The sequence below is a fragment of the Tachyglossus aculeatus genome, chromosome 21 (genome assembly GCF_015852505.1).
Source record: "Tachyglossus aculeatus isolate mTacAcu1 chromosome 21, mTacAcu1.pri, whole genome shotgun sequence".
In the NCBI taxonomy this organism is placed as follows: domain Eukaryota; kingdom Metazoa; phylum Chordata; class Mammalia; order Monotremata; family Tachyglossidae; genus Tachyglossus; species Tachyglossus aculeatus.
This window is the reverse complement of record NC_052086.1, coordinates 26,695,618-26,767,706: the sequence shown is the minus strand read 5'-3', so window position 1 is coordinate 26,767,706 and position 72,089 is coordinate 26,695,618.

Here is a 72,089-nt window from a genome sequence, read left to right as displayed (position 1 = left end):
ATTGATTGGGGGAGGGAGGGACAGGGTTCCAGGACAGGGGAAATTCAAACTGGATTTGAATAAGAGGCATAGAACTTGCCCATTGGGGGTTCGTTATGGAGAACACTACCCACCCATCCAACAATTAATCAATAACGTTTATTGAGTGCTTACTATGTGCAAAGCAGTGTACTAAGCACTTGGGAAAGTCCAATACAACAGATTTGGCAGGCCTGTTCCCTGCCCATGACGACTTACAGTTTAAAGGGGGAAACAGGCCTTAATATAAATCCATCATGTGAGCCCCTTCCACTTTCTCCATAATACCTGCTTTGTTTTGTTGTCTGTCTCCCCCTTCTAGACTGTGAGCCCATTGTTGGGTAGGGACCATCTCTAAATGTTGCCAATTTGTACTTCCCAAGCACTTAGCACTGAGCCCCATGTGGGACCGGGACTGTGTCCAACCTGATTAGCTTGTATCTACCCCAGGGCTTAAGAACAGTGCTTGACACGTAGTAAGCACTGAAGAAATGCCATCATTAATCTGCTGAACTTCTCTGAGCATCCAGTTCTCCACCTATCAAATGGGGACTGAGGAGCCCTGGGTCTGAATCCTTAATGGAGACGAGGTAGGAGCGTTCCCCAACCTGCCCCCATCATTCTCATTTGCTCAGAAAAGAACAAGGTAGAGAGGAAACAAAAGCCCCAAATGATAAACCCATTCCATAGATGCTGGGTAACTAAGAGAAGCAGCGTGACTTAGTAAAAAGCAGCATGGCTTAGTGAGAAGCAGCATGGCTTACACAGACCATGGGTCTGGGAGTGGGAAGGACCTAGGTTCTAACCTTGGCTCTACCACATGTCTTCTATGTGACTTTGTGCAAGTCACTTAACTTCTCTGGGCCTCAGTTGCATCATCTGTAAAATGGGGATTAAGAGTGTGAGCCCCCTGTAAGGCAGGGACTGTGTCCAACCTGATTAAGTTGCATCTACCTCAGCACTTAGAAGAGTGCTTGGCATATAGTAAGTGCTTAACAAGTACTATTATTTTTATTATTAATAATACTAAGCCTTTTTAAAACATAGGAACACCAGGCACACAACAAACATTGGTCCAAACCCAGCGATCTGCTCTTAACTGTAATGTGGGCTTGGTCCAGACTGTTCAATAATTTCCAGGTAACTTACAGGTGTGAATATAAGGCTCTGGGGAATCCCACCATCAAGAGCATCATCTTGGATCAGCCAGATATCCGAGAAGGCGGGGTAATTGACCTGACCAGGGTTGTTCAAGGGGAGTCAGGCTATGTGAGTTCTCCCAAACCCCACAACAACCTCAGTAGACGTAGTAATAGCATTTATTCATCACGCACTAGTGCAATGCCTTGTTCAAAGAGCTTGGGAAGTAGAACACTAGGTGACAAGCTCCCTGTTTACAAGGGCCTGCATTCTAATCCCAACTCTGCCACTCGTCTGCTCTGTGATCTAGGGCAAGTCACTTCTCTTCTCTGTGCCTCAGCTACCTCATTTGTATAACGTGGGACTGGGACTGTGTCCAACCTCACAACCTTGTATCTACCCCATGACATAGTATGTGCTGACAAATGCCATAAAAAGGGTCCTTCATTCTAATGGGAGAGACAGTCATCAACATATTTGCAAACAGAATAATAAAACTAAGCAATTAAATAGCAAATAGACACAAGTGCTCAGGAAGGATATAAATAAGTGCCAGAGATTGCTGGGATATCAATTAGGGAACCTTACTGGAGAAGGTGGGATTTTAGATATGGTATTGAAGGAGGTGGGATTTTAAGAGTCACATCGAGTGTCAATTAGTCACTCGATGTGACTAAGTCACGCTGCTTCTCTTAGTTACCCAGCATCTATGGAATGGGCTTATCATTTGGGGCTTCTGTTTCCTCTCTACTTTGTTCTGTTCCGAGTTATTTATTGAGTCCTTACTGTATGCAGAGCACTGTACTAAGCACTTGGGAGAGTACAATATAACAATATAACAGACACATTCCCTGCCCACAACGGGCCTACAGTCTAGAGGGGGAGAGCTGTAGCCTATCCAATTAGTCAATCATTCAGTCAATCACATTTAAGGAGCACATACTATGTGCAAGGCACCATACTAAGTGCCTGAAAGAGTAGGGAGGGAATTCAAGGACAGGGGAATAGTGTGGGTGAGGAGATGGAGGTGGAAGAGGCGAGAGGGAGATACAGTTAGAAGATGAGCTGAACAGAATGAAGAGATGAAGCTGGGGAGTAGCAGGGGAAGGGAGCAGAGAGGTATGTTGGGATGAATTTGAATGAGTGTCCTTAATTTGATTATGAGGAGTTGTTGCTTGAAGCAGAAACAAAGAGACATGTGGGCCCATGGTACTTTGCAGCCTGCCTCAGTGCCATCCCTCACCAACTTTTTTTTTTTTTGATGACATTTATTAAGCTCTTACTATGTGCAAAGCACTGTTCTAAGCACTGGGGAGGTTACAAGGTAATCTGGTTGTCCCTCGGGGGGCTCACAGTCTTCATCCCCATTTTACAGATGAGGGAACTGAGGCCCAGAGAAGTGAAGTGACTTTCTTTTTTTTTTTGATGACATTTATTAAGCGCTTACTATGTGCCAAGCACTGTTCTAAGCGCTGGGGAGGTTACAAGGTAATCAGGTTGTCCCTCGTGGGGCTCACAGTCTTAATCCCCATTTTCCAGATGAGGGAACTGAGGCCCAGAGAAGTGAAGTGACTTTCTTTTTTTTGATGACATTTATTAAGCGCTTACTATGTGCCAAGCACTGTTCTAGTGCTGGGGAGGTTACAAGGTATTCATCCCCACTTTACAGATGAAGGAACTGAGCTTCAGAGAATAACAACAATACAATGGCATTTATTAAGCGCTTACTATGTGCCAAGCACTGTTCTAAGCGCTGGGGAGGTCACAAGGTGATGAGGTTGTCCCACATGGGGCTCCCAGTCTTCATCTCCATTTTCCAGATGAGGGAACTGAGGCCCAGAGAAGGGAAGTGACTTGTCCAAGGTCACCCAGCTGGAAAGGGGTGGAGGCGGGATTGGAACCCATGAGGTCTGTGTTGAGTAGCAGTTAGTACGCTCCGAGCCCCCTGCCACCCTGGTTCCTGGGCTTGGCGGGCGACGTGGAGGCGGCGTCCATGGCTGCGCCCGCGCCGCCTCAGCTCGGGCCTCTCGTCGAAGCACGCGCACGCAGCAGGGTGACTTCTCAGTGGATCAGGCTCACAGTATCAGGGGGAGCTCCCCTACCTACAGCCCATCCGTTTGGGCGTGGTTCTGGTCCAAACAGGGCCTCCGGTTTGCCTCTGGCTCCTCTACACCCTGTTGATCCATTCAACCTCTTTCAGCCCCTTTCATCTGCCCTATTTCCCTCACCCTTCACCCCAGCCTCTTTCAACACCTTTCTTAACAGAAAACCCTGAAAAAATCTCCAGGTTGAGGTCAAAAAGCCAAAGAGAAGAGATAAGCAGAGAGAGCGACCCGACAGAGGAGGAAACTTCTCCTTTTCCTCTTCTACATTGCTTTTCCTGCCAAATACCATGATGGGCCAAGATCTTGAGACAAAACCACTGAATGAGCCAAGATCCTAAAATGATAAACACTGGAGAGATAAATGAGCTCGAGGAGCGTGCAGGGTCAGAGAAAGAGAAGAGGGCAGAGCAAGGATGGCCGTTCTTTTCTTTGTCGAGTCTTTGCTCCTCAATACTATGTTAGCAGATGGGGTATCTGTTTCTGGGCTGCCTCTACCCCTTCATTCCAATTCCTAGACTCCTCCTGTTCTCCCTTTTTCACCCTAGCTGGCTGCTTTCCAGCGTTCAGGTCTCAGAGCTCAACCATCATTCCCCTTCTTCTTAGTCCAGCTTGTAATTCTCTGATAATTTTTAATTATTTCCTCCAAGAGACCTTCCCTGATTAAGCCCTCCTTTCCTCTTCTCCCACTCCCTTTTGCATCACCATGACTTGCTCCCTTTACTCATCCCCCTTCCCAGCCCCACAGCACTTATGTACATATCTATAATTTATTTATTTATATTAATGCTTCTCTCCTCTTCTAGACTGTAAACTCATTGTGGGTAGGAACCGTGCCTGTTTATTGTTATACTGTACTCTCCTAAGCGCTTAGCTTGATGCAGAGATGGATGGGCAACCACTGGAGATTTTTGAGAAGTGGGATGACACATCCTAAAAGATTTTTGCAGAAAAATTATCCAGGCAGCACAGTGAAGTGTGGACTGGAACAGGGAGAGACAGAAGACAGGGAGGTCAGCAAGGAGGCTGTGATAAAGTAATTAAGGCATAATAATGATAATAATAATAATAATGGCATTTGTTAAGTGCTTACTATGTGCCAAGCACTGTTCTAAGTGCTAGTGGGGGGATACAGAGTAATCAGGCTATCCCACGTGGGGATCACAGTCTTAACCTCCATTTTACAGATGAGGTAACTGAGGCGCAGAGAAGTTAAGTGACTTGCCCAGAGTCACACAGCTGACAAGTGGCAGAGCCGGGATTAGAACCCATGATCTCTGATTCCCAAGCTTGTGCTTTTCCCACTGAGCCATGCTGATAAGTGCTTGGATTAACATGGCAGCAGTTTACTTGGAGAGCAAAGAACAGATTTTAGCAATGTTGCGAAGGTTGAACCCACAGGATATAGTGATAGATTGAACATATGGGCTAAATGAGAGAGAGGAGTAAAGGATAATGCCAAGGTTATGGGTTTGTGAGACAGGAAGGATGGTGGTGCTGTCTACAGTGATGGGAAAGTCAAGCAGAGAACAGGGTTTTGGGTGAGAAGATCAAAAGCTCTATTTCGGACAATTTGGGGGCACTATTGTCTCCCAAGTGCTTAGTACAGTGCCCTACACACAGTAAGAGCTCAATAAATATCACTGATTAATCCCAGGGTTGGGATGTTGCATCCCTCTGCTCCCTCAGAGCCATCTCTCCCCACTGCAGACCCTGGGTCATCATGGAAGAGGTGGCAGTCAATAGAAAAAAAAATGGCATTTATTAAGCGCTTACTATGTGCAAAGCACTGTTCTAAAAGTTCTGGGGAGGTTACAAGGTGATCAGGTTGTCCCACGGGGGGCTCACAGTCTTAATCCCCATTTTACAGATGAGGTAACTGAGGCCCAGAGAAGTGAAGTGACTTGCCCAAAGTCACACAGCTGACAATTGGCAGAGCTGGGATTAGAGAACTGGCTCACCGCTCCTGCTTGCTCTAGCAGAACAGAGCCTTTTTACTGGCCACCACCACCTTCGGCCCAGTTTCCAGGCCGCCCATCGCCAACACACACCCTTTGCACCATTGAGGAACACAAGCCATTCCTTGTAAACCCAGGGCCTCTAGTTACTCTTCCAAAAACCACACCCAGAGTATTAGGCCCAGAGAACAGTTTCCCCAAACAGAGACCAGATCACCAAAGTGCTCAGGGTGGGCTGTTGGCCTGGGAAGAGCAGCAGACCCTACTCAATGCCACCTCCCCCACTAGGCAGTCCATGTTTCCCCACTCTTCAAGAACCTCCAGTGTTTGCCCATTCACCTCTGCATCAAACGGAAATTCCTTACCATCAGTTTTAAAGCACTTAATCACCTTGACCTTAGGTCTCTGACTTCCTATTGCAACCCAACCTGCACAAGTCACTCCTCTAATGCTAACCTACTCTTGTCTATCTCACCGCTGACCTCTCGCCCACATCCTGCCTCTGACCTGGAACTCCTTCCCCTTCATATTCATTCATTCATTAGATCAAATTTATTGAGCACTTACTGTGTGCAAAACACTAAACTGGGAGCTTGGGAGAGCACAATATAACAATAAACACACATACTCCTTGCCCATAACGAGCTTACAGGCAATCGACCCTTTGACAGACAATCACTTTCCCCACTGTCAAAACCTTATTAAAAGCACACCTTCTCCAAGAGGCCTTCCCCAACTAAACCCTCATTTCCTCTTCTTCCACTCCCTTCTGCGTGATCCTTGTACCTTTATTCAACCCACCCTCAGCTTCACAGCGCTTATGTACCTAGCTGGAATTTATAATAATAACAATGATGGCATTTATTAAGCGCTTACTACGTGCAAGGCACTGTTCTAAGTGCTGGGGAGGTTACAAGGTGATCAGGTTGTCCCACGGGGGGCTCATAGTTTTCATCCTCATTTTACAGATGAGGTAACTGAGGCACAGAGAAGTTAAGTGACTTGCCCAAAGTCACACAGCTGACAATTGGCAGAGCTGGGATGTGAACCCATGACCTTTGACTCCAAAGCCCATGCTCTTAAGCTTATATGAATGTCTGTCTCCCTATCTATTCCACAAGCTCCTTGTGGACATGGAATAAGTCCAACTCTCTTATATTATAATCTCCCAAATGCTTACTACAATGTTTTGCACCTAGTAAATTCTCAATAAATACAATTGATTGGACTGCAGACCCCAAGATGAGTCTGGAGTGATTGAGCCCCTTAATAGCCAGGGGTACTTCAGACAGACTTCTGATTAGCTAGAGGAAGCGGTGTGGCGAAGCAGCAGATCGGGGTTCGAGTCTGAGCCCCGGTCGTTCTTTCTCAGTCTCTTTTGCAGGCTCCTCCTCCCCCTCCCATCCTCTTACTGTGGGGGTTCCCCAAGGTTCAGTGCTTGGTCCCCTTCTGTTCTCAATATACACTCACTCCCTTGGTGACCTCATTCGCTCCCACGGCTTCAACTATCATCTCTACGCTGATGACACCCAGATCTACATCTCTGCCCCTGCTCTCTCCCCCTCCCTCCAGGCTCGCATCTCCTCCTGCCTTCAGGACATCTCCATCTGGATGTCCGCCCACCACCTAAAGCTCAACATGTCGAAGACTGAGCTCCTTGTCTTCCCTCCCAAACCTTGTCCTCTCCCTGACTTTCCCATCTCTGTTGACGGCACTACCATCCTTCCCGTCTCACAAGCCCGCAACCTTGGTGTCATCCTCGACTCCGCTCTCTCATTCACCCCTCACATCCAAGCCGTCACCAAAACCTGCCGGTCTCAGCTCCGCAACATTGCCAAGATCCGCCCTTTCCTCTCCAACCAAACCGCTACCCTGCTAATTCAAGCTCTCATCCTATCCCGTCTGGACTACTGCACTAGCCTTCTCTCTGATCTCCCATCCTCGTGTCTCTCTCCACTTCAATCCATACTTCATGCTGCTGCCCGGATTATCTTTGTCCAGAAACGCTCTGGACATATTACTCCCCTCCTCAAAAACCTCCAATGGCTACCGATCAATCTGCGCATCAAGCAGAAACTCCTCACCCTGGGCTTCAAGGCTGTCCATCACCTCGCCCCCTCCTACCTCACCTCCCTTCTCTCCTTCTACTGCCCAGCCCGCACCCTCCGCTCCTCCACCACTAATCTCCTCACTGTACCTCGCTCTCGCCTGTCCCGCCATCGACCCCCGGCCCACGTCATCCCCCGGGCCTGGAATGCCCTCCCTCTGCCCATCCGCCAAGCTAGCTCTCTTCCTCCCTTCAAGGCCCTGCTGAGAGCTCACCTCCTCCAGGAGGCCTTCCCAGACTGAGCCCCTTCTTTCCTCTCCCCCTCGTCCCCCTCTCCATCCTCCCGTCTTACCTCCTTCCCTTCCCCACAGCACCTGTATATATGTATATATGGTTGTACATATTTATTACTCTATCTATTTATTTATTTATTTTACTTGTACATTTCTATCCTACTTATTTTATTTTGTTGGTATGTTTGGTTCTGTTCTCTGTCTCCCCCTTTTAGACTGTGAGCCCACTGTTGGGTAGGGACTGTCTCTATGTGATGCCAATTTGTACTTCCCAAGCGCTTAGTACAGTGCTCTGCACATAGTAAGCGCTCAATAAATACGATTGATTGATTGATTGATTGAGCTTTGGTAATAGCCTGCCGTGTGACCGTGGATAAGTCACTTTATTTCTCTGTACCTCGGTTTCTGTAAAATGGGGATAAAATGCCTGCCTGTCTCCCTACCTCACAGGGTTGTTATGAGGGTTGAAATGAACTAATTAATGTGAGAGTGCTTTGGTAATAAAAGTGTTTTAGCAAACCAAGGGATTATTATTGAGAAGTAGCATGTCATAGTGGATAGAGCACAGGCCTGGGAATCAGAAAGTCATGGGTTCTAGTCCTCGCTCCACCACTTTCATTCATTCATTCATTCAATCATATTTATTGAGCGCTTACTGTGAGAGCACTGTAGTAAGTGCTTGGGAAGTACAAGTTGGCAAAATATAGAGACGGTCCCTACCCAACAACGGGCTCACAGTCTAGAAAGGGGAGAGACAACAAAACAAAACATGTGGACAGGTGTCAAGTCATCGCCAAGATCCGCCCTTTCCTCTCCATCCAAACTGCTACCCTGCTGGTTCAATCTCTCATCCTATTCCGACTAGATTACTGCATCAGCCTCCTCTCTGATCTCTCCCATCCTCCAGTCTCTCCCCACTTCAGTCTATACTTCATGCTGATGCCCAGATCATCTTTGTGCAGAAATGCTCTGAGCATGTTACTCCCCTCCTCAAAAATCTCCAGTGGCTACCAGTCAACCTATGCATCAGGCAAAAACTCCTCACTCTCGGCTTCAAGGCTGTCCATCACCTCGCCCCCTCCTACCTCACCTCCCTTCTTTCCTTCTACAGCCGAGCCCATACCCTCCGCTCCTCTGCCACTAACCTCCTCACTGTACCTCGTTTGCGCCTGTCCCGCCGTCGACCCCCGGCCCATGTCCTCCCCCTGGCCTGGAATGCCCTCCCTCCGCACATCCACCAAGCTAGCTCTCTTCTTCTCTTCAAAGCCCTACTGAGAGCTCACCTCCTCCAGGAGACCTTCCCAGACTGAGCCCCCTCCTTCCTCTCCCCACAGCACCTGTATATATGTTTGTACAGATTTATTACTCTATTTATTTTGCTTGTACATATTTACTATTCTATTTATTTTATTTTGTTAATATATTTTGTTTTGTTGTCTGTCTCCCCCTTCTAGACTGTGAGCCCGCTGTTGGTTAGGGACCGTCTCTATATGTTGCCAACTTGTACTTCCCAAGTGCTTAGTACAGTGCTCTGCACACAGTAAGTGCTCAATAAATACGATTGAATGAATGAATGAGTCAGAATAAATAGAATTATAGCTATATACACATCATTAAGAAAATAAATAGAATGGTAAATAAGTACAAGTAAAATAGAGTAATAAATCTGTACAAAAATAAATACAGGTGCTGTGGGGAGGGGAAGGAGGTAGGGCAGGGGGGATGGGGAGGAGGAGAGGAAAAAAAGGGGCTCAGTCTGGGAAGGCCTCCTGGAGGAGGTGAGCTCTCAGTAGGGCTTTGAAGGGAGGAAGAGAGCTAGCTTGGTGGATTGCTTGCTGTGTGACCTTGGGCAAGTCACTTCACTTCTCTGGGCCTCAGTTACCTAATCTGAAAAATGGGGATTGAGGCTGTGAACCCTATGTGGGACAGGGACTGTGTCCAACCTGATTACCTTGTATCCAAGGTATGCCAAGATCCGCCCTTTCCTCTCCATCCCAAATGCTACCCTGCTCATTCAAGCTCTCATCCTATCCCATCTGGACTACTGCACCAGCCTTCTCTCTGATCTCCCATCCTCGTGTCTCTCTCCACTTCAATCCATACTTCATGTTGCTGCCCGGATTATCTTTGTCCAGAAACGCTCTGGGCATATTACTCCCCTCCTCAAAAATCTCCAGTGGCTACCAATCAATCTGCGCATCAGGCAGAAACTCCTCACCCTGGGCTTCAAGGCTGTCCATCACCTCGCCCCCTCCTACCTCACCTCCCTTCTCTCCTTCTACTGCCCAGCCCGCACCCTCCGCTCCTCCACCGCTAATCTCCTCACCGTACCTCGTTCTCGCCTGTCCCGCCGTCGACCCCCGGCCCACGTCATCCCCCGGGCCTGGAATGCCCTCCCTCTGCCCCTCCGCCAAGCTAGCTCTCTTCCTCCCTTCAAGGCCCTGCTGAGAGCTCACCTCCTCCAGGAGGACTTCCCAGACTGAGCCCCTTCCTTCCTCTCCCCCTCGTCCCCCTCTCCATCCCCCCATCTTACCTCCTTCCCTTCCCCACAGCACCTGTATATATGTATATATGGTTGTACATATTTATTACTCTATTTATTTATTTATTTATTTATTTTACTTGTACATTTCTATCCTATTTGTTTTATTTTGTTGGTATGTTTGGTTCTGTTCTCTGTCTCCCCCTTTTAGACTGTGAGCCCACTGTTGGGTAGGGACTGTCTCTATGTGTTGCCAATTTGTACTTCCCAAGCGCTTAGTACAGTGCTCTGCACATAGTAAGCGCTCAATAAATACGATTGATTGATTGATTGATCCACCCCAGCAGTTAGCACAGGGCCTGGCACATAGTAAACATTTAATAAATGCCATTATTATTATTATTATTATTATTATTATCCGTAGCCTTGGCCCACTTCCAATGTCTCTCTGCACACCTGCATCACACCCCAGTTTTTTCCCCGGCATTCCCTGCTTTCAGCAAAAATGGCATCCTCTCACCAACCTGCCCACTGCTTCTTGTCACTTGGTTCACACTAGCTACCACCTCCTAATTTCTTTAGCTGCATTTCATCATGGCCCCCATCCTGGCCGCCTCCCAGACGGCGTTGAGTAATGGGTAACTCTGCCTTCCGGGGCAGGGCTCCCTCATTCCAGAAACCATCGGGAAGAAAGAAATCTCCTTTCAAGGTGAAAAGCCACCTGCAAGTGTTATTCCAGTCAGAGACCAGTTACTCCAAAGGGGGACCGCCTGCCGCAAGTCAGGGTTCACCTGATGCAGGAGGGGGCTTAGGGAACATCGCTCTGCAGGTTTCCAGATCAGCAGGCTGGCCTACAGCTCTCACAGAAAGGTCACTCTGTAAGGGCTGGCTAATTAGCTTACCTCTCCTTCTCCCAGCCCCAAGCCCCATTTATAGGGATTTCCCTGCTTGTGCCATAAAAATGCTTTATTGCTGATCCCAATCAGACCCAATATTTATTCAGCCTCTTTCATGTGAGTCAGTGCAGCACCGGTTCCTCCAGCAGCAACTATGTTTATCCTTAATGGACAGATGGGGCAGCCACTGGGCCTGATCACAGATGGGGCCTGGACATGGACCGGTGTGACCTAGTAGAAAGAGCACGGGACTGGGTGTCAGAGGACCTGAGTTCTAATTCCGGCTCTGCCACTTGCTAACTGTGTGACCTTGGGCAAGTCATTTCACTTCTCTGGGCCTCAGTTACCTTATCTGGAAAATGGGGATTGATACTATGAGCCCCACTTGGGACTGGGACTCTGTCCAACCTAATTTGCTTGTATCCACCCCAGTGCTTAGTACAGTGCCTGGTAATAATAATAGTGATAATAATAATAATGATGGCAGTCGTTAAGTGCTTACTATGTGCCAAGAACTGTTCTAAGCACTGAGGTAGATACAAGGTAATCACGTTGTCCCACGTAGGGCTCACAGTCTTAATCCCCATTTTACAGATGCGGTAACTGAGGCACAGAGAAGTGAAGTGGCTTGCCCAAGGTCACACAGCAGCCATGTGGCCGGGCCGGGATTAGAACCCACAACCTCTGACTCCCAAGCCCAGGCTCTTTCAACTGAGCCACGCTGAGCCATGCTACAAATACAACAATTATTATTATTTTTTGGAAAGACAACCCTCTCCTCAGCCAGGGAAGCCCCAAATCCAGTTAATTCAGCAGCCTTCCAGAGCACCTCCAGGCTAAAAGTTGAGAGGGAGAGGAGCCCCGTGGGCTGGCTGGTCACAGCCAGGATCTCTAATGGTCTCACTGGAAGTTTTAGTGGTGGCTACTTTGTCTGCCCTGGGCTAAGAATAGTTTCTCCTCAAGAGGGAGAAACTTTGCCCAGTCCCCCATCTGTCCTCAATCCATGTTCAAGTCCCCTGTGCAGCTCAGCCTGAGCCTGGACGGGGAGGAACTGAGCACAAGTGGGGGATATGGGCTCAAGACTGTGGACCTTACCATGGACCAGGGTCTGGCAGAGGTCCACTGCCAGGCAGGAGGAGGAGAAGATGAGCAAAGTACCTAGATGTCCCTAGGGTGGCCTGGACAAGCCACTGCTTGACACCCAATTTTCAGGGTCTCTTCTAGTCTGTTTCTTTGAGGGAAGGAGCCTCACAGTGGGTCAAACAGATGTAAGTATATGTATGTGTGTTTGTTGGGCGGGGGTACTTTTCAAGACTGCTGGCCTCAAGGAAGCTCCACACCTCAAAGTTTTTATTCCATTTTCCAGGGAGGCAACTGGTACTGGTCATTCTTTGGCCCAGCCTCTCTCCCCTGAGGTTATTCATCATGACCTGGGGTTTCTTGGCCCTGGGCCCCGCCTGCTATGGGGACCCTGGGGGGTTGCTGAATGGGGGGGGCCTGTCCAAAATGCTCCTCTGGCCCTGAGGAGGAGGCTGAAGGAGGAAATGGAAACAACTTTCTTTGGAATTCCAAATGAATAATTTTGAAAATGTGAAATGATTTTTACATCAGGTACATTCCCATCCCAAAGCCCCCTTCCGCAAATGGATCCTCTTGGGGAGAAACCATTCTTAGCCCAGGGTGGACAAAGTAGCCACCACTAAAACTTCCAGTGAGACCATTAGAGAGCCTGGCTGTGACCGGCCAGCCCACGGGGCTACTGGCCCTCTCAAATTTTAGCCTGGAGGTGCTCTGGAAAGCTGCTGGATTAACTGGATTTGGGGCTCCCCTGGCTGAGGAGAGGGTTGTCTTTCCAAGAAACCCTTATCTGGGCAGTTGATACCAGGCCCACTTTGAATCTGTCACTATATCCCACCTGCAGAGATACTTGGGAGAATTCAAATTTGTGGGGCTGGAAAGAATCCCAAGAGGTCAGGCCTTTGTCTTCAGGCAAGACAGCATTCCTCCAACCTGAGCATCTATTTAGTTGCTTCCTAGCTGCTTGCCTGGCCAATATCCTCCCACAAGGAGAGTTTGGTTGTGTTGTAAGCTCCTTGAGGGCAGGAATTGTGTCTGTCACCTCTATTGTATTGGGCTCTCTTCAATGCTTAGTACAGTGCTGAGGCCACTGTTGGGTAGGGACCGTCTCTATATGTTGCCAGCTTGTACTTCCCAAGCACTTAGTACAGTGTTCTGCACACAGTAAGCGCTCAATAAATATGATTGATTGATTGATTGTATTCAGTAAGTGCTCAATATGTACCATGGTTTGACCAAGGACCTAGGATTGCACTTGGATTTGCTCCCTTTTTTCACCCCTCCCTTAGCCCCACAGTATTATGTACATATCTGTATTTTGTGGTTTGATTATTTGATCTTTACTGTATTTATTAAGTGCTTATTATAATAATGATAGCATTTATTAAGTGCTTCCCATGTGCAAAGCACTGTTCTAAGTGCTGGAGAGGTTACAAGGTGATGAGGTTGTCCCACGGGGGGCTCACAGTCTTAATCCCCATTTTACAGATGAGGGGAACTGAGGCCCAGAGAAGTGAAGTGACTTCCCCAAAGTCACATGGCTGACAAGTGGCGGAGCCGGGATTTGAACCCATGACCTCTGACTCCAAAGCCCGTGGTCTTTCCACTGAGCCACGTTGCTTCTCTAGTTATTATGTGCCAGGCACTGTACTAAGCACTGGGCACTGTACTAATTCATTTATTCATATTAATGTTAGTCTCCCCCTCTAGGCTGTAAGCTCACTGTGGACAGGGAACGGGCCTACCAATCTGTTGTATAGTACTTTCCAAGCACTTAGTACACTGCTCTGCACACGGTAAGTGCTCAGTAAATAAAACTGAATGAATACTCTCCCAAATGCTTAGTACAGGGCTTTGCGCATAGTAAATGCTCAATAAATACAATTAATTGATTGACTGATCTTCTTAGGAGGTCCTTCCCTCCATCTGCTCAATCTACTGGTGGTATTCGTTGAGCACTTACCATGCTCAGAGCACTGTGCTAAGCTTTTGGGAGAGTATAATAGAGTACAATTCTGGTGGGGGTAGATGGTAAGCTCTTTGTGGGCAGGTATTCTGCTTATTAACTCTATCACTTTCCCAAGGGTTTAGTACAGTGCTTTACTGATTTGAGAAGAGGCGGTGGTTCTGCCTTTCTGAAAACATTCCCCTAAATTCCTCCATTCCTCCCAAGGAACCCTCCCTAGCTTCTTCCCATTGGGTTTCCTGCTCCAGAGGAAACCTTTTCCTGGCATTCCATCCTCCTGCCTCCTGCCATAGCGGAATGCAGGTACCCGGAGAAGAGATGCTCAGAAACAGCAACCGATCATCTTCAGAGCCTCTGCTTTGTTTCTTTGCTCTTCGCTCACTCATTCATTCATATTTACTGAGTGCTTACTGTGTGTAGAGCACTGTACTAAGCGCTTGGGAAGTAGAAATCGGCAACATATACAGTCCCTACCCAACAACGGGCTCACAGTCTAGAAGAGGGAGACAGATAACAAAACAAAACAAGTAGACAGGTGTCAATACCATCAGAATAAATAGAATTATAGCTATATACACATCATTAATAAAATAGAGTAATAAATATGTACAAATATACACAAGTGCTGTGGGGAGGGGAAGGAGGTAGGGTAAAGGGAGGGGGTGATGATGAGGAGGAGGAGAGGAATAAAGGGGGGGCTTAGTCTGGGAAGGCCTCCTGGAGGAGGTGAGCTCTCAGTAAGTCTTTGAAGGGAGGAAGAGAGCTAGTTTGGTGGATGTGTGGAGGGAGGGCATTCCAGGCCAGAGGTAGGATGTCGGGGGGACAGGTGAGAATGAGGCATGGTGACGAGGTTAGCGGCAGAGGAGCGGAGTGGCTGGGATCCTCTCTCCCCTCCTCTGTGCTGGTTTCATTGTGCAGCTGCTCGTCTAATTGCTTCTGCCTTTAATTGCTAGAAAGTGGATGGGCTCTTTTTTCTTAGTGCCATAATTGCTTGCATTCTCTCTTGGAATCCTCTACCCTGAGGAAAACCAGGCTGACTCTGGGAAGGAAGGCAAGCAGCCCCAGCTCCCTGCAACCAGGGAGATGAGGGCCAGCGTGGGGCTGGGGGCTGGATCTCCCCAGGCTTGGTGGGTCAGTTCAAACAGACTGGTTCGACCATGTGGGGTGGGAACCTCCAATGGAAGCCACCCATGAGGCTTGTTTGGAGAGTAGAAGTCAGGCTTTCCTAACAAACATTGTCCCCATGGACCTCCAGTCAATCAGTCAGTGGTACATCTTGAGTGCTTACTTTGTGCAGTGCATTTTATGAAAGTGTGTGAGAGAATATAATGAGGGGATGGTCGACAGTGTCAAAGGCAGCTGAGAGATCGAGAAGGATTCGGATGGAGTAGGAGCTGTAGGATTTGGCAAGAAGGAGGTCATTGGTGACCTTTGAGAGGGTGGTTTCAATGGAGTGGAGGGGACGGAAGCCAGATTGGAGTGGGTCCAGGAGAGAGTTGGAGGAGAGGAATTGGAGGCAGCGAGTATAGACGACTCGCTCCAGGAGTTTGGAAAGGAAGGGTAGGAGGGTGATGGAGCGATAACCGGAGGGGGCTGTTCGGTCAAGGGAGGGTTTTTTTAGGACGAGGCGATGTTGGCATGTTTAAAAGCAGAGAGGAAGCAGTTGAAGATGGAAGTTTAGGAGGGGAGGAGGGAAGGGGCAAGAGTTTTTGTAAGGTGGGAGGAAGTGGGGTCTGATGCACATGTGGAGGGGTTGGCACTTGAGAGGAGAGAGGAGATCTCTGAAGATAATGCTGGGAAGGATGGGAAAGTAGAAGAGGGGCTCTAGAGGAGGGGGGTTGGAGGAGGGGAGGAGTGATTTTGGGGAGCTCAGACCTGATGGTGTTAATTTTCCTAATGAAGTAGGTGGCCAGATGATTGGAGGTGAGGGATGATGGAAGGGGAGGGACAGGGGGCCTGAGGAGGGAGCTAAATGTCCGGAACAACTGACGAGGGTGATGGGCATGGGTGTCAATAAGGGAAGAGAAATAGTTTTGCCAGGCAGAGGAGAGGGCAGAGTTAAGGCAAGAAAGGACAAACTTAAAGTGGACAAGATTGGCCTGGTGTTTGGATTTCCGCCAGCAGCCTTCAGCAGCTCGAGCCTAAGTGTGAAGGAGGTGGAAAGTGGAGGTGATCCAGGGCTGTAGGTTAGTGGTACAAGAGCGATGAAGGGATATGGGAGTGAGTAGGTTGAGTTGAGTAGAGAGGGTAGAGTTGAGAACATCAATTCGGTATCGAGAGTGGATAGGGAGGCTAAGTGGGGTGTGATGCACTGAGAGAGATGTATGGGGTCGAGAGAGCGGAGGTCTCTATGGGGGAATAGTACAGATTTACAGAGAGGAGGAGAGAGGAGGCAACTGAGAAGGTTGTGGTCAGAGAGAGTGATTTCAGAGTGTGTGAAGGTGGAGATTGTGCAGCGGTTAGGGATGATGGCTTCCTAAGGCCCAAGTCTCGGTGCTGGAATAGCCTTGAGCAGGAGGCCCAGGGTAAGAGAGACTTGTTTTTCAGCAGGGAAAATGAACTGAGCCAGAGAAAACCGATAGCACTGCCACTCTGGCTTTAAAAGCTCCTCTCTCGCTTGTGGTTCAGAGGCTGCAGCTCATTTTTCTGGGGCTGGAATGGCAGATGCTTGGCAGGGGCAGGGTTGTCCCCTGGCACTTTTCTCTTGGCCTCTCACTCCCTCCCCGCACTCTTCCACAGCCTTCCATAGAGACAAGACATCTATATTTTGATACTAAAAGAGAGGGAGAGAAACTCTCTGAATCTCTTTTAGGATATGCAGGCAAGCAGAAGTGACAGAATGAGGGAAACACACATGCAAAAAACAACATGAAAAAAAAATACCTCAAAGAATGAGTCAGCAAGGCCAGAGAATAATAATATGATTGAGCTATTAAGGAAGTTTTGAGGTTGTAAATTTCTTGAAGGCAGGAATCCTGACTTCTCTCCAGTGTACTCTCCTAAGTACTCAGCACAAGGACAAGGGGGCAGAAGAGAAAACGGCACTGAACCCTGCAAACGTGAAACAAGACAACACAACAAGGGGCAGCCTTTTTATGTGCACAATGTTGCCAGGACAGCGGGTCCTTCATAAATCATTTCAGCCACACATGCACTCATCTTGAGAAACAGCTTGGCCTTGTGGAAAGAGCACAGGACTGGGTGTCAGGAGACCAGGGTTCCAATTCCTGCTCTGCCACTTGCCTGCTGTGTGACAGTGGGCAAGTAACTTAACTTCTCTGTGCCTCAGTTTCCTCATTTGTACAATGGAGGTTAAATACTTGGCTGTGTACCCCTTAAGCACTTTGATAATCACTCCAGCCCTACGATACTTACTCTTTTACCCTACTGTTTCCCCATCCCTAATCTATTTTAATGTCTGCCTCCTCTTTCATTCATTCATTATCATATTTACTGAGCGCTTAATGTGTGCAGAGCACTGTACTAAGTGCTTGGGAGAGTACAATATAACAATAAACAGATGCATTTCCTGCTCACAACGAACTTACTATAAGCTCTACAGTCCTCTATAGTCTATAGACTGTGAATTCCTTGTAAGGAGTGAGGATGTTGTTTACCAACTCTGCATTGGTTTTTCCCAAGCTCTTAGTGTAGTGTTCTGCACACACATGGCACTCAATAAATGTCATTGCTTTATTTATTGATTGAAATACATGTTCTCCCTCTCCCTTTTACTGTGAGCCCCACAAGGGTCAGGGCCTGTCTAATCTAATTAACTTGCATCTATCCTAGTGTTTAATAGAGGACTCTGCAACACACCCCAATTATTATTATTATTATCACTATTATTATTATTACACCATCAGCAGCATCTTCTTTGAATACAAAGAACAACTATATATGCCCTGCTGCTCTGCCCACAGTGAGAGCTCAATCAATTACTGACCAATTGATTGAAGGTGGAGTGCTTTAGGAAGGGAGATTCAAATCCCGAAAGCAGATAACTCTGGAATCTTTCTCCAGGTCTCAGGTTAGGGTCTTGCCTCATTTTCCACTGAGAATAGACTAGAGATCGGCCCAATCTCTTTGAAAGTTCTAGTGTTCCTTTTGGATAAGACCCTCAGAGTTTGGGCTTATTGAAATGACTATACCCCTTAGCAACTCTCATTCATTCAATCAGTCAATCAATCAATCAGCCCTATTTACTGGACACATTGTGTACTAAGCACTTGGGAAAATCCAATACAGTAGTAAGACATGATCCCTGCCCTCATTCATTCATTCTTTCATTCAATCGTATTTATTGAGTGCTTACTGTGTGCAGAGCACTGTACTAAGTGCTTGGGAAGTACAAGTTGGCAACATGTAGAGACGGTCCCTACCCAACAACGGTCTCACTGTCTAGAAGGGGGAGACGGACAACAAAACAAAATACGTGGACAGGTGTCAAATCATCAGAATAAATAGAAGTAAAGCTAGATGCACATCATTAACAAAATAAATGGAATAGTAAATATGTACAAGTAAAATAAATAGAGTAATAAATCTGTACAAACATATATACAGGTGCTGTGGGGAGGGGAACGAGGTATGGCGGGGAGGATGGGGAGGGGGAGAGAAAAGAGGGGGCTCAATCTGGGAAGGCCATGGGAATGACCCTCAGTGAGTTTACATTCTCTCTCTTATTTTCCTTTTCCCACTGTTCTCATTCATTTCAGTATTTTGCTAAAATCTTCCCTTTCCTTTCTGGCCAGATTTCTACCATGTTAACCCAAGGACTTATCCTATCCCACCTTGATTACTACTGCATCAGGCTCCACACTGACCTCCCTGACTCCTGTCTGTCCCCACTTCAGTCCATACTTCACTCTGCTCACTGGGTCATTTTTCTATAAAACCGTTCATTCCCTGTTTCCCCACTCCTCAAGAACCTCCAGTGGTTGCCCATCCACCTCTGCATCAGATAAAAACTCCTTACCATTGGCTTTAAAGCACTTAATCCCTCTGTCCGTTCTACCTAATCTCTCTGTTGTCCTATTCCAACCCAGCCCTCGCACTTTGCTCCTCTAGTGCCAACAAACTCCCTGTACCTTGGTCTCATAATAATAATAATAATAATAATAATAATAATAATGGCTTTTATTAAGTGCTTACTATGTGCAAAGCACTGTTCTAAGCGCTGGGGAGGTTACAAGGTGATCAGGTTGTCCCACGGGGGGCTCACAGCCTTAATCCCCATTTTACAGATGAGGTAACTGAGGCACAGAGAAGTTAAGTGATTTGCCCAGAGTCACACAGCTGACAATGGGCAGAGCCTAGATTTGAACCCATGACCTCTGACTCCAAAGCCCATGCTCTTTCCACTGTCCCACGCTGCTTCTCTATCTCGTTGTTGACCCCTCACCCATGTACTGCCTCTGCTCTGGAACTCTTTGCCCCTTCACATCCAACAGACAATGCCTCCCCTCCTTAAAAGTCTTATTAAAATCACATTTCCTCCAAGAGGCCATTCTCAACTAAGCCCTCATTTCCTCTTCTCCCGCTCCCTCTGTGTCACTCCTGCACTTGGATTTGTACCCTTTATTCAACTCACCCGCCACCCCACATCATTTATGCATATATCCATAATTCATTTATTTATATTAATGACTATCTCCCCCTCTAGACGGTGAGCTCCTTGTGGGCAGGGAACATGTCTGCTGGCTCTGTTGCACTGAGCTCTCCCAAGCACTTGGTACAGTGCTGTCCACACTGAAAGCACTCAATAAAAATGATTGAGATTGCTCTCCTCTCCTTCCTCACTCAGTTTTCCCTCCTGCAATCATGTGACTCAGCTTCCTTATGGCTCCTCAGTCTCTGGGCTAGATTTAGCAACTCTGACTCAGCTCAGCATAACTGTGACCTTTAGCAAATCATTTCACGCCCTTGCCTGCTTCCCAGTCCTCTAGGAGCTCTCACTCCACACTGTCTCCGTCGTGCTGTCTACATGAGGGATTCCTATTTTAGAAGGGTGACAGAGGCACACAGAGTCCAAACAAGTTATCCGAGGTTAAACAGCGAGGCCACGAAGGAATGCTGGGTCTAGAACTCAGAACTCCTGGGCCTAGGCTACAGGATCGCTCCTTTTTTCCCCTCTCCTCACCTCTGGAACTCAAATGGGAGGGGCCCCAACTACAAGTCCAGCCAACAGGAGCACAATGACCCGAGCCTCCTGACTCCCAACCCAGCGATCAGTGATATTTATTGAGCGCTTTCTGTGTGCAGAACAAGATACTACGTGCTTCGGAGAGTACAATAGAGTTGGTAGACCCTATCCTGGGCCACAAGGAGCTCACAGTCGAGTGGGGAAGCCAGGAAATAAAATAAGTTACAGATGGGGAAAGTGGCAGAGAAGCAGCTATTCAGAATAATAATAATAATGGCATTTATTAAGCACTTACTATGAGCAAAGCACTGTTCTAAGTGCTGGGGAGGTTACAAGGTGATCAGGTTGTCCCACGGGGGGCTCACAGTCTTAATCCCCATTTTACAGATGAGGTAACTGAGGCCCAGAGAACTGAAGTGACTTGCCCAAAGTCACACAGCAGACAATTGGCGGAGACGGGATCTGAACCCACGACCTCTGACTCCAAAGCCCGTGCTCTGTCCACTGAGCCACGCTGCTTCTCTAACAGATCCAGCAGGTGAGTTGGAAAGTCATTTGTTCTAATCCTGGCTCCACCACTTGTCTGCTGGGAGGCCTTGGGCAAGTCATTTCACTTCTCTGTGCCTCAGTTCTCTCATCTGTAAAATGGGGATAAAGATTGTGAGCCCCATGTGGGACAGGGACTGTGTCCAACCTGATTAACTAGTGTCTACTTCTGGGCTTAGAACTGTGTTTGGCACAAAGTAAGCACTTAAAAAATACCGTTATTATTATTATTATTGCAGAAGTGCTGTGGGGGAGAGTATCAGAGTGCTTAGGGGGTACAGGCCCAAGTGCCAAGGGTACACAGAAGGGAAGGTGAACTGGAGGGGAGAATGAGGCTGGTGCTTTCCCACCAGAGGGCCGTGAAACCCCAGGGTGCAGTGAAGGATTCCCTGCTGCGCCACAAGTATACTGGGCTGCGGTAATGAGAAGCAAATTCTCCAGCCACTTCGAGCTAATGAATAAACTTAATGAGCTCTTCGCAGACGGTGGGAGGGAAGCAGAACAGGCAAAGCAAAAGAAAGTCCGGCTCCCCCTGTGAGGATTGGCTGTGTGGGGGCCTGGTCGCTCTCCTCTAAGCTCTGGTTCAGACCGTAAAATGAGAACAGATTTACCCGTTCACCTTGGAACGAGAGTTTGAAAGACCCCGTCCTGGACCCCGCCGCCTACCCGATGAGGCCAGCGAATGGGCCTGTTGGGGCCTCCCCCTGCTACCTGGGGTTTAACGATAGAAACAGCCCAGAAATTTTCCTTTTCCACATGTCCCAAATGGTGGGAGCGGCTGAATTACCTGCATACGGACCATGAAGAGAACATTAGCTCTAGAAGACGGGTGCTGATTGGAGTTTCCCTGCCCAGTCAGCCCTGCGTGCGAGCCTGGTTTCTCCTGAAACAAAAATAGGGGACTCTCCCTGCTTCTCCCTCCACCCTGCCCTTCTCCAGATAGAACAATAGGAGGGTCATCCTGAGCCTTGTGCCCTGTGAGGGAACAACTCTAGGCTGGCGAGAACGAAAGGATCGATGCACATGCTGACTTAATTTGCTCTCCAATAAGACCCAATTATATATATTTTCCTGAGATGCCTGGCTGTTAAGTCAGCAATTTATTTCACAGTAGCCCGGTTTTGTTTTCCTTTAGTGGAACTCTGCTATGAGTCTTTATTCGTTGCTCCATTATGAGACCCTATAAAACAGACCTGCAAAAATTTGTTGGGAGAAAAAGCAAGCAGGGTCGTAATAAATTGTTAGGGGTTTTTCCCTTCCTCCCACCCCCCGCATCAACCCCACTTAGGCTTTAAAAGCTTTAAGGGATCTAACCGGTGCCGGTTGTGGGGAACAAACTTGGCTAGTTGTAGATTCCACCCCCACGAATATACCATGCACTTTCCTCATAAATGAATACAGTATAATGGCTCACACTCAATTAACACAGGGTGATTAGTGCTTTTTCTCTCTCCATTCTACTGTGCCTTATTTTCATTAGAAATTTTACGGCCGATTAAGATAACTTTCTGGTTGATAATCTTAATACATGGTAGGAAATTCCAAATTCACAGCCATTAAGGCCTACTAGTGCACACTACACCCATGAGTTAGGTCTTCCCATCAGCAGTGTCATCTTTTCATTCAGTTGTGTTTATGGAGTGCTTACTGTGTGCTCAGCACAGTACTAAGTACTTGGGAGAGTACAATATAACAAAAAACAGATATATTCCCTGCTCACAATGAGCTTACAGTCTAGAGGTGAGTTCTCTCTTTCTCTCTCATACTCCCTCTCTTTCTGTGCCATATACACAGACACATACATGTGTGTATTTTGAAAGATGGGATAATTGGGAAATTTTGGAATCTTATATTAACAACTTCCTTCTGGTTGACTTGACACCTTTCTGCTGCCCTTGGGTGCACTAGCAGAATCTGTGCCTCAGTTACCTCATTTGTAAAATGAGGTTTAAGACTGTGAGCATAGATTATGGCCAAACTAGGACATAGAAACCATCCAAATGCTTATCAAATACCATCATTATTATCCAAACAGGGAAGCAGCATGGCTCAGTGGAAAGAGCCCAGGTTTGGGAGTCAGAGGTCATGGATTCAAATTCCGGCTCCGCCACTTGTCAGCTCTGTGACTTTGGACAAGTTACTTAACTTCTCTGGGCCTCAGTTCCCTCATCTGTAAAATGGGGATTAAGACTGTGAGCCCCACGTGGGACAACCTGATGACCTTGTATCTACCCCAGGGCTTAGAACAGTGTTTGGCATATAGTAAGCGCTTAATACCAACATCATTATTATTATTATTTTGTATCTATCCAGTGCTTAGTACATTGTCTGGAACATCAATCAATCAATCAATCAATCGTATTTATTGAGCGCTTACTGTGTGCAGAGCACTGTACTAAGTGCTTGGGAAGTACATAATAAGCATTTAACTAATACCATTAAAAAAAATCTTTCTGATAAATATATCTGGGCCAAGAGCTGGGACATGCAATCATGGATACCTCCCACAGGGCTCTGCTCAAATAATAATAATAATGATGGCAATTATTAAGCATTTACTATGTGCAAAGCACTGTTGTAAGCTCAAATCAATTGAATGCTCTAAGTGTCCACGACTGACAGTTTTCTTTAAAGATCTCCAAGTGTGCAGGATTTGTCCTCTGTTTCAGAGTTCAGTCCCCTTGGATGCTCACTGTTTCTGCATGACACTCACCACACTGTGACAAGATCCCCCTTTTAGACTGTGAGCCCACTGTTGGGTAGGGACCGTCTCTATGTGTTGCCAATTTGTACTTCCCAAGCGCTTAGTACAGTGCTCTGCACATAGTAAGCGCTCAATAAATGCGATTGATTGATTGATTGATTGATCCAAGAAAACCAAACTGTCAAGACTTGTACAGATGAACTGTACTAGTTAAGACCATTGTTCCTGGCTTCAGTGTAAAACCACCAAAAGCAAGGAGGTGTCATGGTGTTGGGCCAACATATATTCGTTGTCTGGCATTTCCAAAGATGATGCTACCCACAGGAAAAGCCTAGCCAGCCATGCCAGTGTAACTAAAAAGACTGATACATGATACACTCCCTTCGGTGTTGTTTGCATGTGAGTTTAGCTTGAGTTTCTCTCATTCAGAACTCATCTCTGTTTTCAAACCTGTCTCGTGGTATCTGATCATCCTGAAGTCTTTCCACAAGGAGAGCAGTCAGTCAATCAATCAATTCATCATATTTACTGAGTACTTACTTTGTGCTGAGCCATGGTTCTGAGTGCTTGGGAGAACAATACAAGAGAAGTGGTAGATGAGTTCCTTGTCCAAAAGGAGCTAGAGGGGGAGACAGATACTAAAATGAATTATAGATATGTACGTAAATGCTTCAGGGCTGGGAGGGTACAGATCCAAGTGCATAGGTGACTCAGAAGGAAAAGGGAGTAGAAGAAATGAGTCTTTAGTTGGGGAAGGCCTCTTGGAGGAGGTGTGATTTTAATAAGACCTTGGTGCAGGACAAAAGCAAAAACGTCAGCGGATCAAAAATTCAGCAATATTTAATGAGAGCTTACTTTGTACAGAGCACTGTACTATCATCATCAATTGTATTTATTGAGCACTTACTGTGTGCAAAGCACTGTACTAAGTGCTTGGGAAGTACAAGTTGGCAACATATAGAGACAGTCCCTACCCAACAGTGGGCTCACAGTCTAAAAGGGGGAGACAGAGAACAAAACCAAACATACTAACAAAATAAAATAACTAGAATAGATATGTACAAGTAAAATAAATAAATAGAGTACTAAACTAAACCAAACTAAACTAAACAGGTACTAAACACTTGGGAGTTTGCCGTGGGCAGGGAATATATCCATTTATTGTTATATTGTACTCACGCAAGTGCTCAGTATAGTGCTTTGCACACAGTGAGCACTTAATAAATATGATTGAATTAGAATTAGTAATCAGGCCTTCCAGGAGCTTCCAGTCTATTGGAGCAACACTTCTTCCGATGCTAAAACTGCTAACAGAAGTGTTCTCAAGGTGAGCGGGTATGGCTGAAAGGATCATTGGTTTAGCTAGCAATCCTTCCTGGTGCATGCCGAGGACGACAATCCATTGTCAGCGCTCTAGGTGCTGTCTGAAAAGTCTTCCCTTCCTAAAAGCACCAAGCAATTTGTTCAAAATACAATTTTTATCACTGAATGGGTATTTCCTAAATAATATCAAATATTGCTCTAAGGTACCACTCAACAGAAGTGGTTGGGTGGCCTAGTGGAAAGACAGCATGGGCCTGGGAGTTGGAGGATCTGGGTTCTAATTCCAGCTTGGCCACGTCTGCTGTGTGACCTTGGGTGAGTCACTTAACTTCTCTGTGCCTCAGATACCTCATCTGTAAAATGGGGGTTAAGACTGTGAGTCCAGGTGGAACATGGATTGTGTCCAATCTGATTATCCACCCCAGTTCAGTGCCTGGCATATAGTAAATGCTTCCAAATACTGTTTTTTAAAAATGAACCCAATAATCAATCATTCAAGCAATCATCAGTGGTATTTATTGAGCACTTGCTGTATGCAGAGCACTCTACTAAGTGCTTGGGAAAGTACAATACAACAGAGTTGGTAGACATGGTCCCTGCCCAGGTGATTTTCATGGTTGTTATTTTTTGTTACGATCTATTATTGCTCCAAAGGACAGACAACCGTTCACCTCTTACAGGGTAGGAGAATTTGATCAAGTTTGATATTCACATAGCCCTCTCTACCCCACAAGAGGTTTAAATTTCCCCTGAGGTCCAGATGGAGTTAACTTATGGGAAAAACACAGCTTGGAAAAACGTATTTTGGGTTTTGCCCAAACCCCAAATGTTTGAAAAATAGTCTGAGGAGTTCAGTGAACCTGGCCATGCTGAATGGTGTCCAGAGATCTGTGGATGCTGCCATTTCTGCTCTGCTTGGGATCTGGAAAACACAACCAGCCCAGTGTGGATTGAACGAAGAACAGTTCCACTAAATACATAGGAGTCATTATTTTTGGATTTCATTTAGTTCCGGTTGACACAGGTCCCACCCGGCTCTTAAAAGTCAGTCTGGAGAATTAAACACCGGGCGTTACAGTGTGAAAAGGGGGCCCTGCTGCTCTCAAAATGACCACACTGTCCCTAATACACAATAATAATAATAATAATAATATAATAATTTTATTAAAAATAATAATAGAGAAGAGGCACAGCTTAGTGGAAAGAGCACGGGCTTGGGAGTCAGAGGTTGTGGGTTCTAATTCCGGCTCTGCCTCTTATCAGCTGTGTGACTTTGGGCAACTCACTTCACTTCTCTGTGCCTCAGTTACCTCATCTGTAAAATAGGGATTAAGATTGTGAGCCCCATGTGGGGCAACCTGATTACCTTGTTTCTACCTCAGCGCTTAGAACAGTGCTTGGCACATAGTAAGTGCCTAACAAATACCAACTTCTAGACTGTGAGCTCGTCTTCTAGACTGTGAGCCCATTGTTGGGTAGGGACCCTCTCTATATGTTGCTGACTTGTACTTCCCAAGCGCTTAGTACAGTGCTCTGCACACAGTCAGCACTCAATAAATATGATTGAGTTAATAATACATGCTATTCATTCAATCGTATTTATTGAGCCCTTACAGTGTGCAGAGCACTGTACTATGCATTTGAGAGAGTACGATATAACAATAAACAGACACATTCCCTGCCCACAATTCAGTCTGCTGGCACATCCTGGGTCACAGCCTCTCCATAATACATGAAACCTGAGGATACAGCCAGCATCATTGAGCACCTTTCCCAGTGTTACAACCCCACCCCCTTGTTACAATCACCCCATGATGCAACCTTACATTGTTTGATCCCTCATTCTGCCAAAATCCAACCACCCGACCTTCCCGTTGAGTGCTACAGGTGGGTAAATCCTTCTGTATCTCCTCTCCGTGTGTAGATTAAGCAATCTACAGTAAATTGCTCTTGGAAAACGTTCTTACACTATTTGTGTCCAAACATTGCAGGAAAATCTTGAGTGGTAAAACCAAAGAAGATCTTGGGATCAGGGAAGCAACTTAATCCAGAAAGGGTTGTTTCAGATGTGAACGAGGTAATTCTGTTTCATTCAAAGGAATTATTATCCAACGAGTACCTCACTGAACCGTGACAATCCAGTTCATCGTTACAAGTTGCCGAAACAAATGAAGAAGCCATTTGGTCTTTAAGAAGCCTGGCATCAACTTTCAAGCAAATAGATGACTTCATAAAAGATGGAAGAATATGACTCTAATGGAGACAGGAGTAAAGAGATACCTGGATCTGTTCTGAATGAATTAACCTATCACACAGTATTTTATGAGGGCAAAAAGAAAATTGTTTAACCAATTGTGGACAATTTGGCAACCCCTGCCACAGTCAGCCTCACAACCTCCTACTGCTGCAGCCTCCTGAAAAGTCTGAGAAGCAGCTTAGCCTAGTGGAAAGTGGAGTCAGGGGGACCTGGGTTGTAATCCTAGCTCTGACATTTGACTGCTGGATGACTGTGGGAAATCACCTCAGTTTCCTCATCCTTAAAATGGGAATTCAACAACCATTCTACCTCCTACTTAGACTGTGAGCCCAGGTGGGAAAGGGAGTGTGTCCAACCTGATTACCTAGTGTCTACCCCAATGCACAGTACGTCATATGTGCTTAACAAGTACCACTGCTACTAAAGGCTCAAATTATTCTTATAATTCCTCATTTAGTCAATGCTGTATTACTATTATTATGATTTGAATTACTTTATCAAAGATTAAACAATAGTATGTCATTTAATATACTATATAACACAAAAAATTTCATATTATTTTTCCAGAGGTTCTGGAACAGATCTTAACTTATTACATATATACTTAAGGGAAAGCACATCCCATGATACAGCCACATTCTCTAAGAATATAATCTGCTCTCTCATGGGATATTCTTTTCCCTAACCTCATACTCTAACTTACTCCCAATAATAATAATAATAATGGCATTTTTAAATCAATCAATCAATCAATCAATCGTATTTATTGAGCACTTACTATGTGCAGAGCACTGTACTAAGCACTTGGGAAGTACAAATTGGCATCACATAGAGACAGTCCCTACCCAACAGTGGGCTCACAGTCTAAAAGGGGGAGACAGAGAACAGAACCAAACATACCAACAAAATAAAATAAGTAGGATAGAAATGTACAAGTAAAATAAATAAATAAATAAATAAATAGAGTAATAAATATGTACAACCATATATACATATATACAGGTGCTGTGGGGAAGGGAAGGAGGTAAGACGGGGGGATGGAGAGGGGGACGAGGGGGAGAGGAAAGAAGGGGCTCAGTCTGGGAAGGCCTCCTGGAGGAGGTGAGCTCTCAGCAGGGCCTTGAAGGGAGGAAGAGAGCTAGCTTGGCGGATGGGCAGAGGGAGGGCATTCCAGGCCCGGGGGATGACGTGGGCCGGGGGTCGATGGCGGGACAGGCGAGAGCGAGGTACAGTGAGGAGATTAGTGGTGGAGGAGCGGAGGGTGCGGGCTGGGCAGTAGAAGGAGAGAAGGGAGGTGAGGTAGGAGGGGGCGAGGTGATGGACAGCCTTGAAGCCCAGGGTGAGGAGTTTCTGCCTGATGCGCAGATTGATCGGTAGCCATTGGAGGTTTTTGAGGAGGGGAGTAATATGTCCAGAGCGTTTCTGGACAAAGATAATCCGGGCAGCAGCATGAAGTATGGATTGAAGTGGAGAGAGACACGAGGATGGGAGATCAGAGAGAAGGCTAGTGCAGTAGTCCAGACGGGATAGGATGAGAGCTTGAATGAGCAGGGTAGCAGTTTGGATGGAGAGGAAAGGGCGGATCTTGGCAATGTTGCGGAGCTGAGACCGGCAGGTTTTGGTGACGGCTTGGATGTGATGGGTGAATGAGAGAGCAGAGTCGAGGATGACACCAAGGTTGCGGGCTTGTGAGACGGGAAGGATGGTAGTGCCGTCAACAGAGATGGGAAAGTCAGGGAGAGGACAAGGTTTGGGAGGGAAGACAAGGAGCTCAGTCTTCGACATGTTGAGCTTTAGGTGGCGGGCAGACATCCAGATGGAGATGTCCTGAAGGCAGGAGGAGATGCGAGCCTGGAGGGAGGGGGAGAGAGCAGGGGCAGAGATGTAGATCTGGGTGTCATCAGCGTAGAGATGATAGTTGAAGCCGTGGGAGCGAATGAGGTCACCAAGGGAGTGAGTGTAGATTGAGAACAGAAGGGGACCAAGCACTGAACCTTGGGGAACCCCCACCGTAAGAGGATGGGAGGGGGAGGAGGAGCCTGCAAAAGAGACTGAGAAAGAACGACCGGAGAGATAAGAGGAGAACCAGGAGAGGACGGAGTCTGTGAAGCCAAGGTCAGATAATGTGTGGAGGAGAAGGGGGTGGTCCACAGTGTCAAAGGCAGCTGAGAGGTCGAGGATTAAAAGATTACTGTAAGTGTCAGGCATGGTAATAAGAGCTGGGGTAGATACAAGCAAATTGGGTTGGATACAGTTCCTGTCCCATGTGGGGCTCAGTCTTAATCTCCATTTAACAGTTATAGTAACTGAGGACCAGAGAAGTTAAGTGACTTGCCCAGTGTCACACAGCAGACAGGTGATGGAGCCAGGATTAGAACCCAGATCCTTCTGACCCCCCAGGCCTGGCTCTATCCACTAGCGCACTCTATCCACATGTGGGTTGTTCCAGAATATCTGAAGTGGGGATAAGCCTAGGCTTACATAGTTGTCACCTGTTGTCTGGGGACGGAAAGCCTGAGTTTTATATAAAATTTATTCCGCAAAGTGAATTGAATTATTTAATTGTTAAGGCGCAATGGATCGAACTTCCCTTTTGGGAAAAATGTAATCAATTAGTAATATTAGAGCTTCCCTAACAGGAGGAACACACGTATACATTACTCACGCGTGGCAGGCGAAATTCCCTTATAGTTTGTTTGCACTCATGTGCACTTCCCACTTTGGAGGAATCCACTTGAGTTACACACCCATGGGGGAAGCCCCTAGCTCCCACCCACGAGGATTTTCCATTTGGGAGGAATCCATCCATTTGTTACATACCCATGGGGAAGCGCCTGGAGGGACACTCCCCCATCCCATGGCTCCTCACTTGGTGCAGGCAGAGCGGGCTTCTCACGCTCTGGACAGAGGCACCCTGCAGCCATCTGCTGCAAGTCTCGATCCTCTGCATAGAGGTCCAGAGGCCGCAGGTATTTATCACCTGTGCTCCTAGGCCATTCCAGCTTCTGGCCTCAGTTTATCCAATCTCTGCCCTCCCCCCTCCTCCACGCCTGATTTGATTGGCACGGGGGCAGGGGACACCTTCTGTAGTCCCAGCTTGGGCTGTCAATCTAGCAGTTTTGGTTGTGGGAGCAGTATCCCACCCTCACTTCCGAGTTCCGCTTGCTGGCTCAGGCGGCCACGAGGTAGCATTTGACCTTGAGATGGCTGGCACCCAAGGGTCACCTTGGGACAATAGTCCAATAAATAAATATTGTGTTTAAAAATCAGAGCATGTGTTCTCATCTCCAAGTGCTTAGTACAGTGCTTTGCACATAGTAAGCTCTCAGTAAATACCACTGATTTCTTATTTATTCATTCGATTGTATTTACTAAGCACTTCCTGTGTGCAGAGCACCGTACTAAGCACTTGGGAGAGTACAAAATAACAATAGACAGACATTCCCTGCCCACAACCAGTTTACAGTCTAGAGGAGGAGTCTGCCATTAAGATAAGTAAATAAATTAATAATAATAATAATAATAATAATAATAATAATAATAATAATGGCATTTATTAAGCACTTACTATGTGCAAAGCACTGCTCTAAGCACTGGGGAGGTTACAAGGTGATCAGGTTGTCCCACGGGGGGCTTACAGTCAATCCCCATTTTACAGATGCGGTAACTGAGGCACAGAGAAGTTAAGTGACTTGCCCAAAGTCACACAGCTGAAATTACTCTTCTGTTCAGTGACTTTTGACACAGGGTTTGCTTCAAGGCAACCAAGACCCCTCTGTCCCCCAACTTTGCTCACAGGTAGCCTCTGGTCTGGGTTTGGTCCCCGTCTTCTCAGAAAGCCTTTTCTTGTCCAGGGAGAGTTACCTTGAACAGATGCCCTGGCTTTCGGGGGTGACTTTCTTCTCCCGACAGACATGGGCTGGTCATACAGTTCCAAGCCCCTTCTTAGGCTAGATCTGCTACCGACGTAGGGCAGGCTTAGGGTTAGGTCAAGGGACTGGTTAGGGTTCAGGTCTTGATTAGGAACAGAGTTAGGAATAGAAATAGCATCATAGTTATGGCTGGGGTAGGGTTAGAGTGAGGGAAACTGAAGCAGTGTGTGGCTTTGCTGACTTGGTATCAATCGTCATAACTGTGATTATGTATGCTAAACTGTGCTAAACTCTGGGATTGATAACAAGATAATCAGATCCGATGCAGTCCCTACCCCACGCAGGACACCCAATCTAAGGGAGAGGGAGAAGGGGTATTGTATATCCATTTTACAGATGAGGAAACTGAAGCTCAGGGAAGTTAAAAGTGACTTGTCCAAGGTCACCCAACAATCAAGAGGCAATAGTAGAATTAGAATCTGGGACTCCTGACTCCCAGTCCTAAGCTCTTTCGGTTGTCAGTGTGGCTCAGTGGAAAAGAGCCCGGGCTTTGGAGTCAGAGGTCATGGGTTCAAACCCCGGCTCTGCCAACTGTCAGCTGTGTGACTTTGGGCAAGTCACTTCACTTCTCTGTGCCTCAGTTACCTCATCTGTAAAATGGGGATTAAGACTGTGAGCCCCACGTGGGACAACCTGATCACCTTGTAGCCTCCCCAGCGCTTAGAACAGTGCTTTTAGACTGTAAGCCCACTGTTGGGTAGGGACTGTCTCTATATGTTGCCAGCTTGTACTTCCCAAGTGCTTAGTACAGTGCTCTGCACACAGTAAGCACTCAATAAATATGATTGATTGATTGATTGCTTTGCACATAGTAAGCACTTAATAAATGCCATCATTATTATTATTGTTATTCATTCATTCATTCAATCATATTTATTGAGTGCTTACTGTGTGCAGAGCACTGTACTAAGCGCTTGGGAAGTACAAGTCGGCAACATAGAGAGATGTCCACTCTTTCCACTGTTCACTCTTCCCACCTGATGCTCCCCCTCCCCTGCCCCCATCCTTTCTTATCCCTTCCTACTAAGAAACTCACCAGGTGGTATTTCTCCCCGCTCAGCCCTAGCAGCCTCAAACATTTGGAAATTGGGAGCATTTATTCATTTAAATTACATTCTGGCATTTGCGTGTATTTTTTTCTCTCTAAAAAAGACCTTTATATTTGGGGTCCGGTGCGCTGTTTACCATTTAGCACATGCGGCAGAAAAATCATTTGAGGAACAACTGGCGGCTCTTGGGTGCATTCTCCAATCAAGCGTGGATGAGGCTTGTGCCAAGCCTCGGGCTCTGCCTCCCACAGGGCAACTTGCCATGGGGTGGACTGAAAGGACGCAGTCAAGATAAAAACGGCCCATTTCCAAGCAGGAATTTCCTCAGCCTGCATCCCCTGGTGAGTCACGAGATTAAAAAAGGAGGCAGAAGGAATGGAGCCGCTGTCCGACTCTCCCAATCTGCTGCTTGTTTTCCGCCTCTACCCACCAGCTGCCTGACTCTGAATCAATCAATCAATCAATCATATTTATTGAGCGCTTACTGTGTGCAGAGCACTGTACTAAGCGCTCGGGAAGTACAAGTTGGCAACGCACAGAGACGGTCCCTACCCAACAGTGGGCTCACAGTCTAGAAAAATGAGACACAGTGGTCTGGGAGAGGAGAGGGAGGTTTCAAGGGTGGGCTTCCAGTCTCACCTCTCCCACTGGGCAGGTGACTCAACCTCTCTGGGACAAAGAGGAGAAAATGGGGAGGGGTCGTGACTAGTTACACTGCTACACTGTAGCGTGGCTCAGTGGAAAGAGCCCGGGCTTTGGAGTCCGAGGTCATGAGTTCAAATCCCAACTTAGCTGTGTGACTTTGGGCAAGTCACTTCACTTCTCTGGCCCTCAGTGACCTCATCTGTAAAATGGGGATGAAGACTGTGAGCCCCACGTGGGACAACCTGATCTCCTTGTAACCTCCCCAGCGCTTAGAACAGTGCTTTGCATGTAGTAAGCACTTAATAAATGCCATCATTATTATTATTACAGGGAAGGGAAGCGACGTGGTCTAGGGGAAACAGTTTGTCCTCCCCCAAGCGCATAGTACAGTGCTGTGCACACAGCAAGCGCTCAATAAATTCATTCACTGATTCATTCAATCGTATTTATTGAGCACTTACTGTGTGAAGGGCACTGTACTAAGCACTTGGAAGAGTACAATACAATAAACAGGCACATTCCCTGCCCACAGTGAGCTTACAATAAATAAAAAAGATTGAATGAATTGGATGAATGAAAGAGCCCAGGCCTGGGAGTAAGAGGTTGTGGGTTCTAATCCCTGATCTGCCACATTCATTCATTCATTCACTTGTATGCATTGAGTGCTTACTGTGTGCTGAGCACTATACTAAGCACTTGGAAAGTACAATTTGGCAACAGATAGAGACAATCCCTACCCAACAACAGGGTCACAGTCTCGAAGGGGAAGATAGACAACAAAACAAAACAAGTAGACAGGCATCAATAGCATCAAAATGTCTCCTGTGTGAAATTGGGCAAGTCACTTCACTTTTCTGTGACTCAGTTATCTCATCTGTAAAGTGGGGATGAAGACTGTGAGCCCCATCTGGGACAGGGACTGTATCCAACCTGATTACCTTGTACCTACCCCAGCACTTAGAACAATGCTTGGCACATAGTAAGCACTTGACAAATACCATAATTATTATGACTATTTTACAATTACCCAGATAATCCAGGCCCAAACCCCATGCAAATTATCCAGGAAATTGACCATGTAGCTTAACTGATGCATCACTGAAAATTATTTTTATATTGCAAAGGTGAAGGCTATTATGGGCAATACACCATAGGATGTGGTTATTTTGATATGGATGGATCACGTGTAAAGATGTCTGCTAATTTTCCAGAAGATTTTTGGATCCAGCACTCAATAAATAGTATTTATTTAGCCCTCACTGTGTGTGGATCACTATATTGAGAACTTGGGAGAGTTACAAGGGGGATGATATTAATAATTGTGGTATTTGTTAAGCACTATGTGCCATGCACTGTATAAGCATTCAGATAGAACACAGTCCTTTTTCCACATTCATTCATTCATTCATTCATTTGTATTTATTGAGCGCTTACTGTGTGCAGAGCACTGTACTAAGTGCTTGGAAAGTACAATTCCACAACATATAGAGACAGTCCCTACCCAACAATGGGCTCACAGTCTAGAAGGAGAAGACAGACAGCAGAACAGAACAAGAAGAGAGGGGTCAATACCATCAAAATAAACAGAATTATACTACATCATTAATAAAATAAATAGAGTAATAAATATGTACAAATATACATAAGTGCTGTGGGGAGGGGAAGGGGGTAGGGCAGAGGGAGGGAGAGGGGGTGAGGGGAAGAGAAGCAGAGGATAAGGGGGGCTCAGTCTGGGAAGGCCTCCTGGAGAAGGTGAGCTCTCAGTAGGGCTTTGAAGGGAGGAAGAGAACTAGTTTGGCGGATTTGTGGAGGGAGGGCATTCCAGGCCAGAGGTAGGACGTGAGTCAGGGGTTGACGGTGGGACAGGTGAGAATGAGGCACAGTGAGGAGGTTAGCGGAAGAGAAGCGGAGTGTTCAGGCCAGGCTGTGGAAGAAGAGAAGGGAGGTGAGGTAGGAGGGGGCAAGGTGATGGAGAGCTTTGAAGCCAACAGTGAGGAGTTTTTGCTTCATGCAAAGGTTGATAGGCAACCACTGGAGCTTTTTGAGGAGGGGAGTGACATGTCCAGAGCGTTTCCGTACAAAGATAATCCAGGCAGCAGAGTGAAGTACAGATTGAAGCGGGGAGCAACAGGAGGATGGGAGATCAGAAAGGAGGTTGATGCAGTAATCCAGTCGGGATGGATGAGAGACTGAACCAGCAAGGTAGCGGTTTGGATGGAGAGGAAAGGGAGGATCTTGATGATGTTGTGGAGGTGAGACTGGCAGGTTTTGGTAACAGATTGGATTTTTGGGGTGAATGCGAGACCAGAGTCAAGGATGACACCAAGGTTACAGGCTTGTGAGACGGGAAGGATGGTATTGCCATCCACAGTGATGGGTAAGTCAGGGAGAGGTCAGGGTTTGGGAAGGAAGATAAGCTCAGTCTTGGACATGTTGAGTTTTAGATGGTGGGCAGACATCCAGGTGGAGATGTCTTGAAGGCAGGAGGAGATACGAGCCTGGGGTTCACAGGTTAAGTAGGAGGAAGAACAGGTATTGAATCTACATTTTACAGATGAGGAAACAGAGGCACAGGGTTGTTAACCTGCTCAAGGTTACTCCTCAGGCAAGAGGCAGAGCAGGAAATAGAACCCAAGTTCTTTAACTCCTAGGCCTGAGATCTTTCTACAAGGCAATAATCTCTACCCTCAAGGATTTCATAGTCTGGACAGATTATTCAGTCTATTACAGCCAATAAAATAAACTACAAGTAGGAGGAAGTAATGATGCATAAAAGATAATACTAATAGTAATTATGGTATTGGTTAAGTGCTTACTATATGGCAGGCACTGTACTAAGTGCTGGAGTGAATACAAGCAAATCGGGTTGGGCAAAGTCCTTGTCCTACAGAGGGCTCATAGTCTTCAGCCCCATTTTACAGATGAGGTAGCTGAGGCACAGAGAATTGAAGTGACTTGCCCAAGGTCACACAGCAGACAAGTGGCAGAGCCGAGACTAGAACTCATGACCTTCTGACTACATACATACATGCAAAGGGCGGGTGTGAGAACGCACCCGAGTGCTTCTAGACTGTGAGCCCATTGTTGGGTAAGTACCATCTGTATATGTTGCCGACTTGTACTTCCCATGCGCTTAGTACAGTGCTCTGCACACAGGAAGTGCTCAATAAATACGATTGAATGAATGAATAAATGAATGCTTAGATGATGTAGGAGTCCTGGTCTGGCAGTTGGAGAGAGGGAAACAGGTGTGGGGAGTTGAGGGATTAATCAGAATAGGCCTCTCAGAGTAGATGTGATTTCTGAAAGGCCTGGAAGAATGGGAGAGCAGTTGTCTGCTGTTCTTTTTTAATGGCATTTATTAAGCGCTTACTATGTGCAAAGCACTGTTCTAAGCGCTGGGGAGGTTACAAGGTGATCAGGTTGTCCCATGTGGGGCTCACAGTCTTCATCCCCATTTTACAGATGAGGTAACTGAGGCCCAGAGAAGTGAAGTGACTTGCCCAAAGTCACACAGCTGACAATTGGTGGAGCCGGGATTCGAACCCATGACCTCTGACTCCAAAGCCCAGGCTCTTTCCACTGAGCCAGGCTCTTTCCACTGAGCCTGCTGGTTGTGAAGTTGGAGTGACTCCCAGGCTGAAGGGAGATTGTGAGCAAGTGGTTGATGGCAAAAGAGACTAGAATGAACACATTGAGTAGGTTGGCTGAAATATTTCTCTATGCCAGGGTAGAAACTATCCACTCTCCATCTCTAGGCTCTGTGCTGAGAAATCTACAATATTGTAGTCACAGAGCAAGACTGTTGGTTGGTTACTGGAAATCCAGTCAGTCAGTCGATTGTATTTACTGAGCGCTTACAGTGTACAGAGCTCTGTGCTAAGCCTTTGGGAGAGTACAGTATAACAGACATATACCCTGCCTTTAACGAGTGTACAGTCTGTGTACCTATGCACCAGGAGGTTCTGCCCAATCAGCATTTCTTTGACCTACAGAGACAACTGATCAATCAATCAATGATATTTACCATACACTTACTGTGTGCAGAGCACTGTACTAACAGCTGAAGAGCTCTTGAGAGAGTACAATACAATTCATTCATTCATCCAATTGTATTTATTGAGTGCTTACTGTGTGCAGAGCACTGTACTAAGCGCTTGGGAAGTACAAATCAATCAATCGTATTTATTGAGCGCTTACTGTGTGCAGAGCACTGTACTAAGCCCTTGGGAAGTACAAATCAGCAACATATAGAGACGGTCCCTACCCAACAACGGGCTCACAGTCTAGAAGGGGGAGACAGACAAGAAAAAATAAAACAAGTAGACAGGTGTCAATACCAACAGAATAAATAGAATTAAAGCTATATATACATCATTAATAAAATAAATAGAGTAATAAATAGGTACAAATATACACGAGTGCTGTGGGGAGGGGGGCGGGGAGGGGGGAGTTGTTATATAACTCCAGTTGATAGACATGTTCCCTGCCTACAAGGAATTTACAGTCTAGGCAGCCAGGATGAACTTTTGAGACTAATGAGGAGAACTCAGGGGAAAATAGAAAGGCCAAATTCCTCCCATCCAAATCATTCCCTGGACCTCCTGACACTCACCTCCTCACCTCCCAAGATCCCCTCTGTTGGCACATCATGGCCAGCCCCACCTCAGCCCTCTGCCCTTTGGCAACAACTCCTCCCCCTTCATCACTGGGAAGAGAATTTAAGTGATTTGCCTGAGACCACACACAGGCAGATGGCAGAGCCTGAATTAGAACTCAGGTCTGCTGACCCCCAGGTCTGTCTTTGAATGGGGCCTTAGGCTAACACCTTGGGAACGAGTAGATAGGCTTCCAGACGGTTGTCCCAGCAGAGGCAGAAATTGGCAAAGTCTGTCTGGGTAAGGAGTTTTCAACGAGTCAGCTCTCAGCTTCATCCCTCTCTTCCCTCAGGTGGTTTACCTGCCACAAATCCAATTGCTCGTAAGAGCACTATTGAATCACCAACTGAATATACTCTCCAAAACGGAGCCAGAACTGCCTGGAATCAACAGGCCTTTCCCGTGGGCACAAGAAAGTCAGATATCTGCACAGAACTGCCAACCACAGGGCAGTATCACGGCCTTAATGGGATTGCAAAGAGAGGAGAGAGATTGGTCTCGTGCCCTAGGTTTTTGAGACATTGGGCAAAGAGTGGCAGAGAGACCCAGACGCATTAATGAATCACTGATCTTTGTCTGGAGGAGGTATTGTGCAGGGGCTCAATGGGGTTCTCTGTTCCAGTTCTGCCTGTGACTCACTGCCTCAGTCTGCATGAGGCAAACCTACATCACTTTGAAAACATTTTCTTCGGGTTTCTTTTCTTAATGGCACGCTTGCAATCAGCCTGGGTAGCCAGCTAACTCTAGGGGGATTTGACTACTGGATAGTTTGGCCCTAATTCAGACATGCACACATTTTTTTCCCCCCCTGTAGGACCAGGTCCTTTTATAGGCTTCTTGAGCAACATGAGAATCCACTCAAACCACAGCCTCGTGGATCGAGAATAGGATCGGGAGTCAGAGACCTGGGGTCTCATCCTGGCTCGACCCCTTGACATTTAACTGCTCTATGCCTCAGGTTCCTCCTCTGTAAAATGAAGATAGGTATTTGTTCTTCCTTCCCCTTAGGCTGAGAGTCCCATGTGTGGACTGTTTCTGATCAGATCATCATGTATCTACCCCAGTGCTTGGCACATAGCATGCACTTAAGAAATACCACAATTATTACTGCCAGGGGATTTGGGGATCTAGGGGCCAGCCAGACGGCCAGTTGGGTGGGAAGACAGGGCTGGGGACTAGAAAACCTCACAGTGCTATATGGCTATCTGGAAGATGTACTGTGCCCTTTGAACTCAAAGAAGATACTTCTGACCGTGAAATGCACATATGGGTGCATGTGTGATTGACTCTATGTCCCAAATGCATTGTACACATATAAAGACTGTCCTTGTTGTGCTGACACGTTTTCTCTTCATGGCACCTGACGCTCTTTGTTTTTGCCTCCTTGTGTCACGATTCCTGCGAAGTGTCTGCTCAAAAAGAGCCACTCCTTTCTTGATTGTGGTGTGTCATGCTGGGTTACCTTCGGCAATTGCCTTGAGTTTTCAGCTGTGGTATTGTTTCACTGTATCTTTAGAACATTTCCTCTGCCCTCCTTCCGTTTTTTCATTTCCCAATTTCAGCTCTCAGACAGTGGCTGCCCAAATATCGCACCATTGTCCATGCTCCTCTCGCATCTCACCCAGCAGATCTGTGTTGTGATAAACCTACTTTAAAAGATGGGACTTGGTTCATTCATTCAATCGTGTTTACTGAGTGCTTATTGTGTGCAGAGCACTGTACTAAGCGCTTGGGAAGTACAATTCAGCAACAGAGACAATCCCTGCCACAACGGGCTCCCAGTCTAGAAGGGGGAGACAAACATCAAAACAAGTAAACAGGCATCAATCCTGCTATTTTATTTTATTTTTTAGTATTTGTTAAGAACATACTATGTTCCAGGCACTGTACTAAATGCTGGGGAGGATACCAGCTTTATTGTTATATTGTATTCTCCCAAGCACTTAGTACAGTGCTCTGAACACAGTAAGTGCTCAATAAATATGATTGACTGACTGACAGCTAATCAGGTTGGACACAGTCCGTGTCCCACTGGGGCTCACAATATTAATCCCCATTTTACAGATGAGGGAACTGAGGCATAGAGAAGTTAAGTAACTTGCCCAAAATCACAGAGCAGACAAGTGGCCGAATGAGGATTGGAACCCCGGACTTTCTGAGTCACTGGCCTGTGCTCTATCCACCAGTCCCCTCCACTTCTCTTGTTGAATTTGAATTCGAATTGAGCTGCAAATTGACCTGATGGAATTGCTCAAGGAATCAGAATCTGTGTCTGTCTGTCAGTGGGGAGTCCAGATCTCACAGGCCTGGAGAAGTTTGGGCCGCACTGCGGCTCAGCAGACCTTTAGATTGGTCTGGATCCCAATCCCACATTGCACCACAATGTTTAAAAGTATCCTAGAAGATGTACTGGTCATCCTGATTCATTTTTCTATTTCCTTGTTTTTCATTTCATCATTGGTCAGTGTGCTGCTAGGTAACAGAATGATGTGACTACATTTAGCTCTGAGTTGCCAATATAGATTTAGGTGCATGCTGTATAGATTTAGGCTGCGTGTATGACTTCCTAGGTACAGGCTGATGTTTAGAGGCAACACCAAGCCATATTATGACAAGAAGCGTGGTCTAGTGGAAAGAACACGGCTTGGGAGTCAGAGGACCTGGGTTCTACTCCCAGCTCTGCCAATTGCTTGCTGTGTGGCCTTGGGCAAGTCACTTAACTTCACTGGACTTCAGTTTCCTCAACTGTAAAATGGGGATTCAATATCTGTTCTCCCTTCTGCTTGGACTGTGAACCCCATGTGGGATAGGAACTGTGTCCAACCTAATTAACTTGCTTTCACTCCAGCGCTTAGAACAGTGCTTGACACACAGTAAGCACTTAATAAATGATATTATTATTAAATCACTTGGCTGATTAGACAAAGCAGGGTGCAGTGATTTGCATTTCCGATGCTTCCATCAGCCACTTGAGCTGCGCTGTTGGTCGGGAGAACTCATTCGAGTTAAGATAATCAGTCTTGGCACCTGGGAGTGGGAGACGTTTCCCGGTGATTCCGCCCTGAGCCCGGAGCTTTTTGCCATTCCCAGCAGTTAGCTCTCCTAGAACTGACTCATGCCATGCTGGTGCTTTTCTGAAAGTCCAAATTAGGCTAAGAAAATAAATAGAAGCTTTGGAAAACGTATTTATGAACCACTAAAATTTAATATACAATTTCCTCAACCACAGCTACTTACCCAAGGCTTCCAGCAGAGCTGCAGAATTATGTACCCTCTCTGCCAGGAACAACCAATGCAGGGCAGCTCCCCGCAGGGTCTAGGGCTGCTGCAATTTTGCATTTTGGTTGCAGCTTTCAACAGTCAATTCAATCAGTCAAGCAGCATGGCCTAGTGCAGTCCTGAGAGTCAGAGGACCTGGATTCTAATACTGTCTCTGTCACTTGTTTACTGTGTGACCTTGGGCAAGTCACTTAACTTCTCTGACCCTTAGTTTCCTCATCTGCAAAATGGGGTCATAATACCTGTTCTCCCTCTTACTTAGACTGTGAACCCCATGTGGGACCTGTTTATCTTATATCTACTCCAGTGCATAGTACAGTGCTTGGCACATAGTAAGCACTTAACAAACACCACAATTATTATTATTATCAATCAGTCAATTGTATTTTTTGAGCTCCTACTGGACTTGGACCACTCCACGAGATTATAAATTCCCAACAATATTGTAAACTCTTTGAGGGCAAGGATCTTGTCTACTAATTCTAGTGTACTCTCCCAAGCACTTAGTACTGTACTCTGCATTCAGTAGGCATTCACTACATCCTATTGATAGGTGGATCGGTCGATCGATTGACTAGGCACTTGAGGGAGGGAGTACAATAGAGGTAAATGGCAGAATCCCTGACCTCAAGGAGTTTACAATCCCTCCCAGAGTTTCCCCCGGCTCTGGATCCCAGTGAAGATAGGATAGAAAGCCTGTGCTTTTAAGTCTGGTGGTTTTCCAGAATCAGAAGGGAGTCAGGAATTTAACCTCGAGGAATTTAATCTCTGGAGTTCCCAATTTCCAACATCCTGCCCCACCACCTGCTCATGGAGATTTCCATGGTCTCTAGAGAATCTGCTTATAATAATAATAATGATGGCATTTATTAAGTGCTTACTATGTGCAAAGCACTGTTCTAAGCGCTGGGGAGGTTACAAGGTGAGCAGGTTGTCCCACATGGGGCTCACAGTCTTCATCCCCATTTTACAGGTGAGGTAACTGAGGCCCAGAGAAGTTAAGTGACTTGCCCAAAAAGAGAGCAACTCTCCAATGGCCTCGTCTCAGAATGACCATCTCTGTCAAAGGTCATTTACTGAATGCCTAATTGGACATGGATCTGGCCTGGGTGCTCTACAAAGCTAGTCAATCAGAGGCCTCGTCTCCACTCTGCAGGAGTTTACCAGTTGTCTGACCTGATTAACTTGTATCTACCTTAGTGCTTAGAACAGTGCCGGACACAAAGTAATAACAAATAATAATAGCAATAAGCCAGACATAACTGACAAATGAATGTCTGATATCCCCCAGAACAGAGACAATGTCACACACCAGAATAACTGAAGAATAATAAACTATCTAGGCATAGAAGGATGGCTACAAATGTAGATTCAAGGCCAGGTGCAAAAGTTTTTAGACTAGAAATCTCAATCTGCATGGTCAAGAAATAACCAGAATGAAACTTTGGAAAGAACCCAATAATCTCTTGGTTCTTGAATCCTCATCAATCAGTCATTTGTATTTAGTGAGTGCTTATGGTGTGCAGAGTACCGTAATAAGTGCCTGGGAGAGTGCAACGTAACAAAGTTGGTAGAATCAACAAATATTTACAGTTCCCATTTCTGATCATTCCCAGAGCTCCTAGCTCCAACCTAAGGGCACTTTAAAGTCAGTCATATTTTCTGAGTGCTTACTTTGTGAAGAACATTGTACTAAGTGCTTGGAAGAGTACAATATTGCAATACAACAGACACATTCCCTGCTCACAGTGACCTTACAGTCCAGAGGGAAGCTGTGATACCTGCCTTCAAAGGGGAATGAAAGTAATAGCTATATAATACTGGATGTTATAATAATGAATTGTGGGGCAAAACAGGTCCTAAACTGTGCTGGCAGATGGAGAAATTGAGGGTTCACTCACTCTCAATCGTATTTATTGAGCGCTTACTGTGTGCAGAGCACTGTACTAAGCACTTGGGAAGTACAAGTTGGCAACATCTAGGGATGGTCCCTACCCAACAGTGGGTTCACAGTCTAGAAGGGGGAGACAGAGAACATGAAAAAGCTCTGGGAGAAAACCAACAAAAGGAAAGCTTCTTGGGGAAGTTGGTCTTGAAATACAACTCTCAGTAATCCAGAGTCTCCAACTCCATTCTCAAATTCCCTGACCTTGTTTTCTGATTCAAGCCCGAAGGTTCATTTTTTCCCTCTTTTCAGCAAAGATCATAGGCCAAGTCCCTTCCATTCCTCTGCAGTGAAGGGATGAAAGCAGCAGAATTAACTTCAAAGTTCCAGAAGGCATCCCTGTCTCCTCTTATCTATGCTACTTTGACTGCTGATACTGTTTCCATAAGAGGTGGGAGCCACACATGCAGGAGCAGAGTTGGATTTTAATCTGTGACTCGATGGCCTGTGAGTCAACTGCAATATGCTTAACTGAAGGAAAAACTCTGGAATGGGAAGGGAAAGACTGACAGCTATTGAGATTCCTGAATGGCTGAGAATGAAATACCACCTAGACCTCCCAGCTGATCCAGTTTCTGAAAGAGGGTAAAGGTCAGGAGGAGGAGAGGAAAGGTACCTCAGAACCCCCCTCTCCCCCCAACCCCCTCACCAGGAAACCCTCCCAGGTAAGGTTGTACTATCCCAGAGACATCTGGCCCTTTGGTCTGTGGCCTGAAGGGGGAAGAGAAAGAGCAGGGGCAACTGTCTGCTGAGAATAGTTGTAATAACAATAATAATAATAATAATGATAATAATAATAATTGTGGTTTTCATTAAGTGCTTACTATGTGCCAGGCACTGTACTAAGCACTGAGGTGGATACAAGTAAATTGGGTTGGACCCTGTCCCTGTCCCACATGGGACTCACAGTCTTAATACTAATAATAATAATGGCATTTATTAAGCACTTACTATGTGCAAAGCAGAGAAGCAGCGTGGCTCAGTGGAAAGAGCACGGGCTTTGGAGTCAGAGGTTCAAATCCCGGCTCCGCCAACTATCAGCTGTGTGACTTTGGGCAAGTCACTTAACTTCTCTGTGCCTCAGCTACCTCATCTGTAAAATGAGGATTAAAACTGTGAGCCCCCCATGGGACAACCTGATCACCTTGTTACCTCTCCAGCATTAGAACAGTGCTTTGCACATAGTAAGCACTTAACAAATGCCATCATCATTATCATCATCACTGTTCTAAGCGCTGGGGAGGTTACAAGGTGATAAGGTTGTCCCACAGGGTGTTCAAGGCTTAATCCCCATTTTACAGATGAGGTAACTGAGGCTCAGAGAAGTTAAGTGACTTGCCTAAAGTCACACAGCTTACAATTGCCAGAAGCGGGATATGAACCCATGACCTCTGACTCCAAAGCCCGTGCTCTTTCCACTGAGCCATGCTGCTTCTCTAATCCCCATTTTACAGATGAGGTAACTGAGGCACAGAGAAGTGAAGTGACTTGCCCAAGACCATGCAGCAGACAAGTGGCAGAGCCAAGATTAGAACTCATGACCTTCTGACTCCCAGGTGTGTGCTCTAACCACTATGGCATACTGCTTCTTGCTTGTAGCAATAGCAATAGCATTTATTAAGCGCTGTACTAAACATTGGGAAAGAATCTGCAGGAGAAGTAATCAGTCAATCAATCATAGTCATTTAGTGTTTGCTGTGTGCAGAGCACACAGTGCTTAGGAAGTTACAGTGGAGTTGGAGTTCATCCCTGTCCTCAGAGAGTTTACAGTGTAGAGGAGAGGGAACAAGACATGGTCCCTGATCTCTGACTCCAGATAACATCCATGGTCCCTGTCCTCTGACTCCAGATAAGTTCAAGCAGGTTGATGGAATCCCAGGAAACCCCTCCTTAGGAGTCCCCAGACTCCACTCAATAACCCAAAAGCACAGGAAGACAGAGTGGCTCATCAGAATATGATTGATTTTCCTCTGCAAATGCAGGCTGCCCCGTTATTCACTCCCACAATGGGAGGAAGAGGGGAGGCTGTGTACTGGGGCAGCATCCTGGAAACACCAATCCTCACCACTACAGAGCCCGCTGCCCTCTGAGAGCCCTATCTTCTCCTCCAGGAGCCCCCATCTCCCCCTCCTTGAACCCCCATTTCCCATTAGTAGATTGTAAACTCCTTAAGGTGGGGGACGTCCCTTTTCTCTAACCCCTTGTCTGGCTCACTGATGGTGGACTAAACCAGCCTCTGAAACAACTCTTCTCTTATTTCACTCAGGATGAGTGAGAATTTGTAAATAAATAAAAACAAATATGGTAAGCGTTGAGGTAGATACAAGTAATTCGCGTTGGACACAGTCCCTGACCCCCATGGGGCACACAGTCTATGTAGGAGGGAGAACAGGTACTGAATCTTGTCTGGCATATAGTAAGTGCTTAGCAAATACCATAATTATTATTATTTTAAAGTTGAAGAAATTGAGGCACAGAGAAGTTAAGTGACTTGCTCAAGGTTACACAGCAGGCAAGTGGTGGAGCCAGGATTAGAACCCAGGTCCTCTGGCTCCCAGGCTCCTTCCACTAGGCTACACTGCTTCCCGTCAAGTAGAAGAGAATGATAAGTTCATTCACTTTATAGCACAGGACTGACAATGCTTCTTCCCTGAGGCCAACCAGGAACCAGATTGGATTTCTTTAGGAGGCAGTACCAGCTCGAGGTTTCTAGGGTGATGTAAATATCGGCCCCAGACCACACTTCCTGGTTAGGGACCTTGAGATTGTCACCGTTACCATGAACTAGGGCCTCGACTTAAGATGCCTCTTCTCACTGGGCAGATGAGTGATGGGGCCACTTCTCTGAAAGGGAGAGAATCAGAAAGCGAGTCCTCCCTTTTCCAGGAACTGATTTACCCTCAATGATGTAGCCATTCCCCCAGGAACTGAATACAGTGGTTCTGCTCTGTAACACATTCGCCAAAGCACAGAACCTGCCTGACCATGGGAACATCTGGACACCAAGCTTGTCCTTTGCCAGAGCTGGAGTGAGAATCAATTAATCAAGCAATGGTATTCATTGAGCACTTACTGTGCTCAGAGCACTGTACTGAGTGCTTGGGAGAAGACAAAACAGCAGAACTGGGAGGGATATTTCCCACCCTTAGTGAGTTGATAATCTACAGGGGGAGATAGACATTAAAATAAATTTATAAATTGAGGATATGTACATAAGTGCTGTGGGACTGAGGGTGGGGTGAGTAGCAAGTGCTTAAAGGCTACAGATACAAGTGAAGAAGGGCCTTTCCGGTCTCCCTGTTCTATGTGGACACTGGGGAAGGGAAGCCCTGTATCTTAGTCCATATCTTAGCCCATTCTGGGGATTTCAGCATAATGGAACAGGAGCCCTCGATAGCCACATTCATTCATTCAATCATATTTATTGAGTGCTTACTGTGTGCAGAGCACTGTACTAAGCACTTACACATTACACCTGGTTCCCCCAGGACCTACACAACTCCTCTCAGAGGCACTATGGGATGTGGCAAGCTTCTTTAGGCCAACAGAGGGGCATCAGTGTTAGGTTGTCGCTTCAGAAGGTGGCACCTCTCTTCCTCTCAGGGGGCAGCTCTGTGGCTAGAAGAATCCACTCAGAGCCTAAGAAGTGCTGAGCCACTTGCAACCAAAGGGTCATTCCAGCCACTGTCTCTTCCAGCCTCCCAACATCCCAGCAGAGATGATTCTCCCATTCTACAGATGGAAAAACGGAGGCCCGGAATGCAGAAGTGACTTGCACAGGCTGAGCAGGGGATAGACCTTTGGCTGTGGGCGTTAGACCCCTGGCTGCAGGTGTAATAATAATAATGATGGTATTTGTTAAGCGCTTACTATGTGCAAAGCACTGTTCTAAGCGCTGTTCCATCCAATGCTGGCCCTGCACTTCGCTTTGGATCACTGACTCCCTGGGTGGCTTGCAGTCCTGAGTGGCTCAGCTGAGAGATGAGATTCTCCTGGCAGGATGATGGGGTGTGGAAAGGAAAGCAAAAATCATCTTAATTAAAAAGCTGTTTTATAGAAGAACCAGTCCACCCCTCCCCCTCCCACAGCTCCACCCTGTAGCCTCCGCGGTCTCTTCGGGGACCCATTATTTTTCTGTTGCTGCTCTCTTATACTCCCTCAAGTGCCAGGTTAATTGACAGGCTGATTAAAGACCCAGGCATTTCTTTAGGTTTTGCCATGGAGATTCTCAAAGCCAGGTCTGCGGCAGGGTGGCATTTTAACTAGCCCTTAGCATGAAGAAAGGTCGTGGTGCCTCTCCCCTCTGTGCCCCCAGTCTGCCTGATGTCACCGTATGGAGAACCAGGTTCTGAACATGTCGCACTTTGTAAGAGAAAGCAGCACCCACTGGCTCATTGGTTTTGAAGAATTAAAACCTTTTCGGTTAGCCAGCAGGACTAGGGTGGCCTAGTGGAATGGCCATGTGGGAAGAGGCTAGGGCTGTGAATCAGGGACTTGAGCTATAATCCCGGCTCTGCAACTTGGACAGGTCATTTCACTTCTCTGGTCCTCAATTTCCTCACCTATAAAATGGGAATTCAATAACAGGTACTCCCTCCTCTTTATACTTTGAGCCCCATGAAGGACAGGGACTGTGTTTGATATGATCATCCTGTACCTATCCCAGAGTTCAGCATAGTGCTTGGCACATAATGAATGCTTAACAAGTAGCAGAATTATTATTATTATGATTGTTGTTTGAAACAAACTCAGGCCAGTTTCACTAACAAGAACTGCAGCGATTGTCAAGTTGCAGTTGTGCACAGATGGTGAAGAGGTGACAGAGGAAAAATATACTCTTCCAGACGCTGAGGAGCAATCACTCTAAGGACGGGCAGGAGAAGTACAACCACTCAAGCAGAAATAAGAGCTAGACCTGATAAGAAAGGCACCCCACAACACAAGTGACAGAGGAACAAAACAGAATATCAGTGTGGCCAAAGTCCTCTTGAAGAAACCAGCCACAAGCACACACCAGAGGCCAAGGGAGAGGTCTCTAGGGCCTCCATGGGACTGCTAATGCAAACCAAGCAGAGGCCAGGAAAGCTTCTCTTCTCTTCCTCACATTTGGCCAAAGTGCCCTTGCCCACTGGCTCCTTATCCTCCTGTCCAGACTGAGGTAGGATGTCCGAAAAGCAGGGGTGAAGAATGCTGAGGGGACCAGTGAGGCTCTATGGCCTAGTTGACAGTTTCCAGTTAGTTGGCAATTAGTTGCCAATTAGAGAAGTAGCATGGCCTAGGAGTCAGAAGGAACTGGGTTCTAATCCCGCTTCTGCCTTGTGTTGCCGACTTGTACTTCCCAAGTGCTTAGTACAGTGCTCTGCACACAGTAAGCGCTCAATAAATACGATTGATTGATTGATTGATTGTTTACCGTGTGACCTTGGACAAGTCACTTAACTTCTCTGACTCTCAGTTTCCTCATCCGTAAAATGGGGATTAGAGAAGTAGCGTGGCCTAATGGATAGAACATGGGCCTAGGAGTCAGAAGGAACTGGGTTCTAATCCCGCTTCTGCCTTGTTTACTGTGTGACCTTGGACAAGTCACTTAACTTCTCTGACTCTCAGGTTCCTCATCTGTAAAATGGGGATTAAGACCCTGAGAGCCATATGAAACATGGCATGCCATGGAGAAGCAGCATGGCTCAGTGGAAAGAGCACGGGCTTTGGAGCCAGAGGTCATGGGTTCAAATCCCGGCTCCACCAATTGTCAGTTGTGTGACTGGGCAAGTCACTTAACTTCTCTGTATCTCAGTTACCTCATCTGTAAAATGTGGATTAAGATTGTGAGCCTGCCGTGGGACAACCTGATCACCTTGTAACCTCCCCAGCGCTTAGAACAGTGCTTTGCACATAGTAAGTGCTTAATAAATGCCATCATTATTATTATTATTGTAACCTCCCCAGCACTTAGAACAGTGCTTTGCACATAGTAAGCACTTAATAAATGCCATCATTATTAATATTATGTGGCACATGACTGTGTCCAACCTGATTAAACTTGTATCTACCCCAGCCCTTAGGATAGTGCTTGTCACGCAGTAAGCACTTCACAGATGCCATATTTAAAAAAAAACCCACAAACGCATTCAAACAGCCCGGGATTTTCCGGGGCACATTCCCCAGGTTATGACATCCTGGGCTGAGCAAGTGCTCCTCACCCAAGCGGTGGTTTCAAAAGTCAACTCTCAGACTGATCCTCATTATTTAAAGGGAAACAAACCACCACGCAGAAACAGTTGAAGTCCCCCATACTGGAAAAGCTTGAGATGCGTAGGAATTGCGAAGGATACATTTCTGATCCATCTCCCCCACCCAAAGAAATTTCAGACCGCCTTCACCTGTCCTTGAGGAGAGTTTGTAAGGTCATTCAGAGAGCATGGCTGTGCTTCTGTCACCTCTGCAGAGCCAGGGAAGGGAGTGAGGGGCAGGCTGCCCCCAAACCATTTTTCAATCTGTTCAGGAGCCCCAGGAAAGGGGACTTGAGAGGAGCCATTGCTATGCTTGGGGCAGGGTCACATCAATAGCTCCTCATCAATCAACCAATCAATCATATTTATTGAGTGCTTACTGTGTGCAGAACACTGTACTAAGCGCTTGGGAAGTCCAAGTTGGCAACATATAGAGACAGTCCCTACCCAACAGTGGGCTCACAGTCTAAAAGGGGGAGACAGAGAACAAAACCAAACATACTAACAAAATAAAATAAATAGAATAGATATGTACAAGTAAAATAAATAGAGTAATAAATATGTACAAGCATATATACATATATACAGGTGCTGTGGGGAAGGGAAGGAGGTAAGATGGGGGGATGGAGAGGGGGATGAGGGGGAGTGGAAGGAAGGGACTCAGTCTGGGAAGGCCTCCTGGAGGAGGTGAGCTCTCAGTAGGGCCTTGAAGGGAGGAAGAGAGCTAGTTTGGTGGATGGGCAGAGGGAGGGCATTCCAGGCCCAGGGGAGGATGTGGGCCGGGGGTCGATGGCGGGACAGGCGAGAACGAGGTACGGTGAGGAGATTAGCGGCAGAGGAGCGGAGGGTGCGAGGTGGGCTGGAGAAGGAGAGAAGGGAGGTGAGGTAGGAGGGGGCGAGGGGATGGACAGCCTTGAAGCCCAGGGTGAGGAGTTTCTACCTGATGCGCAGATTGATTGGTAGCCACTGGAGATTTTTGAGATGGGGAGTAACATGCCCAGAGCGTTTCTGGACAAAGACAATCCGGGCAGCAGCATGAAGTATGGATTGAAGTGGGGAGAGACACGAGGATGGGAGATCAGAGAGAAGGCTGATGCAGTAGTCCAGACGGGATAGGATGGGAGCTTGAATGAGCAGGGTAGCGGTATGGATGGAGAGGAAAGGGTGGATCTTGGCAATGTTGCGGAGCTGAGACCGGCAGGTTTTGGCGACGGCTTGGATGTGAGGGGTGAATGAGAGAGCGGAGTCGAGGATGACACCAATCCCTCATGGGCAGGGATTGTGTCTACCGACTCTGTTGTATTATGCTCTCCCAAGCACTTAGTACAGTCCTCTGCACATAGTTGGTAGAATCGTGTCCCAGCCTGTCCAGCTATGCTCCTATGATGCTGATGACCTGTCCACATTTCAGGTCCTGGTGGTGGCTAATTTTGTCCTGTTGTGTGATGTTGAATGTGCTTCATAGATGATGCTGGTTCTGGGAAGTCAGAGGTCTTGGGTTCATTCATTCAATTGTATTTATTGAGTGCTTACTGGGTGCAGAGCAATGTACTAAGCACTTGGGGAGTACAAATCGGCAACATATTGAGACGGTCCCTACCCAACAATGGGCTCACAGTCTAGGTTCTAATCCTGGCTCCGCCACTTATCAGCTGTGTGACTTTGGGCAAGTCACTTAACTTCTCTGTGCCTCAGTTACCTATTCTGGAAAATGGGGATTAAGACTGTGAGTCCTACGTGGGACAACATGATTACCGTGTATCTACCCCAGTGCTTAGAACAGTGCTTGGTGCATAATAAGTGTTCAACAAATACCATTATTATTATTATTATTTTTATTGTTATTATTATTATTAACTCCTCCAGTGTGTCTTCTGTAGGAGAGCAACTCTCAGAGACCTCTAGAAGAGTGGACACTACCACAGCCTGAGCATGGACTTTGACACCCGGCTCTTGCCACCCTCTGCCTTGCAATCCACTGAAGGCCACCCTAGTTTTTATCATTGTTTTCTACCTCTTTATCTCTCCATGCATTGTTGGGTAGTGCCCTGCCTATGTAGCAGAATTTGATGAGTGTTCAAAGTTCTGTGTTGCTGATGAAATCACGTGGTTTTGGGCAGGCACTTCCTAGGAGCCAGTGGGTACATACCTCCCCTTTTTTACTGATTTATTGTCAGCGATAAGTATACAGATTAAGTGTCCAAGCACCGGGATAAATACATTACCATCCCTGTCTTAAATGGGGCTCACAACCTCTGGAAGAGGGAGACCAAGTATTGAAACCCCATTTTATAGATAAGGAAACTGTGGCACAGAGACTTAAAATGAGTTGTCCAAGGTCGCACAGCAGGCAAGAGTGCCCTGCCTGAGCTGGAAACGGTGCCTGGGTTAATCGGGACCTCGGAGGGGAATACTACGGCCCTGGAGAAATGGGATGCATCAGGGGTCCCCCTGGAGAGACGCTCTAGGTTTGGGGTTCCAGTGGGCTTCTGCGAGGTGCAGTCACCTTTCACTGGGCCTATAGGAAGTGTAGCCCAGTGGCATCATATGGAACGGTATGGCGGTCCGCAGAATAAGAGGATGACATCATGCATGACAGAAAGGGGCCATCTACATTTCCCTTGTCTCAGGTGGTCAGATGCTTGGAGCTGGCCCTGGTGGAATGGCCCATCCCAAGAAGTAGCTTGGCCTAGTGGATAGAGCACAGGCCTGAAAGTCAGAAGGACCTGGGTTCTAATCCCCTCTCTGTCACTTGTCTGCTATGCAATCTTGGACAAGTCACTTAACTTCTCTGGGCCTCAGTTTCCTCATCTGTAAAATGGGGATTAAGACTGTAAGCCCCACGTGGGACATCAACTGTGTCCAACCCAACTAGCTTGTATCTACCCCAGAGCTTAATACAGTGCTCAGCGTTTAACAAATGCTATTGGAAAAAAAAAAAGCCAGGAACCAGGGCTGGAAGCCAGAGGCACACTAAATGCCATAAGGCCCAATCAATCAGTCATATTTATTGAGCGCTTACTGTGTGCGGAGCACTGTACTAAGCACTTGGCCTGTTTTTGGGTGGGGATTGTCTCTATTTGATGCCGAATTGTACTTTCCAAGAGCTTAGTACTGTGTTCTGCATTCATTTGTATTTATTGAGTACTTACTGTGCGCAGAGCACTGTACTAAGTGCTTGGGAAGTACAAGTTGGCAACATATAGACGGTCCCTACCCAACAGCAGGCTCACAGTCTAGAAGACTTCCCCCAGTAGGTATTCAATAAGTATGATCGAATACATGAATGAAGGCTGCGGGTCACCTGGGGAGAACGCCTCACCTTCCCTGCCACCAGCACAACTGCACTCTTCCTTTCGAATGCAGGCTTAGAGCCCATCAGCACCCAAACACAGCCAACCCTCCCGCCAGCGAAGGGTCATTCTGAGCAGCAGCAGGGACGTACTGACTCCCTCTCTATGTACTGGGTGGGAGAGAGGAGCCTGAGTGGAGCCGCTGAGTTCTCAAAGCGTTTGGCTACCAACGGGAGAGCCAGACAGCCAACCCGGTCAGACCCAGCCCAGCCATCTGTGCTCTGAGCTCCGGAGAGATTGGCAGCCCTGTGAGGGTCGCACATGATTGTCACATTGGTTTGGCAACAGGCAGAGACCACCTGGCGCTGACAGCACGGGGGGTGCCAGACTTCCCCCAGAGCCTGAGAGGTGGTGCCGCATGACCAACACGCAGCCTTTCCCGAGCTGTCGGTCACCCTGAAATCTTACGAACGAGTCCTGGCCTAGGCTTGGACTTTCCAGAGCAGAGCCATCACGGTTTTTTTCCTTTGGTTTGTCTTGGTTACCTGCTGATACACAATCCCACATGGGGACTGCAGTTGTGCAGGGCCTTTCAGGAAGGGGTTTGGAAGCATTTGCCCGGCCCTGGTTTGGGCAGTATCACAGGATGAGGGTTTTGAAGGTCCCAGGATGCAGGACAACCAAGTCATTGGGCCAACAATCACCATTTTTTCCTCCCTATATATATATTTTTTTAATTATGGTATTTATTAAGCTCTTACTATGTACCAAGCACAGTCCTAATCCCTGTAGTAGATGAAAGTTAATCTAGTTAGATCCAGTCCCTGTCCCCATTTTACAGTTTAAGGAAACTGAGGCCCAGAGAAGTTGTGACTTGCCCAAGATCAACCAGCAAGCCATCAAAAAATCCAAATATCCTCCTTATTTCTGGCTCCCGCATCTGAAAATGCAACAGCACTCATCCCCTAGAATGAACTCCAATGGATTCTTTCTGGTAAATGCTACATATCCCAAAGGAGCAGATAAGCCCGTTGTTGGGTAGGGACCGTCTCTATATGTTGCCAACTTCTACTTCCCAAGCCCTTAGTACAGTGCTCTGCACACAGTAAGCGCTCAATAAATACGATTAAATGAATTATAAAGAGAAGTGAGACTTCCCCTCCCTTGCCCTTGCCGACACTTATCACGATTCTTCCTTTTCCATTATATTTTTCATAATATTTTTAAAGCGCTTATTATGTGACAGGCACTATATTAAGCACTAGCGTAGATACAAAGTAATCAGGCTGGACACAGTCCATGTCCCACTTGGGCTCACAGCTTTAATCCTCATTTTACAGACGAGGTAACTGAGGCACAGAGAAGTTAAGTGACTTGCCCAAGTTCACACAGCAGACAAGTGGCAGAGCAAAGATTAGAACTCAGGTGCTCTGACTCCCAGATAATAATAATAATAATGATGATAATGATGGCACTTACAGATCTGTGCTCTATCCACTAGGCCATTCTGCCTCTCAAGTTTGCCAATGGTACACTTGGAAGCCCACTTACTATCAATCAATCAATCATATTTATTGAGCGCTTACTGTGTGCAGAGCACTGTACTAAGTGCTTGGGAAGCACAAGTTGGCAACATATAGAGACAGTCCCTACCCAACAGTGGGCTCACAGTCTAAAAGGGGGAGGCAGAGAACAAAACCAAACATACTAATGAAATAAAATAAATAGAATAGATATGTACAAGTAAAATAAATAAATAAATAGAGTAATAAATATGTACAAACATATATACATATATATACTATATACTAGCCAAAGAGTGGTACATATGAACTCATTTTGTGACTGCTAGAGTTCAAGGTCCATTCTATGGAACAGCCTGATCAATCCACGCCCCAGTCTGCCCTTCTGTTAAATGAACAGAGCAGAATCTCACAGAATCCCAGATCCTTGGAACAAGAAGGGACTTCCAGAGATCATTTAATAAGAATAATAATGATAATAATAATAATAATAATGATGATGATGGCATTTGTTAGGCGCTTACTATGTGCAAAGCACTGTTCTAAGTGCTGGAGAGGTTACAAGGTGATCAGGTTGTCCCACAGGGGGCTCACAGTTTTAATCCCCATTTTACATTTGGTCCATCTCTCTGCCCCACCAGGAAAGTGAACCTCAAACCTCCCAACACAGATGATGGCTGGTTCTTTGGAAGTATGGAAGTTGGGACAACTTTCCCAAGAGTCTATTTCATTGTTTAGTCCCGTTCATAGAGCTGATCTTCCTTAAATCACTGGCATGACTTCAAAGCCCCTACTACAACCCTATCTCCTCCAGGAAGCTTTTGGTGACTCGCCCGTCAACTTCCCACCCTATTCTCCCTCCCTTCTGCATCACCTATGCATATCTCCCTTATGCGCTTTGATACTCATTCCATCCCCACCCCACAGCATTTACGTATCAATCAATCAATCAATCATATTTATTGAGCGCTTACCATGTGCAGAGCACTGTACTAAGTGCTTGGGAAGTACAAATTGGCAACACATAGAGACAGTCCCTACCCAACAGTGGGCTCACAGTCTAAAAGGGGGAGACAGAGAACAGAACCAAACATACCAACAAGATAAAATAAATAGGATAGAAATGTACAAGTAAAATAAATAAATAAATAAATAAATAGAGTAATAAATATGTATGTATCCTTATACTTTGTTGCATCCCCTAACTGTAATTTATTGTAAGGTCCTCCACGAGATGTAAGCTCCTCAAAGGCAGGGATCGTGTCTTCCAATTCTATTGTACTCTTCCAAGGGCTGAGTACAGTACTCTGCATATAGTAAGCGCTCAATAAATACCATTGATTGATTGACTGCCTTTGCAGCCCACATCCTCTGCCGGTCCTTTGTGGAAATGGAGAACAACTGATTGTCACCATGCCCTCCTCCACTCCCACCCTTCCACCCTTTTCCCAAGCCCATCATGGCACCCTCAGGAAGAGAACCAACTATTAGAGATTTCAGAGACAGCAGCAGGGGTGGCAAGGGGGGAATATGGCCAAGGAGAGATAACTGCCCAGTGAGAGACTTCCAACTATGCTGGAGGGGCCTCCTTGGGCTTTCCCTCCTCTCTGGACTTGCAGAGTGTGTTGGGTCCCAATAAAACCCGAAACACATTGTGTGCGGAACAGCTAATTTTTAAATCCGTGTTTATTCTATGGGAAATTTGTTCCTTATGTTCCTGATCTGGTTACACTTAAATCATCAAAACCCTGTTTGGTCAAAGCTGTTTGATGTCCAGGGAGACTTATGAGCCTTTTGGCGGTGGGGAGGGGAGGAGGGGGAGAAAATCCTTTTTTCTTTGAGAAAAGGAAGTGAGATTTTGCCAAGAGCAAATGCGTTCTAACCCCTACAGGTCTGAGTTCGACTCAGAGCCTTGGGGAAGAGAGTGTGAGTTCCATGTGGCTGGGGGAGAAAGGAACCAGGAATGGTGGGCAGGGTTCCCTGGGAAAGTTCTGGGAAAACCATGGGTGGGGCCACCATATTGTCCACCCTGCCGGCTGGGAGGGGCTGGAGGCTCCCTGCAGATGGAACACAGGCAATTGGGTTCCAAATGAGTGGATTGTGAATGAGGCCAGGATGAGGCTCCCAGACATGATCAGATAAGCCCCTCCAGGAAAGGACTGTGCCTTTCAACTCTATTTTCCCATGAGCTTAGCACAGTGCTTTGAACACAGTAAGAGCTCAAGAAATACTACGGCTCCATCAGGACGGAATCCAGTCCTTCTGGGATAGTTTACTTGCCATCTGACCCGGGGGCTCAGGAGTGCATTGGATGGTCTCCCCAAATCCAACCTTGCCAAGGAATCTGTAAAGATTCAAGGGAGGGCTGGGGGAGCAGAGAGAAATGACAAATCTCTAGCCCTCACAAAGTGAAGTGGAGAATGGGCAGTATTTGTGTTCTTTAGATTGACAGGCAGCCAAATGAAATCATTTGGAGGCAGTGTGATCTAGTGGAAAAAACAACAGTGCAGGGGTCAAGAGAAGCAGGTTCTAGTCCTAGCTCTGCCATGGGTCTGCTGTGTGACCATGGTCAAATCGCTTAACCTCTCTGGCCCTCAGTTTCCTCATCAGAAGACTGGAGATAAGATAGATGTGAGGACCATGACTGAACAGGAACTGTGTCTAATCTGATAGATTTGTATCTACTCTAGTGTGTCCCAACCCATATACCATCATTATTCATTCAATTGTGTGTATTTTGTGCTTACTGTGTGCAGAGCACTGTACTAAGCACTTAGCATTATTACAGTTAAGCTCAAAGAAATCTCTCTAAGGGCTTAATCATATTTATTGAGCACCAACTGCATGCAGAGCACTGTCCTCAGCACTTGGGAGAGTACAATAGGGTAACATCGACATTAACCCTGCCATCAAAGAGCTTACAATCTCTCAGACAAATATGAGGACTTCTACTCCTTTGAGATTGTAGGCAGATAAGATCCAGGGCAGATGAAGGGTTATGGGGAGATATCGTCATCAGTGGTATTTATTGAGCACTTCCTGTGTGCATAATACTGTACTAAGTGTTTGGGAGAGTATAATACAACAGAGTAGGTAGACTTGTTTCTTGCCTACAACAAGCTTTCAGTCTAGAGGATGATCTGAAATGAGAGCTAAGTCGCAATTTACTATAAACATAACCTTGCCCTTGATTTTTAAAAAAGCATTCCCAACTAGTGGGGAAGTGGATTGGGCAGGAAACACATTGGAATCCAGATCTTGGATGGCCCAGATCCACCAACAAGTAAGTTTCGGCATATGTCTGCATATAATATGCGTTCAGTAAGTGTTCTCATGTAATTCGACTTGGTGAAATCCTATGACTCTCTTTTCAACAAGAAAAAGAGGGAATGAGATAGTGGATAGGGGGAAGGCAGGGAGGAGTCTCTGTTTCATTAAAAGCCAAATCTTTTTTTTCTAAAGGAAGGCTAGTTCAGATCACTGAAAGAAAAGCTGAGAAATCTGAACAAAATTGGACACGTGCCTCCTTCCTAAAACAGCCAAAGCCAATTATATTTGTCTGACCGTGACTCAACCCCAGGTTGTTCTGCTCTCTCTCTGCCCTGCCCCTTTTTAAATGCTCTTCTCCTGAAAGTGAACTGGAATTAAATCCAGGAGAAGATAGTATTATTATTAATAACAAGAATAGTAATAATATTAGTATTTGTAGTGAGAAGCAGCATGGCCTAGTGGAAAGAGCATGGACCTGGGAATCAGAAGGACCTGGGTTCTAATTCTGGCTCCGCCACTTGTCTGCTGTATGACCTTAGTCAAATCACTTCACTTCTCTTGGCCTCGGTTATCTCATCTATAAAATGGGGATTAAGACTATAAGCCCCATGTGGGACTGTGACTGTGTCCAATCCAATTTGCTTGTATCTACCCCAGCGCTTAGTACAGTGCCTGGCACATAGTAAGTGCTTAACTAATACTACAATCTTGTATCTACCCTAGTGCTTAGTATAGTGCCTGGCACATAGTAAACGCTTAAATACCACAGTTATTCTTATTATTGTTGTTATTATTATTAAGCTCTTACAATGTGCCAAGCCCTGTACTAAGCACTGAGATAGATATAATCAGGTGGCCACAGTTCCTGATCTACATGGGGCTCAGAACCTTAGGTGGAGTGAGACCAGGCATTGCATCTCTATTTTACAGATGAGGCAACTGAGGCACAGAGAAGTGAAGTGACTTGGCCAAGGTAAGAACCCAGGTCTTCTGATTGCCAGGTCTGGGCTCTTTCTGCTAGGCCCCGCTGACACCTACTGATCTCTAATTTGGGCCCATTGACAAGGAGAAGGCCCATTGGCAAGGAGAAGATCTGTGACCCAGGCAGTTTCCACCTTTGTCCACAAAGTGCTGGAGGCTCAGGATGCTCTCTTTCCTGATTCTGCAGCTAGGTCTGCAGGAGCGATCCTGCTGTTGTCTTCCTCTTTGACCCCTAGCTCCTAGCACCTAGCCTTGTTTTCACATCCTTGTTCCCCTGACTCTCATTAGGCCTGTCAAGCTACCAGGGCCACAGTCCTGTCAAGTCAATGTGGCCAGGACATGGGATTGACTTCAAAGCATGAGGGCTCTACAACCAACTCATAAATCAGTCTCCGGGAATACCAGAACACAAGCCGATCATGGGGAGCTATGCCTTGGAGCTGTGGGGAGATCTTTCCTGAAGCCGTGGGGAGGTCCTGCTCTGGAGATGTGGGGAAGTCTTCTCTACAGCAGTGGGGAGATTTTCCCTGGAACTGTGGCTCCTGTAAGCTCCTTGTGGGCAGGGAATGTGTCTGTTTATTGTTGTATTCTACTCTCCCAAGTGCTTAGTACAGTGCCTTGCACAGAGTTAGCACTCAATAAATATGAATGAATTAATGAATGAGCCACGCTGTCTGACCAGAAGAATTGGAGCCTGGCTTCTTGCCCCCAATACTCAGGTATCGGCCTTGGCCCTGTACTCCTCCATCCATTCATTCATTCAATTGTATTTATTGAGCTCTTACTGTGTGCAGAGCACTGTACTAAGTGCTTGGGAAGTACAAGTTGGCAACATATACAGACGGTCCCTACCCAACAGCGGGCTCACAGTCTAGAAGGGGGAGACAGACAACAAAACGTATTAACAAAATAAAATAGAGTAAATATGTACAAATAAAATGAATTGAGTAATAAATACATACAAACATATATACATACATACAGGTGCTGTGGGGAGGGGAAGGAGGAAAGGTGGGGGGATGGGGAGGAGGGGGGGTGGGAGGAGGGGGCTCAGTCTGGGAAGGCCTCCTGGTCCCTACCCAACATTCATTCATTCATTCAATTGTATTTATTCATTCATTCATTCAATCATATTTATTGAGCGCTTACTATGTGCGAAGCACTGTACTAAGCGCTTGGGAAGTTCAAGTCGGCAACATCTAGTGACGGTCCCTACCCAACAGCAGGCTCACAGTCTAGAAGGGGGAGACAGACAACAAAACAAAACATATTAACAAAATAAAATAAATAGAATAAATATGTACAAATAAAATAAAGAGTAATAAATCCATACAAACATATATACAGGTGCTGTGGGGAGGGGAAGGAGATAAGGCGGGGGGGATGGGGAGGGGGCCAGAGACAGAAGGTCACAGACAAAAGCATTCATTCATTCAATCGTATTTATGGAGCTCTTACTAGTGCTTTGCACATAGCGCTTACTGTGTGCAGAGCACTGTACTAAGCGCTTGGGAAGTCCAAGTTGGCAACATATAGAGACGGTCCCTACCCAACATTCATTCATTCATTCAATCGTATTTATTGAGCACTTATTCTGTGCAGAGCACTGGACTAAGCACTTGATAAGTACAGGTTGGCAACAGGTAGAAGGGAATCTCACAGGGTCATCCGTTCAGGGTCCTGTGCTTTTAGGTAGGTCTCCTCTGAAACTATCTGAGACAGATGGTTGTCTTCCCTGGAGTTGCCACATGGTCTAGTGGAAAGAGCATGAGCCTATGAGTCAGGAGACCTGGGTTCTAGTCCCAGCTCCTCTACTCAACTGCTCTGAACCTTGGACAAGTCACTCGATTTCTCTGGGTCTCAGTTTTCTCATCTGCAAAATCCATTCTCCGTCACCCTAAGACCGTGAGCTCTGTGAAGGGCAGGAACTGCATCTCATCTGGTTGCATTGTGTCCACTCCAGTGCTTAGCACAGTGCTTGGCCCATAGTAAACACTTAAGTCCCACAGTTGTTATTACTATTTTTAATGACCTCCAGGAACGGATGTTCCACAACTCTCCTTCCCTAATCAGTTCTGGGCTGAGCCACCTCATGGCTGAACAGTGTTTCTTGATATCAAATGCTCTTTCGCCTCTCTCACTTCACCCCAGCCTGCATGGCTCATTCCTCCAAAGCCAATCTACCCACTGTGCCTCCATCTCAGTTCTTTCTCCACCAACTCGTTTCTCAGGCCATCCCTCCTGCCTAGAATTCCCACCCCTTTAACATCCAGCAGACCACTGCTCTCCCCATATTCAATGCCCTTCCAAAAATCACATCTCCTCCAAGAAGAATTCTTAATTAATTTCTCAGCCCCCAACCTTATTTTCCCCGCCAACTACCACTTCATGTGGGTATCACTTCATTTAGCCCCCATCCCCTCCACCCACAACACTGCATATCTTTAAATAATAATAATGATGTTTTTTGTTAAGCACTTACTATGTGCAAAGCACTGTTCTAAGCTCTAAGCACTGTTCTAAGCACTGAAACTTTGTTGCCTTCCCCTGTGTGTGATTTATTTTAATATCTGTCCTTCAGGCAGATTGTAAACTTCTTAAGGGTAGGGATTGGGTCTACTAACACTGTAGTAATGATAATAATAATTAATAATTATGGTATGGGGTGGATACAAGCAAATCGGGTTGGACACAGTCCCTGTCCCACAGAGGGCTCACAGTCTCAATTCCCATTTCCCAGATGAGGTAACTGAGCCCCAGAGAAGTGAAGTGACTTGCTCAAGGTCACACAGCAGACAAGTGGCCAAGCCGGGTACAGTGCTCTGTACAGATGAAGTGTTCAACAAATACTATATTTTTATTGATCGATTGATTGGTTTTGGATCGCCACCTCAGGACGGTGCCCCATTCCAGATTTGAGAGGGAGAGGACAGATTTCTTTGGAATTGTGGGGTGCAGATGTGCCTGCCTCTGGAATTGCTGAAATAAAATCTTGTCCCTCTAGCCCAGAAGCCCGTGGAAGTTCAGCAGTAGACCAGGCAGTTCCCACCCAATTTGGAAGCTGATATATTTATTCTATTTATTTTATTTTGTTAATATATTTTGTTTTGTTGTCTGTCTCCCCCTTCTAGACTGCAAGCCCACTGTTGGGTAAGGACCGTCTCTATATGTTGCCAACTTGTACTTCCCAAGTGCTTAGTACAGTGCTCTGCACACAGTAAGTGCTCAATAAATACGATTGAATGAATGGATGAATGACTGAATAGGACAGTCCGAGGGGCCTGGACAAAACCACCTGGCCTGAAGGTACCTGGAGTGGAAAGAGGGGGGTGACAGAGGGAAGAGAAGGAGAGAACCCCCCCAAAAAATGCCTGCATGACTTGTTCCAGGAGTTGGGGTCCAAAAGATCACCTCCTGGATGATCTGTTTCATAAGTATGGGGGCTGCTTGAGGAAATGACTCCAGTTTTGGCACCAGCAAAGCTGAACCTGAGCTATCCCCAGAGGCCCTGGCTCCAGAATGGCTCTGCCATGGAATGATCCAGGTCTGGAGAGACTGTGGCTCCAGAATGGCTCTGCTGTGGAATGCTCTGGTTCATTCATTCATTCAGTTGCATTTATTGAATGCTTACTGTCTGCAGAGCACTGTACTAAGTGCTTGAGAGCCCTATACTAGCTGTACTAAGAGTCTCTCTAGTTCTGGAGAGGCTCTGGCTCCAGAATGGGCCTGCCAAGGAATGCTCTGGTTTTGACAAGTTTCTGGCTCCAGAATGACTCTGTTGTAGAATGCTCTGGTTCTGGAGAGACTCCGGCTATGGAGCGGTTCTTCTCTTGGGGGGCTTTGGGTGTGGATTGACCGACTCAAGATTGGTTTTGCTGTAGATTGGTGCCGGCTGCGGAGTGATCCTGGCTCCAGAGTGTCTCTGGAGTGTCTGATGTTCTATCTCCTCCTCTGGCCTCACAAGTCCTCCACCCTCCCCAGAACAGAAGTGGATCACTGAAGCAGGACCCTTGCTTCTGTTTTCTATTCCCCAAATAGTGGGAAGACATTTCAGAACAGCTAAGCCTCCTCCTCCACCTTTCCCATTTGAGGGCTCTCATTTGCACCTCTTTATCACAGCAATTCTGAATTTCCTGGAGCAGAGATGCTGCCGAATTGGCTCAGAGAAAGCACTTTCTGTGGGGCCGTGGTCCAATTGGACATGAGTTCAGCCTGGGAGCCAAGCTTCACTGATAGGAACCTGTTTTTCATTCCTGCTTCTGGAAAGGAAAAAGTGCTCTCTCAGACCAGCCCGAGATTGTTATCATTTCCTCCTGCTGCCGGAATTCCCCATGGAGCCCGAGGTTGCAAAGAGAATTGGAGAAAATCATTCTGGGCCAGGGCTGGGCCTGGACTTTGGATCTGTGGCTTAGCTCTGAGCCCAGTGAAGCAGCTCTAGGGAGGCTGTTCAGCTGGTTTGGGGTGGAGAGTTGGGTTTTTATCTGGCCCATCCCCTGTCCAGTATGGATCAGGCATCCACCCCACTGGTATCTGTTATTTTAACTTTCAGCACCCAACCGCTCCCCCAAGCCCCTGCCACTGACTCCTACAATTTGGACACAGCATCGGGGCTCCCCTGGACTAGGGAGGGAACACAGAGGTTCTGGACAAATGGTAAGGGTCAGCGTGTCCTGGAGAGACACTCTGAGTTGACTGGGATGATTCGGGAGGACTTCACAGAAATCAATCAGTCATTTATTGAGCACTTATTGAGTACAGAGCACTATGCTAAGAGCTTGGGAGAGTACAATATAACAAAATTACAGACACATTACATCACACTTGGGCCTGCAGAGCTTGAGTGATCAATCAGTCAATCAATCAATTAATCAATGCTCTTTATTGAATGCTTACTGTGTACAGAGCATTGTCCTACGCTCTTGGGAAAGTGCAATGCAATAGAGTTGGAAGACATGTTCCCTGATGCCCCATGTGTCCTGGAGTCTAGCTGTTAGCAGCGTTGATGCAGGCCATCCTAACTGTGCCATGCTCAGCAGTGGAGCTGAGGGGAAGCGATGGACTGCCATGGAGAATCCTCTACCTGCTCTTTCACATCCAAAATCCCCTCCCATCTCAAGGACTTGCTTGCTCTCCTCCGTGGTGATCCCTCCTGGTAAAGCAAGAAAGTGCTCACTGCTGCCATTCTCAAGGGGGATTTCCAATCCAGACCCTTCTCTTATGGATTTCCCCAGTCAATGTAATTTGGACGCATGACCCTTTGGGCAGAGGTCCCTACTCCAGGAACTCTGAACAAAAGGATAAAAACCAAACCAAACAAAAACCTTTCTCCCACCCCTGCCAACCTATACACCCAGTCCTCCCCTCCCTGTTAGAGGAAACATTTCCAACTGCCATTCTCTGAAGACAGCGCCCTGGCATGGAACAGCAGAGTTTATGCCTTCTGAAGGTGCGGCATCCAGTGCTGGGGTGTGGCACTATCTGCTCCAGTAAAGTGAGATCTGCCCATTTGACCTGCACCCAGAACTGACAAGTCACCTAGATTTAGTAACTCATGTTGGCCCTGCCCCTAGAATACCGAGAACTGATATCAGATATCAGATTAGAGGAGGACTGGTTGGATCATTCATTTATTCGTTCAATCATATTTATTGAGTGCTTACTGTGTGCACTATACTACGTGCTTGGGAAGTACAAGTCGGCAACATATAGAGTCGGTCCCTACCCAACAACGGGCTCACAGTCTAGAAGGGGGAGACAGAACAAAACAAAACATGTAGACAGGTGTCAAAACCGTCAGAATAAATAGAATTACAGCTATATACACATCATTAACAAAATAAATAGAGTAGTAAATATGAACAAGTAAAATAAGTAGAATAAAACCTGGTTTGACTATTGCTTCAATCTCCTTGCCGGCCTCCCTGCCTCCTGCCTCCATCCTCTCCCTTCTCCAGTCCATACTTCACTCTCATGCTCAGATTATTTTCGTAAAAAATCATTTGGCCTATGTTCTCCCACTCCTCAAGTGCCTCTAATGGTTGCACATCCATCTCCATGTAAAACAGAAACTCCTCACCCTCAGCTTCAAGACACTCAATCAACTCTCCCTCTAATAACAATAACAATGATGGTGGTATTTGTTAAACGCTTACTATGTGTCAAGCACTGTTGTAAGCACTGGGATACATGAAAGGTAATCAGGTTGTCCCACGAGGGGCTCAAGGTCTTCATCCCCATTTTACAGATGAGGTAACTGAGGCCCAGAGAAGTGAAGTGACTTGCCCAAGGTCACACAGCAGACAAGTGGCCGAGTTGGAGCTGGGATTAGAACCCACAAACTCTGGCTCCCAAGCCCGGGTTCTTGTCACTGAGCCACGCTGCTTCTCTACAACCCAGCCAACACACTTTTCTCCTCTAATACCAACTTCCTTGCTGTCCCTCACTGTCCCCTCACCTGCCATTCACCCCTTGCTCACATCCTCTGTCCTGCCTGGACTTCCTCCTCCTCACATATCTGACAGATCAGTAATCTCTCCATCTTCAAATCCCTTCTGAAATCTCCAGGTAGCATTCCCTGACTCCCCTTTCTAGACTGTGAGCCCGCTGTTGGGTAGGGACCGTCTCTATATGTTGTCAACTTGTACTTCCCAGTGCTTAGTACAGTGCTCTGCACACAGTAAATGCTCAATAAATACAATTGAATGAACTAAGCTCTCACCCCCATTTTGCCTTCTTTCCCTACTGTCTCTCCCATGCACTTAGTCCCAATTCTTAAGCACTTTAGTTACTCACCCCACCATCACCTCACTAATGTGTACATCCTTATTTTTTATGGTATTTGTTAATAAAAATAATGATGACGGTATTTGTTAAGTGCTTACTATGTGCCAAGCACTGTTCTAAACTCTGGGGTAGATATAAGGTAATCGGGTTGTCCCAGGTGGAGCTCACAATCTTAATTCCCATTTTACAGATGAGGTAACTGAGGCACAGTGAAGTTAAGTGACTTGCCCCAAATCACACAGCTGATAAGTGGCAGAGCTGGGATTAGAACCCATGACCTCTGACTCCCAAACCTGTGCTCTTCCACTAAGCCACGCTGCTTTTCCCCACTAAACCACACTGCCTCTGCTGTTAAGCACTCACTATGCGCCAGGAACTGTACTAAGCCCAGGGGTAAATACAAACTAATCAGGTTGGACACAGTCCATGTTCTACGTGGGGCTCACAGTATTAATCCCCATTTTACAGATGAGGTAACTGAGGCACAGAGAAGTTAAATGACTTGCCCAAGGTCACACAGAAGACAAGTTGTGGAACCAGGATTAGAACCCAACTCCTTCAGACACCCAGGCCCATGCTCTATCCACTAGGCCAGGCTCTTCTTATCCTTATCTCTAATCTATTTTAATGCCTGTTTCCTCTTTTAGACTCTAAGTTCCTTGAAGGCAGGGATCATGTCTCTCTACTGCATTGTAGTCTCCAAAGTGCTTAGAACAGTGCTCTGCTCACATAATAAATAATAATAATTATGGTACTTGTTAAACACTTAACTATGTGCCAGGCAATGTACGAAGAGCTGGGGTGGATACAAGCAGATCGGGTTGGACACAGTCCCTCAGTCTAAATCCCCATTTTGCAGATGAGGTAACTGAGGGCCAGAGAAGTCAAGTGACTTGCACAAGGTCACACAGCAGACCAGTGGCAGAGCCAGGATTAGAATCCATGATCTTCTGACTCATAGGCCCGTGCTCTATCCGTTACACCACAAACTATTAATTGATTAAATAGGGCTATCACAACCGTCACAGTGAGAGGACGCCTAGGTTGAATGCACTGCACCCAAAGACCAACCTGGACCAGGACTTAGCTTTTCCTTTTGCGAAGGTTTGGGAAGAAACAGCAATTTGGACCTGTTGTCATAAATATTACCTTATTTCTTCTCACAACATCCCTGAAAATGACATATGACCAGTGAAGACATCTTAACCCAGAAACGCTAAGCGACCTCTCCCACGTCACCCAGCGTGTTGGAACTAGATCCTAGGCTCCTAGCTCTTTTCCAACGACTGTGCAGCCTCCCTCTTAGTAGGAAACACAAGGGCCTGTTCACTTATCCTGCCGTTTTTGTACAAGCTGGATCCCTGGGAACAACCAGAGAGGGATACGGGTGAGCAGCCAAGAACTGAGTTGAAGCTGGCTGTAAATAGGCCCCGGCCTTGATCAGGGGAGTTCCCCATTTATAACAGTTCTCCTCCCCTGTTCACAGCTGCTTTCCCCTTTGGCAGTGGGAGATGCCAATGCAGGAGCGAGATGGGGCAGGCTGCCAGGCCCTCGGATGACCAGACAGAATGATTATAATTTACTATCAGACTAGGGACATGGTCCAAGGTAGCACTCCTCCAGCCTGTCTGGTCTGACTTCTGAGTTCACAAATCTAAAGCTCCCCAAGAGGAGAGTCCTCTCCGCCTGGTTGCCTGTTGTTTCCGAGTCTCTCAACAGCCCCAGTTTGCTGGATCTTCTCCAGGTCAACAATCCGGTAAGCTTCGTCCTTATACTATGTATCTTCCAGAGTCACGAGTTGCATTTCCTCAGATGTTAAGAACCAGTTGCAAAAGTTCAATATCGGAGCCTCAAAGCGTCTCCCGAAAGGAGGGGCTAGACAGTCCTTTCCCTGTGGTATTTTAAAGAAGTTTAAAGAAACTTTCCAGGTGCTGTAGGAAGGGCAGAGACAAGGGCACATGGGGTCTTCTGTGGAGGTACAGGGCTGGGGGAGCAAACTTTGGAAACCCCTTCTTTGATAGCTTCTCCACTCTAGGGAGGTCCTTCATATATCCTTTCTCAGAATTTGAAAACATGTTTTCTCACCTCCTCTCTCTCTCTGTCTCTGTCCCTCTGTCTTTTTCTGTCTCTCTCTGTCCCCTTTTCTATCTCTTTCTCTGTTCATCTCTCTCTGACTCTCTCTCTCTGACTCTCTCTCTCTCTCTCTCTCTCTCTCTCACACACACACACACACACACACACACACACACACACACACGTATGCAACTCTTTCTCTCTGGATTGGGGGCTAAAGGGAGTAAAATGAAATGTTGAGAAGCTCCCCAACTAAACAAAGTCTCAATCAAGAAAGCAGTCCTCTTTGGAAGTTCAGTAGATAAATCAGGGCCATTTCCTCCTCATTTCTAAAGCACCTCCTCACCTGGCTCATGGGAAAAAACCCATGTAAATGGAAGCCTGCAGAGGGGAAATGAAATGAGGAAGACTAAAGCATAAAAGAGTCTGAAGGGAAGTCACCAGAAAGACTTGTTTACCCCAGAAAACTAATCTGGTCGGTTCTGCCAGATTGATAGCTTTCATTCTCTACTGTGGCCGAAACCTTGCTGGGAAAGTAGGTATCATTTCTAAGATGTAGCAAACCTGTTTGGATAAGGCATAATGAGATTTAATTACTGGTACCTGTTAAGCACTTAAAATGTGCCAAGCATGGGGATAGAGACAAGTTAGGTTGGACACAGTCCCTGATCCCACATGGGGCTCACAGTCTAAATAGGAGGAAAGAAATTGCAGGCAAACACACACGCACCCTCAGGACAGGAGAGAATCATGGTGCAGAGCTTTGCAAGAACTCAGGGTTTTGCCAGAACTGGCCATGGTGATGAAGAGGAACACCTGAAAACCTTCCAACCCTGAACTTCTCAAAGGCTAAAACAGCCGTTAGCCTGTTAACGGCTGACAGTGACAGTGGTATCAGGTATCTGACAGTGGTATCAGAGTTTATGCTAAAAGCCCCTTCCTGATCACCCTGCCTTTCCAATTTAACTTAATTTTCCAGCCCTCACAAGTCTAAATATGAACACATTTGATGTCCCACAATGGGGTCAAGTAGTGGGAATCATCAAGAGACCAAGGTGGGAGAAGAGAGAAGAGTGGAGGGAAAATAGGAGAGAAGGGTGGCACCTCCACCGTTCCTTCCTTACCCACCTCCTGCTGGCATCCTCACCGTAGACACAGCCCCTTGAAGTCCTGTTCACCAAGCAGGTGGGCAGGTCACCCACCCTGCAATTTCAGCCATACCTGTCCCAAAGAACTGAAAGCAGGAGGCGGGACAAATCCAGGAACTTAATAACAATAACAACAGCAACAACAATAATAATAAATATAATTATGCAAAAATATTACAGTTCTCTCTAGACAGTAAGCTCACTGTGGGCAGGGAATATGTCTGCCAACTCTGTTGTATTGTACTCTCACAAGTGCTTAGTACAGAGCTCTGCACATAGTAAGCACTCAGTAAATACCATTGATGGATTGTTCTGCACAAAGTACGCACTCAATTAATACCACCGATGATAATTATAGCTATACTAATAATTGTGATATTTGTTAAGTGCTTACGTACTGAACACTGTGATAGATTCAAGATAATCAGGTCAGACATGGTCCCTGTCCCGCACGTGGTTCACAGTCTAAGAGGGAGGAAGAACAGGTACTTCTCCATTTTACAGATGAGAAAATGGAGGTACAGAGAAGTTAAGTGACTTGCCCAAGGTCACACAGCAGGCACATGGTGGAGCCAGGATGGAACTCCAGGGCCTGTGCTCTTTCCATTAGGCCATGTTGCTTCTGGTCACCTCACTTGAGTGCAACCACCTGTGACACCACACCTTGACATTGGCAGAAACTGGCTGCCCAGAGGGGTACTCGAGGCAAATCCCACACCAGACACCTCCATTCTGCAAAAGAACGGACTGAGACCCTTCCTCTGCCCACTCCCTAGGAGAAGGCAGAGAAGTAAAGCCAAGAAGGAGCTCTCAGCGACTGGAAGAATTGCCTTAAAAAGGACAAATTTGCACCGTCTCACTGTGGATCTGGAAGAAATTGAAAATGGGTGGGAAGCAGAAAAAGTACATGTCAAAACAGTGTCTGGGCTAAAAATGTCACAAAAAAGACTGGAAAGACCAGTTATGGAAATGGTTTCTCCTTTTTTTGGATATAAATGCTCTCCTCTTTCAAGTTAGTTGCCATATAAAAATGCCCCTTTAAATTAGTTCCCGACATCTTTGAAAGTTCAAATAGATTATATTTAAAGCTACTGTTATGCGAAGTGGCCATTTGGATTTAATAAACACGGGTTCCCAAGCTAGGCTCATTATTGCTTAAGAAGTTTAAACCTAGTGAGAGAAAAAAGGTTTGAACGTTTTGAAAAATTTATCCCACGATCAGCACAAGACATCCCACTGAAATACACCAGCCACAAAAATGACATCTGAACCAGTCTTTATGGTACTCCATGCTTTTTTTGTGCAGAACTGATTCTGGTTTTCATTATGCTCGTTGCTTTATTTCATTTACTTTGAATAAACATGGTGCTGGAAGAAAGAACCCAGCCTAGAGCTCCTCCAGCTAGTGAAAAGAACAGGATCCTGGAGGCTCAGGGCTTAGCAGAAGATGCCGGGTGGCTACCAGTAGAATGGGAATAACAGAGCCCTGGCATGGGGGATCTTGGCTCAGGGGTCAAGCTATAAAGTGGAGTTGATTTGGGACTGCAGGGATTGTCTCTATTGCTGAATTATACCTTTGAAGTGCTTAGTACAGTGCTCTGCATGCAGTAAGCGCTCAATAAATATGATTGAATGAATGAATGGTACCTGTGAGTGGAGCCCTGGCACCCTTGGCAGAGTGTGCGTCACTCTAAAGGCATTGGACGTCCAGTCGCACACGCATGGCAGCTTGAATAATACTAATAATAACTGTAGTATTTGTTAGGAGCTTCCTATGTGCCAGGTACTGTAGTAAGTGCTGGGGTAGATAAAAGCAAATCGGGTCAGAAACTGTCCCTGTCCCACAAGGGCCTCACAGTTTTAATCCCCATTTTAGAGATGAGTTAACTGAGACATGGAGGATTATGATTGTGAGCCCTCTGTGGGACAGGGACTGTGTCCAGCCCCATTATCCTGTACCTACCCCAGGGTTTAGTAAAGTGGTTGGCACGTAAGTGCCTAACAAATATCCTCAAAAAAACAAAAGATGGGATACACACCAAGTCACTTTTTCTCCAACTGCAGGATGCTTTCTAGGAGGGAAAATCTCAACTTTGTGTCTAGAAAGTCAGAGATGATTCAGGTGAGTTTGAAAGGGGAGAAAGGACTAAGGACTGCCCCATTCTCTTACAACACACAAATAATAAAGTAGTGATAGTAACGATAATAATAATTTCTTTCATTACATTGTGCTGGGGTAGATAACAAGGTTAAGAGATAAGACATAGCCCATGCTCTTTCCACTAGGCAACACTGTTTTCTAATAATAATAATAATAATAATAATAATAATAAAGGCTTTTGATAAGCACTTACTACATGTCATGCACTTTCTTAAGCACTGGGGTAGATACAGCTTTTCCCGTCAGCTCTTCCGTACATTTAACTCCCTTCTCAGGCCCCTTGTTCCTCCCCCTCCTCCTTCCCTCCTTCCCAACGATCTGGCCTCCTACTTCATTAGTAAAATTAACTCCATCAGGTCTGAGCTCCCCAAAGTCACTCCTCCCCCTTCTCCAACCTCCCGGCTTTCAACCCTCTCCGCTACTCTCCCATCCTTCCCAGCATTATCCTCAGATGAGATCTCCTCCCTTCTCTCAAGTGCTACTCTGGCCACCTGTGCTTCTGACCCCATTCCCTCTCATCTTATGAAATCTCTCACTCCGTCCCTCCTCCCCTCCTTAACTTCCATCTTCAACTGCTCACTCTCCACTGGTTCCTTCCCCTCTGCCTTCAAACATGCCCACGTCTCCCCCATCCTAAAAAAAACCCTCTCCTGACCCCACCTCACCTTCTAGTTATCGCCCTATCTCCCTCCTACCATTCCTTTCCAAACTCCTTGAACGAGTCATCTACATGCGCTGCCTCGAATTCCTCAACACCAACTTTCTCCTCGACCCCCTCCAATCTGGCTTCCATCCCCTACATTCCACGGAAACTGCCCTCTCAAAGGTCACCAATGACCTCCTGCTTGCCAAATCCAATGGCTCCTACTCTATCCTAATCCTCCTCGACCTCTCAGCTGCCTTCGACACTGTGGACCACCCCCTTCTCCTCAACAAGCTATCCAACCTTGGCTTCACAGACTCTGTCCTCTCCTGGTTCTCCTATCTCTCCGGCTGTTCATTCTCAGTCTCTTTTGTGAGCTACTCCTCCCCCTCCGATCCCATTACTGTAGGAGTTCCTCAAGGGTTAGTTTTTGGTCCCCTTCTGTTCTCTATCTACACTCACTCCCTTGGTGAACTCATTTGCTCCCACGGCTTCAACTATCATCTCTATGCTGAGACACCCAAATCTACATCTCTGCCCCTGCTCTCTCTCCCTCCCTCCAGGCTCGTATCTCCTCCTGCCTTCACAACATCTCCATCTGGATGTCTGCCAGCCATCTAAAACTCAACATGTACAAGACTGAACTCCTTATCTTCCCTCCCAAACCCTGCCCTCTCCCTGACTTTCCCATCACTGTTGACGGCACTACCATCCTTCCCGTCTCACAAGCCCGCAACCTTGGTGTCATCCTCGACTCTGCTCTCTCGTTCACCCCTCACATCCAATCCATCACCAAAACCTGCCAGTCTCACCTCCGCAACATCTCCAAGAGCCGCCCTTTCCTCTCCATCCAAACCGTTACCTTACTGCATCAGCCTCCTCTCTGATCTCCCATCCTCCTGTCTCTCCCCACTTCAATCTATACTTCATGTTGTAGCCCAGATCATCTTTGTGCAGAAACGCTCTGGGAATGTTACTCCCCTCCTCAAAAATCTCCAGTGGCTACCAATCAACCTATTCAACAGGCAAAAACTCCTCACTCTTGGCTTCAAGGCTCTCCATCACCTCGCTCCCTCCTACCTAACCTCCCTTCTTTCCTTCTCCAGCCCAGCCCGCACCCTCCACTCCTCTGCCACTAATCTCCTCACCGTGCCTCATTTTCGCCTGTCCCGCCGTCGACCCCTGGCCCACGTCCTCCTCCTGGCCTGGAATGCCCTCCCTCCACACATCCGCCAAGCTAGCTCTCTTCCTCCCTTCAAAGCCCTACTGAGAGCTCATCTCCTCCAGGAGGCCTTCCCACACTGAGCCCCCTCCTTCCTCTCCCCCTCCCCATCCCCCCTGCCCTTCCTCCTTTGCCTCCCCACTGCCCTGTATATAAGTTTGTACATATTTATTACTGTATTTATTTTTACTTGTACATATTTACTATTCTATTTATTTTATTTTGTTAATATGTTTTGTTTTGTTGTCTGTCTCCCCCTTCTACACTGTGAGTCCGCTGTTGGATAGGGACCGTCTCTAT